This window comes from Coptis chinensis, chromosome 1, assembly GCF_015680905.1.
Source record: "Coptis chinensis isolate HL-2020 chromosome 1, ASM1568090v1, whole genome shotgun sequence".
In the NCBI taxonomy this organism is placed as follows: Eukaryota; Viridiplantae; Streptophyta; class Magnoliopsida; order Ranunculales; family Ranunculaceae; genus Coptis; species Coptis chinensis.
In genome coordinates, this window is record NC_141456.1 from 30,382,632 (window position 1) to 30,454,720 (window position 72,089).

The 72,089-nt window shown below is 36.7% G+C and overlaps 4 protein-coding genes across 4 annotated transcripts; 3 read left to right on the forward strand and 1 right to left on the reverse strand.

Annotated features, from left to right (window-relative positions):
• Positions 1–9,653: 9,653 nt before the first annotated feature.
• On the forward strand, positions 9,654–11,235 carry LOC147523403 (Pentatricopeptide repeat (PPR) superfamily protein). Its single transcript, XM_086598451.1, has 2 exons — positions 9,654–9,783; positions 9,947–11,235. The coding sequence occupies exon 2, from the start codon at positions 9,982–9,984 to the stop codon at positions 10,831–10,833; it is 852 nt and encodes a 283-aa protein (XP_086454577.1). The 5' UTR covers positions 9,654–9,783; positions 9,947–9,981; the 3' UTR covers positions 10,834–11,235.
• Positions 11,204–15,792, reverse strand: DXR (1-deoxy-D-xylulose 5-phosphate reductoisomerase). The gene is given in 13 exon segments (XM_086598457.1): positions 11,204–11,612; positions 11,941–12,087; positions 12,745–12,866; positions 13,026–13,130; positions 13,236–13,347; positions 13,515–13,582; positions 13,779–13,928; positions 14,168–14,230; positions 14,316–14,441; positions 14,571–14,657; positions 14,855–14,956; positions 14,958–15,034; positions 15,506–15,792. Coding segments are annotated over 13 exon segments (1,413 nt in total). The 5' UTR covers positions 15,591–15,792; the 3' UTR covers positions 11,204–11,443.
• Positions 15,793–35,924: 20,132 nt separating this feature from the next.
• On the forward strand, positions 35,925–37,699 carry LOC147523405 (uncharacterized). Its single transcript, XM_086570943.1, has 4 exons — positions 35,925–36,231; positions 36,338–36,540; positions 36,624–36,901; positions 37,009–37,699. The coding sequence occupies exons 1-4, from the start codon at positions 35,925–35,927 to the stop codon at positions 37,697–37,699; spliced, it is 1,479 nt and encodes a 492-aa protein (XP_086427069.1).
• A 4,762-nt stretch (positions 37,700–42,461) lies between these two features.
• LOC147523406 (phosphoglucan phosphatase LSF1, chloroplastic) lies at positions 42,462–50,302 on the forward strand. The gene is made up of 10 exons (XM_086598462.1): positions 42,462–43,113; positions 43,198–43,304; positions 44,037–44,496; positions 46,019–46,090; positions 46,343–46,464; positions 47,760–47,975; positions 48,333–48,438; positions 48,570–48,682; positions 48,785–48,929; positions 49,494–50,302. The coding sequence occupies exons 1-10, from the start codon at positions 42,805–42,807 to the stop codon at positions 49,611–49,613; spliced, it is 1,770 nt and encodes a 589-aa protein (XP_086454588.1). The 5' UTR covers positions 42,462–42,804; the 3' UTR covers positions 49,614–50,302.
• Positions 50,303–72,089: the final 21,787 nt, after the last annotated feature.

The window sequence follows — 72,089 nt, forward strand, 5'->3', positions numbered from 1 at the left end:
ATTTTAGGGACCTCGTTCCGGAGAGGTGTTTGAATGTGGCTGTCTCTTTATTGTTTTGTTTGGATTATAGCTAATTGCTACCAATACTAATAATTTAGATAATCCTTGGACTGGTTTACTAAGAAAAAGGGAAACGAAGAAGAAAGAACTGCATTGAATCCTTGACTTTCATATGGGCCTCATGGGCATTGCAATTATTTTTTTTAGGTTTATACTAGTGACAATTAGTTTCGAGGTTATAATTGTGTGTTATGATAAATTGAACTGTGCAATCTGCCCATTCTGTACTAGCTAATAATACTTAATACTTCAGCAGTGATATTTCTTACTTTGACAATTGATTAATACCAACGAGAAATACGAAAGGGATGGGGATGACCCAGTGGCGCACAAGGTGCTATCTAGGCGGTCTAGGGAGAATCAGGTTTAGGGAGTCTTAGCGGATAGGCTGTTTCGATCGGTGACCTCTAGGATTCTAGTTCTAGGTCACAGTGAAGCAACATAATAGAAATGTGTTTCCATGTATTTGTTGAAAATAATTGGCCATGGCGCTCTTTGTTTTGTTTTTTGTGTGTGTGTGTTTTTTTTTTTTTTTGCATAATAGCATTTTCCATGGCCGGAATTCCAGGCTTCCAGCACCAGTCTTATAAATTTGGTTACTTGTACTTTTTCACATTTTCGTCGTAAGTTTTAATTTTCTGTATAAAAGTTATATCAGAGGGCATGAAATATTGTAATGTAGACATAAAATATGAAAGTATAAAACATTCTTGAATGCAATTGGGGCCGCTCTAACACTGATGTTAAAGCAAGTTCTGAAAGCGCCAGTGTGGTGTTGTGGGGAACCTAATAGGGCGGGCGGCCGTTGTAGCATTCAAACCAACGCTCATTGAAGTATTGAACTATTCATCATAAATTGGAAATTGGAGGGCAACCTGGCAGTGCATAGGCAAAAAAGACCAGGATTCTCGATTTCTAGCATAGAAATTGTGGAACTTCTCTCTGTCAGTGATAAATGTCAAAATGAGTAATCAATCCCCTAATAGTGCACATAGGAGCACAGGCACAAACCACGACCACATTGATCTGGTGGAAGCGTGGTTGGCTTTCAATAAATTGGTCATGGATGAGAAAAACAACCAAATAAAATAAAAACCCAAAAAAAAAGGGAGCATAGGTTCATAATCTCATGTGTCATACTTTGGTTGTGTCACTTGTGTGATAAAAGGCTAAATCTGGCAAAGACGGAAGGATCGCTGTGGGTCTCATTATTTTCATCACATAATGGTGTCATGGTTTGTGCGTGCCCTATGACCGAGTTTACACTCGTTTTAGAGTCTGTTAATTTTTGACTTTGCAACCAATCCCCACTACAAAAGGTGATAAACACTAGGAAAGTGTGTGAAGTGAAAGCAGGATTCTATCGTCTTTTTATTCCTGTTTGGGAAATGGGACTGTGGAAGCTAGGAAAGGCCCCTGTTCTCATAGTGTGAACTGTTGAAATCCGTTCGGAAATAATTGTACCCAAAGTTCGGAAATAGAAATGCTAAATTGCTAATTATATTGGACCGCGTACACATTATTTTCACCGCGTGAAACCACTTTTAAAGAATGAGAGAGCTGTAAGATTTGGACAATTGGAACGAATATTACCTTAATGGGGAAGGTTATGGTTGAAGTTTAATGAGATCATACATTCATGCTTACCAACCGGAACTCAACCAATCTTTAACCGGAACTTTGAAATGGTCGATCTAATGCAATTAAAAAGCTCACACCCTTCCATAAGATGAATCTGATGCTATAAATCTACTCTAGGGTGACCGATAGAAGAATCCCAACTTATTGCAACTCATTAGCGTACTTAAGGTGATTTATTTTTAAGGGAGCCAATGTAGTTAATTAGCCAATGTATCTTTCTAAGATATAGAGAAAGATACATATTAACTCTGAGCCCTAGGCTGAGACATCTATAGAATGCAGCAATTGTGAGTGGCATGGGTCCTATGGAAACACAAGAATGTGGTTCACTTTGAATGCAAAAGAGTCTAATGTTGTGCCCAAAATTATGAAGCACATCAATCTAATGCAACGGAAGCGAACAACCAATATCAAATGTGAGAAGAATCCCAACTTATTGCAACTCATTAGCGTATTTAAGGTGATTTATTTTTAAGGGAGCCAATGTAGTTAATTAGCCAATGTATCTTTCTAAGATACATATTAACTCTGAGCCCTAGGCTGAGACATCTATGGAATGCTTCAATTGTGAGTGGCATGGGTCCTATGGAAACACAAAAATGTGGTTCACTTTGAATGCAAGGAGTCTAATGTTGTGCCCCAAAACCTATGAAGCACATCAATTTAATACAACGGAAGCGAACAACCAATATCAAATGTGGTAGAAGTAACAACCCACAACTACGGTGTATGAAATCAACTAAATAACTCCTAAACAAATAGTAAACAATGTAAACTATTCACCAAAATAACAAACAAATCAACTAAATAAGAGAGACGAAGATTTACGTAGTTTGGTTTGCACCTAATCTACAACCAAAGAGAAGCTTCAGTTGAAAGAGAATCAAATAGTGTTACACACTCACATTGGTTCAATAGAACCCCCAAATTCCCCTTTGTTTTGGCCCCACAAATCTTTTATTAACAAACAATCAATTGTGTAGACAACTACCAATGAGTTTGGGCATGAACAAAGCTCTCAAGAGAGGTACCAAATCTCAAACCCTAACAACCAATTTTGTCACACTTTCTTATTTATAAACCCTAACTTTGTTTATATATTGTAGCTAAAATTTCGGTGAGATACGAAATTTCGATCTATTTTGGCAAATGGATACCAAAATATCATATTTCATTCAACACTGAGATACTGAAAAATCCAACTAGTCAGGTTGTTTTTTCTCAAATTTGGTATACTGAATGAGTATCACTTGCTTGGTAACTAGATGCCATCTCGAACTTACTTTTTCGGTAACAAGATACCATCTCCAACAATTCTCTACCTCGGTGAAGAATTTCTCAAATTCAAGCCGACCAATACACTACACCCAACCAACCGACCAAAATGCTACACCCAACTAACCAACCAACACCAAAGAGAGAACCAACAAATCCAACCATCAATGTCCCTAAGGACCCAATAATGACGCACTAACGCGAAGTGGTTGTCTACGCATACCCTATTAAGGGATCAAGCCTTCGTGGAGTTCTTCCATACCCCAAAAAGAGGTCAATCAACAATCATGCCCATATCAATGCCTAAAGGGTATGAGTCCCTCAAGGGATCACCAACAAACTTCAACACAAAGGGGTCAAACGTGCCAAATATCATCTCCACTGAGTATACTGAAGATATTCTAATACCATCTCCTAGAGTAGGAGATGTTCCAACACCCTGAAACCTTATATGGCTTCCAACAACAAATGGCTTCACAACTTCACTATGCTCATGGGCTAGAGCATCTACAACTTCAACCGTGGCTTCACTTTCATTATCACTTATGTACCCATCTACATTACAAGGAGCAGCATCAATCTCCACCTTTTGAGATATCTCTCAAACATCCGAACATACATTCAAATCAAAATGCCCAAAAGAAACAAATTTTTGTTTCTTCCCAAAACCACGTTCTTCTTTCATGGTAGAGTTTCCGACAACCATACAAGTAGAATGATCTCCACCTGCACCAACCACACTTTCATTAAGAAAGTACAAATTTTTTTGCCTTGTCCCTTTCATCACCACACATGCACCTACAACAACCTTTAGAACCCCATGTTCAAACACAACTTTCATACCATCTAACTCTAAAAAACCCATATAGATGAGGTTAGATTGCAAATCCGGCACATACCGAATACCAACCAATTCTCTAACTGCTCCATCAAACATCTTCAAACGGATAGTTCCCTTTCCATGTATTCTATAGATATGGCCATTACCTAACATAACATCTTTACTATTTAGCTCCTTGAAGCTAGTAAACAAATCCCTATTGGGACACATGCTGAGAACATCCAGAATCAAGAATCCACTCCCTCGAAGAACAACCAACCATCGAAGCAGTAAAAAAAAAAATTGAACCGCCATCACTACCTCCATCTTGTGCAACATTCACACTTTTAGTATTAAATTCGAAGAATCTTGGTCCCTCAATTTCAACTTGGGACATTCAAACTTCCAAAGTTCCAATGTCCTTTCTTGTGGCAAAAGGCACATTGGTCTTTATCTAATCGATCACGTCTCACTCTTGATTTAGAGCAAGATCCACCACCTCTACCATTATTCTTTTCATAGTTTCTTTCCTTCACAACCAAAGCTTCGGGCATAGATGATTCCCTATGGATTTGTGAGATCCTTCTTCCTATACTCATGATTCACCAATGTTGTAGCCACCACTTCATAATCCAAGCTTTCCTCTCTCGTCATCAAATTAGATGTGAGATACTCGAGATCATCCGGAAGGGAATTCAAAAGGCATACCGCCTTGTAATGCTCATACACTTTTTCATCCAAATTCAATAAGTCAGCAACGAGCTTATTGAACTCATCTAAGTGCTCAGACAAGGTAACACCTGACCTCATATTCATCCGAAAAAGCTTCCTCGTCAAGAACACTTTATTATGAATGTTCTTTGTCATATACTTGTCTTCAAGCTTCTTCCAGAGTTCCTTAGCGGAGGTTTCTTTCATGACAAAATATTTTTGCTCCTTTGCCAAACAAAGTCGAATAGACCTACAAGCTTGTTTATTCAACCTTTTCCACTCTGCTTCTGACATTGCCTCAAATTTTTCTTCCAAGACTTCATCCAAATTTTCTTTTGCCAGAACATTTAAAACCTCATACTGCCACATGCCGAAATTGTTCTTATCATTGAACTTTTCGACATTAAATCTTCTTGCACTAACCGTCCTCGTTTTCGAATTAGAAGAAGTTATAACATTAGGAGTCTCATCATCACTAAGATTTGTCATCCTCACAATTTTCATATACCACAAACACCAATAACCAAAGAAACACCCTCTTGAGAATTTCTTCAAACACTACCAATGCGGAAACAACCAATGAAACTAAAAAAAATTGATTTCCCAAACTTCCACTATGGATAACCACCAACTATCCCAGGGTAGAACATTTGGCTCTAATACCAATTTGTTGTGCCCCAAAAACTATGAAACACACTAATCCAATGCAACGGAAGGGAACAACCAATATCAAATGTGATAGAAGCAACAACCTACAACTATGGTATATGAAATCAACTAAATAACTCCTAAACAAGTAGTAAATAATATAAAATACTCACCAAAATAGCAAACCAATCAACCAAATAAGAGAGACGGAGATTTACGTGGTTTCACTTGCGCCTAATCCACAACCAAAGAGAAACTCTAATTGTGTAGACAACTGCCAATGAATTTGGACATTAACAAAGCTCTCAAGAGAGACACCAAATCCCAAACCCTAGCAACCAATTTTGTCTCACTTTCTCATTTCTAAACCCTAACTTTGTTTATATATTGTAGCTGAAATTTCAGTGAGATTTGAAATTTCGATATATTTCGGTAAATGGATACCAAAATGTCATATTTCATCCAACACTGAGATACTGAAAAATCCAACTAGTCAGGTTGTTTTTCTCAAATTCCGTAACAAGATACCGAATGAGCTTCACTTGCTCGGTAACTAGATGCCATATCGAATTCACCTTTTCGGTAACAAGATGTCATCTCCAACACCTAACATTAACAAATGCAAGCAATTGGTTCATTACAACATGATCACTTCTGCTCATCTCTCGAAAGCTACAAATCACTCATCTGCAAGAGATTTCTTTGTTAACAATGCTGGGAACATTGTCAATAGACCTAGAACCATGGACCAAAATATCACCGATATATTTAATATATCGCCAATATATATCGGTATTTTAGTACACCAATATCGATATTTTCGATATATATCCACCGAATATAGAACTCTTTTTTCCCTTATATATATCGGAATTTCCAATATAAAACTTTATATCGCTGAGATAATCGATATGTCCGATATTTACGATATATATCATTTGACTTTTTGACCATTTTTTAATATAAATTCGATATTTCCAATATATTTCCGATATATTCTTGATATTTTTTATATTTTAAATAGTTTGGACTGGTTACAAAAAAAAATGAACATATCTAATATATATCGGTTTTTGGGTACACTGATATATTAACCGATATCGATATTTTGGCCCTTGCCTAGAACTGCTCGAACCACTAAATAATGCACTTGGGTCCCTCCTAAGCCTTATATCATCAAATTAAACACGGACGGTGCTGCGTTTGGAAATCCTGGCCCTACTGGCATTCGCATAACTTATAAAGATAGCTCGGGTATATTCAAATTGGTACTATGCAAAAATATTGGTAGCGGTACTAACTTTAGAGCAGAACTAGCCATGCAGCCCGACCTGTGGCCGGGCCTGTTATTCTTAAACCCATCATGTCTGAGCCTATATTTAAGGGAAGCACTTGGAAGTTTAACATATCCATATCCAATAAGTAATCCATATCCATATCTATTAACTAATACATATCTATATCTATTAACTAATACATATCCATATCCATATCCAATAACTAATACATATCAATTAACTAATCCATTGTTTTTTAGAATTTGTTTTTTTTTATCCCATGCGTACATTTGAAATAATGAAATAATGCGTAGCTTTGTTTTTTGTTTTAGCATAACACATGAAAGGACAATTTTAATTTATATTAAATTAGAGAGCATGCCAAATTCAGGGTTAGTTTGGTAAGAAGGCAAATAATTATTTTTCAAATAGGGACTATTTTAAAAACTTTGCTGATGTGGCTCACTATGAGCATCTTGGGAGAAACGGATATTAATATAGGTAGGAAATTCAGGGTTAGTTTGGTAAGAAGGCAAATAATTATTTTTCAAATAGGGACTATTTTAAAAACTTTGCTGATGTGGCTCACTATGAGCATCTTGGGAGAAACGGATATTAATATAGGTAGGATGTAAAACAATTTTAGAGAGTACCGAGCTTGCTATTCAAAGGGGATGGTTGTAGATAATATGGATCGAGGCTGACTCTACTTCCACAATCAAAGCCTTTATTGGTGATGGACAACTCCCATGGGACTTACAACCTCGATGGAGAGTTTGCCTGAGTAAGTTACAGTACGTCAGAATCACCTCCACTTGGAGGGAGAGCAATGTCGCTGTTGATTTAGTTGCTAAAGTTGGTACAACTCTCCAACTTAATGAGAGTCAAGTGTTTAAAGGGAAGCCAACCATGGCTGCTAAGATGGGAGGCTCCCTATGAGGTCTTTTTAAGATTTTCTTGATTGTAATTACGTTGGCATTAGACTATCACTTTATGTGATGTTCTTGTGTCCATTTAGTTTTGAACTGAACAAACATGCATGTATGATCTGTTCACACAACTTTTGTAACTCTTTGTGAATTTTAATATACTATTCCTCTTACCCAGCAAAATAAATAAATTAGCACAACATTTTTTTTTTGGTAAAGAGCACAACCCAGTGGTCTCTTTACACACATACATTTTAGTTGCTATTTCATTGACTAGTAAGAGCCTTCCAGGCCAGAGAAGACATACGCATGAAATGTAACACACTAGCACTAGCAAAACATGCATGTTCATTTTAATTACTGTAAATTGTGAATATGATTCAGCTTTTTTTTAGTGTATTTTATATCTTTATTTTCACGCTCTCTAGTGCTGCAAACCCCAAAGATGGCCAAATTTCTTGGGTGCACAATCAAATCTTTATATTGAAATTTAACTCTTTAATAAGGATCGTTCTTTGTTGCTTCTTGCTTATATATTGTTAATTTAGACTTTATATCATACATTCCTTAAGCCTATAATTTCCAAAGATCACAAATTTCTTGGGAATACAATCAAATCCTTACCTTTGACACAGTTATTTTTATAATGGAAGTCACAATCCACATTATTGCTTAGTACGTACTCTGTACTTGAGCTGAGCAACTTTTCTTTTTTAGTTCAGAAAAATGATACAAACAACAATCTACAAACAATTTGCTGATACTACCTTGAAATTACATACATGTAAAACAGTGTACTATATGAATAAATTGACACATTTTTTACAGTCCATTACAAATTTACAATAATGTTTAGAGTTCGTCTCCCGCTCTATTGTCATATGTCGACGAAATTTGGGTTGATATTTCATTCCTGGATAATATAGTTTTCCTCCATGGCTCCTGCGAAGATAATCTCCCCCCCCCCTTTGAGGAGCAAATACCCTACATTTGATTGCTGCAGGTGCATGTTGGAGCTTTGGTTCATAATCAATCATCGATTGGTGGCTATCTGAATTCTGAAGTCAATATTCCCCTATCTTTCCTTAACTCCTTAAAACAGCATACATGTATGTCCACGTTCATGCACGTTTTTCTTGCACTAGAAATGCCTATCTATCAAAACCACTATGAAATATATAAACATGCTAAATTGCTAATCAGCTCCTAAAAAGTTATCCAATAATAAGTGGAAAAGGGTATCGAGGTCGAGGATAAGTAATGCTGCAAGACTTGACACCCACTTATTCACGGCAGGACCCACAAGATTAACATCCTTCCAGGTGATTGATGTATCCTCACATTCCTCAGCTGGTTTCTCAAATCTCAATATTCTCCAATGACTTAAGAACAAACTTATAACTGGTTCGTCCATTACTGACCAATCATTACTTGTTCAACAATTCATGTACCTATCTATTCAATGAAATGGATTCCATTGCTTTGGTGCCAACCTTTGGGTGGCTAAATTCATACATCGATCGCTATCTTTCAGCTGAAAGCCTGAGATAAGGACATGAGGTTGGAAGTTTCGGGGTGGCGGCCGGGTTTTTAGTCCATATACCATAAACTGGTATTGTTCAACTACAGTCTACACTCTACAGCATCAAAGCTTAACACATAATCACTGGCCAGTGGCCACTAAGCTACGAGTCTACGACCGGCAGTCCATCATCAATGGGAATGTAGAGGAAGCCCGCTGAAGATATAGTTGTGATTTTTAGAGTAACCTTTTGAGAAAGGCCTCCAATATATAGGCCCACGTATTCAACAGCCATTTCATTGGGCTAGTAACCACTTCGAAAATGGCTGTAGAATTAGTCATTTTCTGTATAGTTCAATCTTTAGCAAATGTACACGGAACACCAAATTTGTGAAACAGAGGAGGTGCACCGAGACTTCAGTCGGTCAAGTTGATGGATAGATTTGAGATTTTGAGTTTATAGATCGCATAGTACATCATCACTTCTATAGTTTTATCGTATCAGAATTTAATCCAATGCGTTCTCTAGTAGTTCTAACAAGATCAAAACCAACGTACCAAAACTTGTTTTTCTCCACAAAAGCCAACCAACAAACTACCACCAACAACTCAAATATCATTTCTCACTACTTATCGCTTCTTAACTTATCACCAAACCAAACTCATCTACGTCATCTCCATGCACGTTTACTTAGAACCTCACTTTATAACAACGTTATTCTTAGTTCTAAGCTCATTATAATGTACTCCAAACACAATTCTCTATTACCTTACTCTTACTCCGTCTTCCTTCACATGCCCAAGAGAAACATTTACTCTTGGAACAATATCATTGGTGTGTTTTCGCGCTCTTGTTACCCTGAAAGATCTGTTGTTTTGTTTCTTCAAATGTGCGGCTCGGTTAGTAAACCCGATGTTTACACTCTTCCTTTAGTCTTAAGAGCTTGTGCTAGCACTGGTATGGTTTACCGAGGCATGTCAGTGCATGGGTTGTGTGTTAAATGGGGATTTGAGAAGAACTTGTTTGTTGCTTCGGCATTGATTTTTTTTTATGTTACTACAGGGAGGATTTACGAAGCGAAAAGAGTGTTTGATGGGATGGCTGAAAGAGACACGGTCCTTTGGGCGGCGATGTTTGCTGGATATGCACAACATGGGGAGCCATTGTTGAGTTTAGAAGTCTATAGGAACATGGTTTGTGAAGGGGTTGAATTAAATGGTGTTGTTATGGTGAACTTGTTGTTGGTATGTAGTCAATTGAGGTGGTTGAGGCATGGGAAGAGTGTTCATGGATGGTGTGTTAGGAGATCTTTGGTATCAGAATTGAGTTTGGGAAATGCTCTTGTCAACATGTATGTAAAATGTAGTGCAATAGTTAATGCGTATTGTATGTTTAGTGTAATGCCGGATAGGGATGTGATTTCTTGGAGCACATTGATAGCAGGCTACGCATTAATTGGGAGTGTGAATGTTGCTTTGGAGCTCTTTGACCAGATGCTTATAGATGGAATCAAGCCGAATGGCGTGACCTTCCTTGGTGTTTTATCTGCTTGTGCACAAACAGGGATGGTGGATAGAGCTCGAGAATATTTTGATATGATGAAGGATTATAGGGTGGTGGCTGGGTTGAAGAACTATGCCAGCTTGGTTGATTGTTTAGGAAAGGCAGGACTGATTGCGGAAGCAGAGAGGTTTGTCAAAGAAATGCCAATGGAGCCTGATGCTGCTGTCTTGGGGGCCTTATTGGGGGGCTGTCGGATTCATGGTAACATTGAAGTTGGGGAAAGAGTAGCAAACAAACTGCTTAAATTGGAGCCAGATGAGGGTGGATACTATATGCTCTTGGCTAACATGTATGCAGATTCGGGTAGGTATAATGATGCAGAAAAGGTGAGGGATTTCATGAAACAAAGGAGTGCTAGCAAGGTTCCAGGTTGTAGCCAGATTTAGTAAGATGGTTTGTTCGCTGTGCCAAAAAGAATGAACTCATATGAACTCATATTGAGTTTCGAGATTGAAAGAAACGATACTCTCTTCCTATTAAATGAGAATAGCTATGGGCAGCCGAAGAGATGTAACTTGCAGTGAGGGTGGTTGGCAACTTGGCATTGTGCTAAAATATTTAAGACAGGCTATTATCTTATCCAATGCAATATCTCAGGTCAAAAGCTGAAGACAATCAAGAAGATCTTTGTAGAAGAATTGGTTGTATCTAAAATTTCTTATGTAAAAGAGAAAGTTGTGGTTCGGTAGAGGCCGCGTTTACTTTTCCATAATAGGGAATAGTGATGTTTTCTCAACGTGATGTATACAATGGATCTGTGATGAAAGGGATCATTTTTCTTTTCCTCATTATTGATTACTCCGTTACAACTGAAAACATTCTTACATTTCTTACAGACAAAATAAATTACAGATAATGTGCCTCTTCTCTTAACAATGAATATCATACAGTGGCCTATTTGCCACATACCTCTACAAGCACTGCTAGGCAGGAGATCAATAGTGCTCAACTGTTTCAGATTAAAGGCATTGCCCTAGTCATCCAGATCACTGGAAATTAGGCAGGTACTGGACTCAAACTGGAAGGGAGTTTTATATTTCCAGCATACTTCCTTGCCCATAAGTCGTAATGTATGATGTCCTCAAGGCTTGGCTGGGTGACCAACTCTGCTTGATGCTTTTCACATGTAAGTTCTACAACCTTGAAGATATCCAGGTACTCGATTCTGCAAACAGAGGCGTACATTAATAAACTGAGGAACTCAAGAGGCAAGCTATCAACCATACTTAAACATGAGGAAGACTGCTAGTTTATCCAATAGCAGATGAACTTTAATTGAATTAACTTGGTTGAACCAAACAACCAAGTTAAATGACCTTCCATAAAAGACCATAATTGATCTATGATGATATGAATGTACATAAGCAACTATAAAGATTTATGATTTCACTTTGGGTTCCCAGGATCCCTAAGCAAATGACAAGCAACGCATTGCCAAGATGAAAATGAATCTCTGAGATACAACAAATTGTCAGACGAAAAGTAAAACTTACTTTTCATCGATAAACATCTCCACAGCCTTCTCATTAGCTGCACTTAGAACTCCAGTCATCGTGCCTCCAGCCCTTCCAGCAGCATAGGCAAGATCCATGGACGGGTATTTTACATTGTCTGGAGCTTTAAATGTTAAAGAACCTAACCTGCATCACCAGAAAAAATATGACTTATGGTTTTTAAGAATGAGCTTCTGATATTGAAGGCTTAATAGGATAATGTGGAAGGTAGTTTGAGGTGAAGGTTGCCAAAGTGTTCTTTAATAATCCTTATGTGATCAAGAGAGGGTTGTTTAGTTTTGATACTCATTGTCATAGGCAAGACATCATATATGATCTGCAAATTTAGCATCTCCAGTTTTCACCTTCTGTTTTGCCTTAGCTAATGAGATCTATCTCTCTTATAATTTCCCTTAGAATTACGGAATCCATTTTCTAAATTTCCTCTTTACGACTAAAAACTTATTAATCTGCAATAATTCTATATTTAAAGGTCCAAAAAGCAACAAGTGCATATAATACATAGTGAACTAAACCTCTGAAGACTCGGGTTAATGTCAATGAGTATAACTCCCGCATTGAATGGGGAATAAGAGTGACTGATTGTGTTGTAAGTTACAGAGGAGATTAGCATTGTGCAGTCTTTTCCTCACCCAAAGGTTAAACCTTTACCATCATCTAAAGAAACACAGGATATTGCGATTTTATGATTTAAGGGATTTTTTTTTTATATCTTTCTTTCAGAATCACAGATCACATGTAATGTACAAACAAATAGCAAAAAACAGAGAAAAAATGACTTACTTGCAAAGATCAAGACGAGGCCAAGTGATCTCAGAGCAATAAATTCTGTCAGGCCATGATAAAGTGTAAAGAATGGGCAAGCGCATATCAGGCCAACCCAACTGAGCGATAACTGATGAATCCTGCGATGAATTAGGGAGAGAGAAAACTAAGTTTCTGAAAGTTGCTAAAAAAACAATTAAACATATATCCTTTCCAAATTCCACAAGATACTTAAAAAAATAATAGTAATAGTAACATAAAAGTAGCCAACGGAACGAAATGAAAGAAAAGTGTCAAACCTGAGTTTCAATCATGGAATGTATGATTGATTGTGGATGAATCACAATCTCGATATCATCATATTCAGCTCCAAACAAATAGTGGGCCTCAATGACTTCTAGCCCCTGTGAAGCAAATGTGAGGACTTAGAACAGTTGATACAAATGAACAAAATCATGTGGGCACTTGAACTTGAAACTTAGAAGACAAGAATGAAAAACAGAACGCGCCTTGTTGAACAGGGTAGCAGAGTCCACTGTTATCTTTTTCCCCATATTCCAGTTAGGATGCTTCAAAGCATCAGCAACTTTCACATCTTTCAATTTTTCAACAGGCCAATCTCTGCAAGAGGCAACAAACAGAGTTCAATGTTATTAGATAGATTAAGGAAGTATGTTGGCCCTTATCTAATCTTAACAATGAATCGAGACTGTCGGTCTTTTTTGTTGAGCTTAGAGAGAACCTAAGTCACATTTTAAACAAGTGTAAGTGGGATTACGAGTTTGCACCTGAATGCCCCTCCCGATGCTGTCAAAATTACCCGACGAAGTGCACCCTCTGGCAATCCTTGAATACACTGTAAGAGATAATTCCATGAGATTCTAAATTCAACACTATTGAGCAAGAGACAGTGCTTCAACTTTCAAATGAGCATGCATTGCTCCAGAAAACAAATCGTACAAAACTTAAAGCTATCTGGATAAAATTACACATCGTTAACTTTCTGAGGTAAAATTATACATTGTCGACAATATGGTATTATGGTTATATACCTGGAAAATAGCAGAATGTTCTGAATCAGCGGGAAGTATTTTTACGTTATGCTTGCGAGCAAGAGGAAGTACGAAAGGTCCCCCAGCAATGAGAGTTTCTTTATTTGCAAGTGCTATGTCTTTTCCTGCTTCTATGGCAGCTACAGTCGGCTAAGACAAGATGGAAAAGATAATCTGGTTACAGATGATAAATATTTTGCAAAATTTTATGCATCAATGCCGTGTTACAGATTACAAATCGTACTCCATACCATTAGATATGTTAGACATGTAAGGTCAACCAGACTCCTAATGGATTAACGTTAACAGAATTTCTATTTGTTCGTCAAAGCATGCAAAATCCCATTATAAATTATTACAGTAAAGATTTTTAAAATTCTTGATCTTACCTTCAAACCAGCACACCCTACTATTCCTGTGACTACTGTAACAGCATCAGGGTGGCGAGCAACCTGATAATCATTATGAAATAACTTGTGAGACAAAGAACTCCATCATATAAAAGAAAACCAAAAGACTAAAGAAAATGAGTCTAACCTCCACAACACCTTGCTCTCCAGGGATGATCTCCGGCTTGTAATCGGCATCAGCCAAAGCTTCTTTAAGTTCATTTAGTAACGACTCATTTCTAACAGCTACCAGTTGAGGCCTAAAGGTTTTCACCTGTTCATAGATAATTACTAATAAGCATCTAAGTATTCAAAGTCAACCTAAGTGCTGCTGAGATATTAAACAGATTTCTAGCTTCACCAGCTTTGTGTATGCTTTTTGTCACATTGAACTTGAACACACCTGCTCAGCAAGAAGAGTGACATTCGAACCAGCTGCTAGTGCAACAACCCTGAACTTATCTGGATTCTCTGCAACTATGTCCAATGTCTGCAAAATACCAGATCATGGGACTCAATGAACATATGAAGAAGTAACAGATACCCAAAATTTGTTAACCAACTCAAACTTAACAGAATATATCAAAGGGAACAAAATAGGTTTATGCAAGCTCCTAAACGAACCTATTCAAGCAAGTTGGCGTTGCTTAAATCATCAATTGTTCTTCTACTTTATAGACACTGTACCTGAGTTCCAATGGAGCCAGTAGACCCAACGATAGAGATAGGTTTGGGACCATCCAAAACCTTACGCCCTTGCTCAGCAACAGCTCGTCCTGGCCAGGCAGGGAGGAGGCGATTGAACAGAACAACGAGCTCTCCTGGCAAAGGATTTTCCATTATCTCTTCGCTTCAAAACAACCCCTCCTGAAAATCCAACTTTAAAATCAATTCACAATACAAACAAGTATATATAAGACAATAAACATTTATTTCCATTGGACTAATTGACAATATCATTAGTGAAACCAAAACCAAATATCACAAGACAAAAACTACCTTAATTTACATTTAAAATCTCTCTAACTCAACTACATACTCAACCATCTGTCATTCCACATTTTACTACTAAATTAATTGAAATATCAATAGTCAACTACAGATCCATTAATTGCAAACGTTGACAATTCAAAACATACTCAAACCAGTTAACAAAAGCTATCCAAACACCCAACAAATGAAGTTGAACTGAGTTGAACCTTTTAGACTACACACCTTACAATCACCCAAGAATCAAGAAAAATAAGCTTTAAGCTAGCTTTTGACTAGTACCAATAAAAAGGAAGAACCAGAACAGAATCTACGTAGAAAAAAAAACAGAAGAAGAGGAAGCGCCACCTTTAAGCTTATAAAGGTCAGGTTTGGCTGCATCCAAGAAACCAATTTCTCCAGGCGTACTAGTACTAAATTTTAGACTAGCCATTGAGAGAAAGAAAAAAAGAGAGAGAGAGAGAGAGAAAGAAAATGAGAGGTTTTTGAGTTTTGGTGAGGCACGAAAGTGATATAAAAATATGGGAGAAAATGAGAAGAAGAGGAAGATAAGACGAGAAGGAATCAACCAAGGCAATGGACTGAGTGGTACGATTTTTATGCTCTCCCTCCAATTTATGGTAACTTGATTTGGCAAAATAATTATTTTTCTATTCGTATATGTTGAGGTGTTTTGTAATTTTTTGTTTGTTTAATTTGCAGGATTAAGATTTGGGTGGTTAGTCAATGGGACAAAAGCGCTTACACTATTTACCGCCATATTCTTGGATTTCTAGTGGTCGATATATCGATAGTGTGTTACATGTTTATATGTTGACGTGCAAAATGTGTTTAGTGCTTATTAGTTCAAGTAAATTATGATGCTGCGTAGTTTTTAGTTTTTAAACTATGGGGGCATGGGTTGACTTTATATATTGATAGTTGATCTCATAAAATTTGGTGTTGGATGCTATCTCATCTCATCTAAAGGTGTTCTAATTAAAATTGTATTTTAAGTTCTTCCACTAGATGAGCCAATTAGAATTATCCTCCAAGTAGGACTGTCAATGGGTTTTGATAACCCGATAACCAATCCAAATCAAATCGATAAAAAACGGTTTGGGTTGGGATAATTTGATTTATTTTCTACCGAACCAAATCGATAAGATATTGGTTTGGTTTCGGGTTTGCTCTCCACCGAACCGATAAGATGATATTTTAGTAATATTTATGATTAATTTTGTATATGTTTATCAATTATGTGATTGAAATTAATTGATTTAATTTAATATTTAATTGATTTTATAGTTTTTGGTTCGGGTTCGGTTTGCAATATTTCTTATCGGTTTGGTTCGGTTTTGAATTCTCAATTTTCTTATCGGTTCGATTTGGTTTCGGGTTCCTAACTTTCTTATCAGTTGGGTTCGGATTTTTCAAAACCCGACCCAAACCAATCCATTGACGGTCCTACCCAAGTCTCCCTCTTCCTAAATACACACAAAAAAATTCCGTCAACCCAATTTGACTTTTTTTTATTTTTTATTTAGAAGAAAGACCCTAATTTGGTATGTATGGAGGAAATCTTAATTGGCTCATCTAGTGGGGGTAATATGGATAATATTGGTTAACCCTTCAAGTTATCGAGAACAATAGACAAAGGAGTTCAATTTGGATGGTAATGACTAATGACCCAAATACCCAATAGTTGAAATTTTAGAAATACTCTCGATCCATGCACATTACTAAATTTTAAGTTTGTTTTTAGCTTTCACTGCTCAGATTGTCTGTATTGCATGGGATAAAAGTCAGAAGATCATCTCTGCACCTTCAACAGTTAAGATGCATAATTGGACATTGGCACCGGGGTGGGCCGTGGTTGTGTTCGTGTGAAGCTAGCGATCTTAACTTACTGTGCAGCAATAGAGATGAGGCTTAAGTATGAACAGATCAACAGAACATCTTGTTGTGCCAGTGACACGTCTGAATAGAGATCTGAAACATCATATCCAATGGTGAGTTTTGTTCACCAGCTACTATACCTTTGAATGCATGTTGTCCTTAGCGCAATAATGGAATTGTGGTAGATGGAAGAGGAAAAGAAATCATTTTTGTCAACAAGACGTGGTTAGATACAAGAGTAGGGACCCGTTGTATGAAATCACCCAAGTATGCATTGCAATGTGGGTTTGTTTAGTGACACATGCTTTTTAGAAAGAAGTTAACTAAAATTGATTGAAACAAATACCTAAAAATGTTTTTGCTGCCATTCATTGAAATCACATTGTCTTTTATCAAACCCGACACCTAAAAATTTTTGATTGAAATTTGTTTTTTTTACTTTTACAGAACTTCATTTATCCTTCCCCCTTTTTTTCGTTCTTATTTGATTTTTGTGAGAACTGAGAAGCCAAAGGGCGCAGTTACACACTTACACCTGGTAATTTTTTTAAATCTTTTATCTTTTCTTACATTTTTTTTTCCGATAATACTTATCTTTTCTTACATGATAATGAAAGAAAACTCATAGACTAATTCAATTCGCAGAAGACTCACATTCGTGTGATTAGATAATTAAAAGAAAGATGCCACGAGGTTTGATCTTTGTGCGTGTTCATGGCACCTTCAAACACGCCATTAATTAGCTAAGTAGTGGAGTCCATTTTTTTTTAACTTTCGAAGTGCCGATTCCATACTTAAAATATTGTGGTCGTGGCGCGATAATTTGCCAACCCCATACTCATAGGCTAATTGACTCTAATAAAAAAAACAAAAAACAAATGATACACGATTTTCATCCATCAAGATGTTTATCTGATTTTGCGCTTCAAAATAGATTATATTGTACTGACATTCCCAGTCTCTACACAACTAATTATCATACGTGATTTTGTGGAAGCGATAGGATTATTTGAAGGACGCGCCAGGTTAAAATTAAAATATGCAAGTGAATCCATTTGCCTCGTAATTTATTTTATTTTTTTTGCTTTTCTTCTTCTGATTAATTTTGAGAACAGAAATTCTTTTAGTGTTCGGCCATTAAACAGACCAAACAACAAATCAAATGGAGAAAGTTACGTGAAATTACAAAAGGAAAAATAAAATAAGAAATGGAAAGCTACTTGCTGTCCCACTTTCCCTCATGTATACGAGTATATCCCACCTCTAATATATTTTCAGAACGTAGTTTGCCGAAACGATCTGTCCATTTTTTATGCCAACACGAAAAAGGGCCAAGCACTATCTCCGAAATAAAAATTAAACTCAGGGAAGTAGAGATTTTGTTTCATTTAATTTTTTTTTTTATTTTTTTTTTCTGATAAAATTGGGTGAATTTGTTTATTCTAGCTAGCAGAGGGTGTCTGTTCAAGCGACCTCTTCCATCATAGACTATTGACCAGTCAATTACTGAGATCTGAAAGCCAGTAAAGATTCTGCAAACGTAATCTATGGTTAGTCAATGGGTGGGGTCAAAGACATATTTGGCTGTTGGATGTTCTTGAGATTAGTGGCTATTAAAATAAAAAAATACTTTGACTCGCGCTAACTTGATGAAATTTATATTGAATCTTGAATACACTTATTAAGTCAAATCATGCAACTCTCATTTGGTTTATTGCAGGAATTTGACAATTTCTTAGTGTGACCAGGTAATTTGTTCATGGGACAAGAATTCTTTCTGTAATGGTTCACAATTTCAAATCAAATTAAAATCACATTATTCAAACCACACGAAACTGGCCAAAGACTTATTCTTAGGACTGGTTATGCGAATGGGATCATAAGTGCTTATTTCAAGCAGTCAAATTCAATTGAATGCAAGCTAGCTAGCGAGAAGTATAGCAGAGCCTCACTTATACTTCCACAAGCGTCCACTTTGCCTGGCCTGGTCATGCATATAATGGACCAAAATATCGCCGATATATCCGATATATCGCCAATATATATCAGTATTTTGGTACACCGATATCGATATTTTCGATATATATCTACCGAATATAGAATCTTTTTTTTCCGATATATATCGGAATTTCCGATATAAAACTTTATATCGCCGATATCATCGATATATCCGATATTTACGATATATATCGGTTGACTTTTTGACCATTTTTTAATATAAATCCGATATTTTCAATATATTTCCGATATTTCCGATATTATATTTCCGATATTTTAAATAATTTGGACTGGTCACCAAAAAAATAAATATATCCGATATATATCGGTTTTTGGGTACACCAATATATTCATCGATATCGATATTTTGGGCCTTGATGCATATGACTCATGAGTCATGACAGAATATTTAATTTGGGTGTGGAAATAAAGCTTTCGTGCGAATGTCATCTTATTTGGTGCCTTAGAACATCTTTAGAAGTGATATCAACCTAGCACCAAACACCAAATTTTCAACTCAGGAGAGTTACATGTTGGTGAAAACACAAAAAAAACACCAAACCAAACACCAAATCTGCCAATATTTGGTTCCAGATTTGGTGCTATATCAAATCATCTACGCGGTTTTGCCAACACCGCATGGGCTTAGGCTGCTAAATGGGTTTCTATGGCACGGTTTTGGCAAAACCGCGTGCTCTCAATGACAACAACGGGCAAAAAATGGCTATATCTTTCTACCCTATAAATTGAAACACTCACACCATAGTTTTACACTCACTTCTTTTCTCTACTATCTACTCTATACTTTTTACTCTTTACTCTTTACTCTCTACTCTCTACTCTCTACTCTTAAAACAACAATGACTAGTCAAGAACCAAAATCAAAATCTAGAGGGGCTTCATGGATACAAGAAGAAGATGTTGTTCTCACCAATAGTTGGCTACAAGTTAGTCAAGATGGTGTAGTAGGAAATGAGCAAAAGTCGAACGATTTTTGGGCTAGGATTCTAAATGCATTTCATGCAAATCTAGGAAGAATGACCGAACGCAACTTGACGGGCATGAAACACCGTTGGACTCTCATTCAAGCTAATATCAACAAGTTTCATGCTATTCTTTATAAGATTCAAGCATCTCCTTCAAGTGGCTATAATGGCAATATGATGGTAAATATTTATTTTTTATTTTTTATTTTGATTCACAAATACATCTTTCAATTCTAATTTAGTTTTTGCTTAATTGGTAGGTTGAGAAAGCAATAAGTGCATATGTGATGCATAATGGGGTTTGGAAGTAGATGCAATGCTATAATATGGTGAAAGACTCACCCAAATGGAAGAGGCTACAGTTGAGAAATAATTTGCATCTCACCAAAAAGTCGAAGCCAAACAGTGGGGAAGGAGGTTCATTAGTTCCAATATCAACTGCGACAACTCAACCAATGGATTATGATCCACACCAAGTTCATGGGCTTGAGGATAGGCCTCTTCGAAAGAAAGAAGACAAGGAAAGAAGGCAAAAAGAGACAGAAGAAGGTGATTCTAAATTGGAGGAATTCGCTAAGAAACTTGATGATTTTCTGGTGGAACTTTCTAAAACCATCAAAGAAAGCTATGAATTGGAAGCTCAAAGACAATTGAAGAAAGATGAGATGGAATTCGAAAAACTTCAATTAAAGAAAAATTTGGATTGGAAGCTCCAAATCCAAAAATAAAAACATCAATTGAAGAAAGATGCGCTCCGAGTTCGAGAAAATGAAAATGATGCTAAAATACTAGGAATGAAATTAGAAGGATTATCCGAAGACGAGCGCGAAATTTGGCAACTCAAAAGGGCAGAAATTTTACAAAAAAAAGAATCGACTTGGCAATATCACTGGTAGTAGTCAAAGTAGTCCATAGTTTAAATTTGAGTTTGTATGTCTTTTAATTTGAGTATTTTAATTTGTCTTTTAATTAATGACGTACTTTAATTTGAGTTTGTATTTTGATTTTAATTAGAATGTACTTTAATTGAATATTTTCTTTTAATTTGAGTTAAGTTACCTTAATTTAAAGTTGATACTTTTTATCATTCTAAAAAAAATTCGGCAGAGTCTACTTTGTATTTTCAAAATTCTCATATACACAAATCCTTTCATAAAACCACAAATACATAGAAATAAACTTGGAACACAAATACATAGAAATTGAAACGATAAATAAACACAAAGTCCAAATGAAGTGCAAATAGAAATAGAAATCAAGTCTGACCATGAAGCCCACACCTACTCTACAAATGCTCGACCAAGTCATTCTTCAATCTATCATGAACAATTTTTGAACGAACCCTCTCGACGCCAGATGCCCAACGAGATAGAACAAATTGGCGTTAATCTTCAGATGCACCTTCTCTACTTGGTATTTCAAAATCAGGAATATACTGCGGGATATTCGTTTCACGTTCATCTTCCACAATCATATTGTGTAAAATGATGCAAGCCCTCATAACAGTAGCCATGTTCTCCAAATACCATAACCTGCACGGATTCGCTAAAATAGTCCAACGCGACTGTAATATACCAAACGCCCGCTCTATGTCTTTTATAGCAGCTTCTTGCTTCTTTGCAAAATGTTTGTATTGTGCAATAGTTGGTTTAATAATCGTTTGAATCAAGGTGACATAATTAGGATAAATACCGTCAGCCAAGTAATAGCCCATATCATAATGATGGCCATTCACAATGTAGTTATAAGGAATAGCTTCATCATTGACTATATCATCAAATATTGGTGAGCGGTCAAGCACATTAAGATCATTGTGAGAACCCGCAATTCCAAAAAAAGCATGCCAAATCCATGCGTCACGATCGGCAACTGCCTCCAAAATCACTATTGGTTTATGCTTATGGCCAGTGTGAGACCCTTGCTACGCGGATTGACAATTCTTCCATTGCCAGTGCATGCAATCAATGCTTCCTAGCATTCCAGGCCATCCACGTTCCTCAGACTCTTTAAGCAAACGTTGAATATCTGCAGCATTTGGCTTGCGCAAGTATTCACCTCCAAAAATTTTAATAATTCATCACAGAAATAGCGCATGCATTCATGAACAGTTGGCTCAGCAACATGTAACATATCATCTACTAGATCATTGCAAATCCCATAAGCAAGCATTCGTATAGCAGCAATTACTTTTATTTTTGGGTTAATCCCAAACTTACCCGCACTATTAACTTTTTGTTGAAAATATGGTACATTATGATTAAGATGATTGAAAATACAAGTAAATAATGACTGACCCATACAAAAACGGAAGTCGGGTAGTCCTAAATATAGGATTTGCGCCGAAGTAGTTAGCATTTACACGAGCCAGTGTTGTCTCGTACTGATGATTCTTACATTTTCTTCCTTTCTTCAAACCACCATGTGGTCTATAAGAAGACTCTGCTTCTTATTGACGCAATAAACTCAGACGATGTCGAACCAAAGGTAGAGCAATAGCCACTAATTTACGAGTTTTAACTGCAGTGTTATCATTTGAAGAGCTCGAGCTCGAGCTCGATGAAAAATCAAAAGAAGATGAATCAGAAGAAGATGAATGATCTATTGAAAAATAGTCAAGAGTTTTGGTAGTGTTTTTTTTTTTTTGCTCAAGGAGATGAGTTTAGATGAGAGGGAACATGAAAAATGAAGAGAAACCTCGCATGACCAAGAGGGTTAAATGGTTATAGCACACGATTTCTGGAAAACTGCGCGGTTTTGGCAAAACCGCGTGGGCTTGGGCATGTCAGATGGGCTCCTATGGCGCGGTTTTGGGAAAACCGTGTGGGCTATATGGCGCTGTTTATCCAAAACCGCATAGTTTGATGTCAAAAATTTGATGTTGCTCCTAAAGTTGCTTGGTGTTTTTTTGGTTCAAAATTTTGGTGTTTTTTTGGTAGCTCTCCTAAAGATGCTCTTACACAGCTACAAAGCCACAATGGGTGACTAATTGTCCTAACCTAATAACCTTGAAGGCCAATGACTCCTAAATTATCTCCTAGTCTCATATTCGGTCTATAGTATACTCATCTATGGTTAAGCTGGAACAACGCCGGGCTTTTGTGAGCTAATACTTTGAAAATGAAGGGTAATTTCTCAATTAGACCATGATAATGTCAATTCCTTCTCAATTAGACCACGTCCACACATTTTGACTTTTCAAAGGTTTTTTTGACTGTTTTGCCCTTGGTTGTATTTTGGGACATAACCGACGTGGAACTGTAATACTCTCTGGCCTACCTGGTACACGCAATCTCTGGTTGTACTTGGTGATTGTGACTGACCACAACGAATTAGCCGTTCGATTACCTTAGTGATACGTGTCGCCGACATTATTTAGATAAAAATATAAATGAAATAGTCGAAGCTAAGTTGGATATATTATGTAGCAATTGTTATAACTAATATCAGCAACATTATTTATACCCATTACTTATTTTCGTTTAACAAAAATGGGAATAGTACCCTAACATGAACCTCGATATTTGGTCCAACCTTCAAAAGTTTAGACAAGTATCCACTTTTGTTTAAGGTTTTCTCGGTTTTTTCTTCCTCCCTCCTATTTGAAATGGAGGAGAACATCACACATTCACATAAAAAAGGTAGGTTTTGTTTTAACTTACCCTTTAAAAACTTATCTATCTCGTCTTGGATGTTGGGTTGTAGAGTTTGGTTTGTTGTGTTTTGTTTCAATGTAGTGTTGAGGTTCTATCATTATTTTCAAGTAAATATTATAGCTTTCAATGCTCGGGTTTCCCTGTTGATTCTTTCGTTGTTGTTAAAGTTTTTATAGAATATTATTGTCATAAAAGTGTAACAGTATTAAATGCGATAACTTTTATATTTTATTCAATGTGAGAACTCTTACAGGTGCTTCTTTCGATGTTCTTATTCATTATGATGGTGAGATAAAAATAGACAAACATGGGGTGATGAAGTATGTCAGAGGTGAGGTGAAATTGAGAGTGTGTGATATCGACATTTTTTATGAAAGATTCATTAGTCTTATGGAAGCTGTAAGTTCGAGTAGGTGGCCGAGTTTCTCTTTGCGGTACCTGATGAACAAGTGCCCTTGTCGAATCGACGAACAAACTGACTATGGCAACATGATTACGAGACAGAAGAAGAACCTGACCAAAGTTATGCTAGTTTGGGTTATCAAGGAAGCGTGTGTTGTAACACCACCTTCTCAAGGACCACGAAGAGCTACAACATCTACTCCTGGTGCACCGAGTATGAAAAAGAAAAAAGTAGCTATTCAGTTGTTTAAAGAACAGATCCCTACAAGTGTTTCCCAAAGAGAAGCCATGAATGAAAATATTTCATATGAATAGAAAGAGATTCCTACAGGCCATTCTCCACGAAAACAAACTTTTTTGAAAGAAAATATGTTAGCTCGTACGAAAACCTGTGCCAAACCATTACAGCTTGTGGACGAAGCAATAGGTTCGTAATTCTATTTGTTTATATTGTATTTAGTGATAATAAATGACATGCTTGCTGATAGTTATGAACTGAATATTCTTTTGACCATGTTATGCTTACCAGATAATCCCCTTGAGCAACAGACAAGTGGTGTTCATCAAGTGGAACATGATGAGATTCATGAAGTTGCTGAACCTCATAGCTTGTCGACATTCAAAAAGATCATGGCAGGTGAGAGTTAGACCACATGTGCTTAAGGAACTTAACATATTGCTGATAATGGTATGTGTACTTACTGAGTATTGGTTGAAACTTGAAACATAGATTTTTGGCCTGAGGAAGTGTTAACTGAAGTGGGAAGTTCACCAGAAACCTTTTCAGATAGAATAGAAGTAACTATACTTCCTGATTTGTTTGAAGGTACATGGTTTCTATGTTTCAAGTATCATATAGTCTTGTTGTTGATATATTCTTCACTAATATATTGCAGCAAAATCCAATGCGGACTTTGGTGAAATTGGTGTTGGAGATCTTGATCAACCTGATTATGATGACTTTGATAGCCAAAATCCGTATGGAGATGCAATTGGGTCGTTCCTTACGAATATAGATGTTAAAATACTACATGATGTTGAAATAGAAGAAGAAGATGTTCAAATAGAAGAAGAAGATGTGGTAGTATTGGATGGACTTGTTGATGACACTCACTCCTTTTGTGTGTGTAGACGGTATATGGATGATGTAGATAAATGATGGTCGTTGAACAAAAAGAAGCGTATCAAAACCTAATTATCCCTCAATAAGTAAAGGATGAGTAGGGTATCGTTCCACTTTTAAGTGTATGTTTATATGAAGGACAAGACTGGAAATGGGGTTTGAGGGATTAAAAACTATGATTATAGATATAGTAGATTCTAATGCTAAACTAAACTAAACTAACTAAACTTATACTAAAGCTAAGAATTGGAAATATGGAGAGAATATGAGAGAGATAGATTCAAGAGATTCAAATCCACCAATGCTTTTGATTCAATGACTTTTTGCTTCATGTTGTTCTCCAAGTAGACTACTGATCGGGCAATCGAAATGAAAGTGTCGATGCCTTTTTGGGTGAAACATCGTTAAACAATTAACTCTACTTAAAGTTGTTCCTATGTTCATATTACTAGTATCTTCTTTCCTTTTATGTGAGCTTGGACAGCTATTCAATGAATCACCATCTAAGGCAAACACAAGGAATACTTCTCTTACTCTAAAACACTACACAATTAGAAGAAAAGTAGAGAATAATAGTATAATATTCAATTACAATAAATAAAACTCTATTCTAACATTATATTCAATTGCAATAAATAAAAGCATGTTACTAGCAAATATTCAATTGCAATAAATAAAACCCTAAACTAGCATGATATTCAATTGTAATAAATAAAAACCTTAATCTATACTTTCCATCCCCCTGTGTGGCAATGGAACTAATAACTAAAAACATAAAGAACTAACCCGATTGAAGAACATCATGAACCAGAAGAATCATTAAACCTTAAGCACCGGCTTCATCTCCTCCCTTGAAGGAGAAGATTAGCCTTCCATATAGAAGGAAGAACACGAAGAACGAGAAGAAGAAGAGTTGAAGAACATAATATTAGAAAGATTAATTTATTAAGACTCAGTTAGTTAAAACCGATCTTTTATTATTAATCTCTCTCTGCCTCAAGTTCTGGAGACAAGAATATAAGTGAATTGGCAAATTACATGAGGCACTTAGGTCCTCTATTTATAGGGGTTACAATGAACTCTAAAAGCATTCCAAACCGTCATTTGTTTCCTAATACAAATAGACTTCTTTTAGAGTCCAACTTCGTCTTCAAAACTGAGAAGGAATTGGCTACAGTGTTGATTCATGCGTCTGGACGCCCTATTCATGCGTCCCAGACTTAATCAATGCATCTGGACGCTCGATCCATGCGTCCCAGACTTGATCAATGCGTCTGGACGTTCGATCCATGTGTCCCAGACGCGTAATCCTATTTTGTCTATTCTGCTCTATCCTTTTATCCTCTTTTGCGGGCTTTGGTCCAAGCAACGAATCCTTTGGCCTTGGGCTTCCAAATAGGCTTTAAAATAGGTCCAAGTCGCATCTTTAATAGCTTCAATTCCTTGGCCTTCTCCATGATTGTCCACGGGCTTCCCATGTGAACCTTAATGCTCCAAATTGCTCTATTTTATCCATTTTTCTCTAATATTCTACAAAACTCTCTTTCTCACCTGTAGAATCTTAAAATATAACTTACAAACACTATTAATCCACTAAGATGACTAAACAAGAGGCATAATCGAGGGTTAAATTGCACTTTTTGAGCACATATCACAACTCCCAACTAGCCTTTTGCTAGTCTCTTAGCAAATAAGATAAAAATAGATAAGTGATCAAAATCACATCCTAATAACAAAAATAAAATCCTAACTCACTTTCGCAGGCATCGCGATTGTATTTACCATATGCAACAAGGCTTTAAACCTTTAAGTTCCCCAAAAAGGACGAAGTTATAGTCTCGTGAGGGGTTTTCAAAGTGATATACCCACAAAATCAATCAATAGCATGTTCAAGAATAATAGTATTTTTCAGAGAGAGAAATTCCTTACCCACTTAGTGCTTACTCCAATAGGCGGTCTCCATTGCTAACTACATTCTTTGCAAAACTCATAGATTATGATGGGAGATAGTAAAAATTGATAAAATTCTCAATCAAGGCTTATGTGTGTACTTAGTCAATCTCCTATACTCTCCTATCCAAGAAATGGAATCCCTAGTTTACCATAGGTAGATAATCTCGACTTTCAATCCTCACCGGTCATACTCTCAACAAAGAATCTCTCAGAAGATGGTCTACTATTTTACCTCATGTATGTGGGGAAAAGAATAATGCATACGAACATCCCACATACTACCTTGTAAAACAGACTTCTGAATGAAAGTAGTCTCATGGAAAGAATGTCAATCACATATGAAGTGTCGGGTCCTTCACTTTAGCATCCTCTCACCTATTCTAGACTTTGTACCATACTGTAGTGATAAGTCATGGGTTGTAACTTGGCTTGGGTATTGGTTTATGAAGGAAAGGTAAAAAGGATTCTAAGGTTGTTTCTGAAAAATACTAAGGGTTTTGCTTTCATTCTTTGGAAGATTTCTTTAAATTTTGTATTGCAGAGAAAATTCGTCATTTGTCTTAGCTTTTCCATCCATTCTGTTCAATTTTTTTTTTTTTTTTTTTTTTTTTTTTTTTTTTTTTTAGCTCAGTGGTATATCCTTGATTAATACTGGATATACTTGTTTTCCACTAGCTTCTTTCACTTAGAACAGAATGATGGTCTTTATTGTATCTCTCTGGTATTTCCTTGTAATCTTCTTTTTGTGCTCTTTCTTCCTCTTTGTGTCCCTCGTATTCTCAGAAATATATGGGTATGGCTGATAAAGATTTTGGCTATACTCCTTGTCTGGAGTTGGGTAAAGGGTAGAGGGTTTTATGAAAGAAAATGGCTTATTGTAAGGCGCAAAAAGGTTTAACATGATGGTCCTACTAGGTGGGATAAAAATTTGAATGGGTTATTTACTTGGCTTATCAGTATGATACTCTGTTTCGAATAGACTACAAGACCTAATGGCTATCTCCCCAGTTGATGTGACTTCTTGATTAACCAAATCAACAAATAATGAGACTATATTACAACGACATAAAGAACTGACGGATTTTTCGTAAGAACTCTCCAAAGAATGGGTATAAAGCTCAAGTCTCACGGGCTAAGTCTAAAAATTCTACTTCTAGTTTACTAGGGGTTTAAATCTCTCTTCTAGCAAAAGTACACAAACCCGACCAAAGTCTTATGGTGGTGCCTTGATAAAGAATTATATCAATAAGAACTATGTCTGAGCATAATAAATAGTCTAAGCGGTAATGAAATCAATAATATCAACTATCTATCAAACTCAACACTAAGCAGTATAGAATATATATCCCAGACTCATCATTAAAATTCATGCTACTGATATAGAAACAAAAATATTTTTGTTTTTGAAAACTAATTTTCGAAATTCATTTCTCAAGTACTTCTTAAGTACACCCTCCCCCTACTTATGCATGCATTGACCTCAATGTATAAAGAAGTAAATGAAATGGATGAGAAAAATGTAGGATATTACCATTGATGCCGAATATCAGAATTAGTTCAAGAAACAAATTTTTAGGTCTTTTTACGTCAGATCCCCAAGACGTAATGTGAGTCTTTTAAAGTCAGATTCTCAAGACTAGTATATCATGCATTATCAATTTGGAGTGAGGAGGTCAGATTTTCTTACCCAAATCTGACGAATGTTTGGAGGACAAGGAGGTCTCACCTTGTGGGTTGTCAAAAATACTCCTTGATATGCTAGAAAGATTGCGTTGGTGAAGTTGCTTCTTTACCTTGAACTATTTCAGGTATGATGATTGTGTGATAGGCCTTGTGGTTCCTCTGTGTAGAAGATTGACGAAAATCTTTCTTTCTAACAGGACAATAATATCTAATGTGCCCTTTACCACTACAATACTGATAGTGGATGTCTTGCTGACTGTGCTCAAGGTGGGCGGTAGACTGGTTCACATACTTCTCTCTTTCAGACAATGATGGTGTAGAAGAGACTTCAATAGTGCAATGCTTCTTATCAATATGGTCCACTTTCTGCTTTAGAAGACTCATTTCAGTTTCTAGATTCTGTTGTTTTTCCAAAACTTCTTTAAGCTGATTCTCTAGTAACTGATTTTTCTGGGCAGAAGTATGTTGTTCATCCTGAAATGTAGAGTTCATCTTCTCAAGGTATGATACTCTCTCTGTCAATTTTCCATTATGCTCACTTAAATCCTTAATTTTATGCAGAGATTCTAAGAACATGGCTAGCAACGCCTCTGTGGTGGGGTTCTCAGGTTCATCACAGTTTTCTGTAGATTGAGCACTTTCAATTGTATCTTCGAATGGGACGAATTCTTGTATCATACTATCAAGAAAGTACACCTCTTCACCTTCGGTGTCATCACAATCCTTATGCAACAGGTGAAAGATATTTATGTCCATGGACATCTTACCAAAGTTGATCTTCATTTCACCGTTGTAACAATTTATCAAAGCTTTTGCGGTAGCGAGGAAAGGTCGGCCTAGAATAATTGGAATTTTATCAAAGGCTTCTTGGGTGTCTACCACAATGAAATCCACTGGATAGTAGAAATCGGCTACTTGAACAAGAACATCCTCAACTATGCCTCTGGGAATCTTGGTAGAACGGTCAACTAACTTCAATTTGACTTTTGTAGGCTTTAGGTTCTCCAGGCCCAACGCTTGGTACACATGATATGACAAGAGATTAACACTAGCACCAAGGTCTAAGAGAGCATTACCCATGAATTTTTCTCATATCTTGCATGATATTGTAGGACTTCCTGGATCTTTGAGCTTGACTGGAGCTTGCTGATGGATAATAGATGTTGTTTGTCCAGCTAGAAACGCTCGCTTTAGAACATGAGTACTTCTCTTTATGTTGCATGCATCCTTCAAGAATTTGGCATATGATGGCAACTGCTTGATCGCTTTGAGAAAGGGGATATTGATGTTATCTTTCTCAAATGCCTCCTTCATCTCTAAAAGTTGCTTGTCCTTTTTGCTTTGAGCAAAAAATATAGGAAAAGGTGCCTTTGGTACAAACACATCGCGACGTGTTAATGCGCTCTTCTTTCTCTTTGGCATTCTTGCATATCTTGTCTTGGTTGTCTTGACAAATGGGAGTTGAAAGGATTTCTCCCACTTCCTTTCGAACTTCATTTGAAATCTTGATCGATTGCTCTGTAGCAATGTCATCATGAAAAGGTACGTCAACCTTGTTGTCAATCTTCAATCCTGATCTGAGAATAGTAACTGAGCTGACATGATCATGGAGGTGATCAGTACTAGAAGTTGTCCCAATGTGGCATACATCTTCACTCTTCAATATTGGTTCCAATAAGCTAGGTTGAATGACTTGTGTCTTTACAGACAAAGCAGTGGTGAGTTGGTCGACCTTAGCCTCTAGAGACTCCATTCTAGAACATTGACTTGCCTGAGATTCTTTGGAGATCGAGCCGTGACTGCAAGAAGCTCTAGAACACTTTCAAACTTCTGATTTTTTTGTGATAGCAAAGTAATTGCATTTTCCAGGTTAGCAGGTGCGGCATAATTTTTCCTAGGATCAGGCACTAACTCTCCACTTGTATTGGAATTTTGTTGAGAGTATAATTGTTGTTGAGGGACCAACTGTGAAACTTGACTTGTCTGTGGAATATAACTTTGATCTTGAGAACACGGGGGTCCAAAGATTCATCTCTCCAATAATTACCTTGAAAGTTATTACCACCTTGGTTGGGCCTCTGAAATGAGTTTATATTGTACTCTCCAACTGATGCATGTTGATAGTAACTAGGACATTCTAGAGTTGCATGAGAAGTGTCCGAACAGATTTTGTAGTATTGGCTAGCTTGCATGACTGGGAGAGATTTAGCTTGAGACTTGTTGAACTTGGAGGGATTCATAGAGAACTGATTAAATTTCTTACTCAGAGTTTCAATGTTGGTGGCCAGGCTGGCCAATGTAGACTTCAGTTCTTGATCTGATTGTTCATGTGCTTGGTAACCAAATTGCTTTGGCTCCCCCTCCATGCTAGCGACATCCTCATTGCTAGTAGTCCATTGTTATGTTTCTTCAGCTAAATTCTCGAGAAAGTTGTAAGCTTCCTCTCCATCCATTGATGTAAATTTGCCTTTGTGCATTGACTGTATCATCTGCTTGTTCATCATCGAGAGTCCTCGATAGAAAAAATGAGCCAGTGTGCTCTTGTCATATCCATGATGTGGACATGAGACTAGCATATTATTGAATTTCTCCCAGCTTTGATGATATTCTTCAGTCACTTTTCCTTTGAAATTGCTAATGGCTTGCTGCATGGCATCTGTCTTATGGGGTGGGTAGAACTTGTTCATAAATGATAAGCACCCAAAACTGTATTATAAAAACCTGTAAAGACATAACATTTCGGTCAATTTTGTGCTTAATAATCATGAAATAATCGCGATCTTCGCTTTTGCGAGGTTGGAGCAACTAATGTAAAATGATGATAAAGCCGGCATTTAAGCACGGAATAGGAGTATACACATGTCTTCCGATCAAGCCCATGTGAAGCCCAACAAATTCGGACTAAAGCCCAAAGACTCAAATAGTACATAATCCAAATAAAGCGGGATTATGCGAAGCATCAAACTTCGAAGCTCATATCTCTTGAACCGGGACTCGAATCGCGACGAGTGAGTCAGCTCCGACAATCGGTCGCGATGAACTCTACAAATAGGCGGGAAGTTGTAAAAATGCCAAAAGACCGGTCGCCATGGATCTTTGACGTGGACCCACTAGGGCGGGCCCATAAGATTTGATGAGTCATCATGCAAGTAAAGACAAAGATGCAAATAATTGGTGCAAATTTGACACCTTGCATGAAGTTAATGAGTTAGTTGGATTTAGGTGATGATTATCTAAAAATGAAAGGTGTCAAATGGGGGTTAGTTGTGGATAAGTGAAAAATAAATGAGAGGAGAGTGTTTGGCGTGGGAGAAGAGAAAAGGCTCTCTTATGTAAAGTGGGGGCTGATTTTGGGAGTTGGAAGCTTTTACTTCCTTGACTTTTTACTTTTCATTTACATCCATGTCTTTAATTTTGTTTTTTAGTTCTTAGTTTTTAGAGAAAATCTTGTAACTTGTTAATGGGGAACTCTCTCTAGTTTTTAAAAACTCTTTTCATTTAGGTAAACAGTGGTAGTTTTCTTGTTTCATTCTCTTTCTTTTCATTTCACATATCTTCTTGTAGTTTAATTCAATCCTAGGATCATGAGCTAAAACTCTCCCGAGGGGAGGGTTAATGATGCTCATGTGAGGATCATGCTACAAATTTAGGATTCCAAAATCACTACTTAAAAGACTTAGGTTCTATTTTTCATCCCGTCCCCAAAATGACGAGATTGACAATTATCCGATCAATTGTTGTAAAGTAGAACTAGGAGTTGGAATGATATTTCGAGAGATGAAATATCATTTCAATTCTACATGCTAGCATGATATGTTTAGAGATAGGTATATTATGTTAGGGATTTGAGATGGTAGTGACTGTTTCTAAAAGACTTGTAGCTAGGCCTTGCATGAGTAGGATTAATCCTTCCCTATCTATCTCTCTCTTTCATTTAACTATAAACAAACTTACAAATTTTAGATAACTTCAAAAAAAAAAAAAAATCTATCTATAAAATCCTTCTCACTTAGTTCTCCAAAGTGTAGATTCCAGTTGTGATCATTTAAATTCTTGTCTTAGAAGTTGGAACGAAATCCCTACTCGAACTAGATTGACATTCTCAAAGAAAAAAAACAGTAAGAAATTATTGAGTTTTAGCACGTAGTAAGTCAACTTCTAAAAACACTGAAAAGTGCTAAGATCAATAAACTTTGTTCTCAACTTCTCCCAGTTGTCTATTGAATTGATCGGCTGTGCAGTTAACCATTCAAATGCTTTACCTTCAAGTGAGAGTGGGAACAGAATGATTTTGATACTCTCATCCCTAATATTCTGGTTCTTGAAAGTTCTGAGGACTGATAGAAATTTCTTCATGTGAACATAAGGCTGAACATTGTCTGAACCGTTGAACTTTGGAAGCATAGAGATTACTAATGCTCTAAGCTCAAACTGGTTAGCTTCTGTTTCTGAAAAAACAATACTGCTGGGTGGGTCTCCAATGATTGGCGAATAGAAATTGCTTAACTTCTTCCTCTGTTGTGCTTGCATATATGGGTGGGATAGTTTCAGAATTATTTGGATTCATAACACCTCCATCATTGCTTGCGGCCATTGTTTCAATCTTGTCTAGTATTCTTGTGAGTCGGTTGTTAAACCTTGTCCACTATTGTGTTCTTACTGGACAATGATATGGACGACAGGGCATACACTAGAAAATGCTATGCGAAAATGACGAAAAACTATCCTACTATGCTTGAATGCAATTAAACTAATATGCAACTATTCTAAATTATACTAACATGCAAAACTACTTTCCTTCAACTGGGTTGGGCTTTGCAGCTAATATCTCGCCCGTTGTCTAAAGCTGTCTCTTCTAGGGTTATGGTGAATCACTTGGATTGCTTAAGTACCATGGCCCACAGACGATAGTCCGATTCACAAGATTGGACAAGAAACAGTAGAGTTTGATGTTTCGCTGTGTTGGCTTACAACTTCAATTGTTGAAAATGTCCTAAATGCAATTATACTATAAAGCAATAAAACTAAACTATGATGCAACTGTACTAAGAATGAAATAAAAAGAATGAAGATTCAACTATCCTGAATGGTAGATCTTGTCTTCGAGATGTCCTTCAAGCTTCTCTCTTTCTCAAAAGGATGGATGATGCGGCTAATTATACCTCAATATCCAAAGTTCTAATCTTGAAAGAAAATGTTAAACATAAACAACTTAAAACGGCAGCGGCACCATTTGACACTCACTCCTTTTGTGTGTGTAGATGGTAAATGGATGATGTAGATAGATGATGGTCGTTGAACAAAAAGAAACGTATCAAAACCTAATTATCCCTCAATAAGTAAAGGATGAGTAGGGTATCGTTCCACTTTTAAGTGTATGTTTATATGAAGGACAGGACTGGAAAGGGGGTTTGAGGGATTAAAAACTATGATTATAGATATAGTAGATTCTAATGCTAAACTAAACTAAACTAAACTAACTAAACTAACTAAACTTATACTAAAGCTAAGAATTGGAAATATGGAGAGAATATGAGAGAGATAGATTCAAGAGATTCAAATCCACCAATGCTTTTGATTCAATGACTTTTTGCTTCATGTTGTTCTCCAAGTAGACTACAATCGGGCAATCGAGCGAGTGCCGATGCCTTTTTGGGTGAAACATCGTTAAACAATTAACTCTACTTAAGGTTGTTCCTATGTTCATGTTACTAGTATCTTCTTTCCTTTTATGTGAGCTTGGGCAACTATTCAATGAATCACCATCTAAGGCAAACACAAGGAATACTTCTCTTACTCTAAAACACTACACAATTAGAAGAAAAGTAGAGAATAATAGTATAATATTCAATTACAATAAATAAAACTCTATTCTAGCATTATATTCAATTGCAATAAATAAAAGCATGTTACTAGCAAATATTCAATTGCAATAAATAAAACCCTAAACTAGCATGATATTCAATTGTAATAAATAAAAACCTTAATCTATACTTCCATCCCCTGGTGTGGGCAATGGAACTAATAACTAAAAACATAAAGAACTAACCTGATTGAAGAACATCATGAACCGGAAGAATCATTAAACCTTTAGCACCGGGCTTCATCTCCTCCCTGAAGGAGAAGATTAGCCTTCCATATAGAAGGAAGAACACGAAGAACGAGAAGAAGAAGAGTCGAAGAACATAATACTAGAAAGATTAATTTATTAAGACTCGCCTAGTTAAAACCGATCTTTTTATTATTATCTCTCTCGCCTCAAGTTCTGGAGACAAGAATATAAGTGAATTGGCAAATTACATGAGGCACTTAGGTCCTCTATTTTTAGGGGTTACATTGAGCTCTAGAAGCATTCCAAACAGTCATTTGTTTCCTAATACAAATAGACTTCTTTCAGAGTCCAACTTCGTCTTCAAAACTGAGAAGGAATTGGCTACAGTGTCGATTCATGCGTCTGGACGCACTATTCATGCGTCCCAGACTTAATCAATGCGTCTAGACGCTCGATCCATGCGTCTCTGACTTGATCAATGCGTCTGGACGCTCGATCTATGCGTCCCAAATGCGTAAGCCTATTTTGTCTCTTCTGCTCTATCATTTTATCCTCTTTTGCGGGCTTTGGTCCAAGCAACGAATCCTTTGGCCTTGGGCTTCCAAATAGGCTTTAAAATAGGTCCAATTTGCATCTTTAATAGCTTCAATTCCTTGGCCTTCTCCATGATTGTCTACGGGCTTCCCATGTGATCCTTAATGCTCCGAATTGCTCCATTTTATCCCTTTTTCTCTAATAATCTACAAAACTCTCTTTCTCACCTGTAGAATCTTAAAACATAACTTACAAACACTATTAGTCCACTAAGATGGCTAAACAAGAGACATAATCGAGGGTTAAATTGCACTTTTTGAGCACTTATCAGTTGATGATGAAGGTGTCGTAGGGCAAAAGGAGTCATGGATGATGATGATGATAGTGAAGTCCAGGTATTGGATGGAGATGATGATAGTGAAGTCCAAGTATTGGATGGAGATGATGGTGATCGATGGTCTACTCCGAACCGTGGTGAATAATTTTTTGGGGGTGGGGCATGCCTATGACAATTACTAAGAATGGCGAAGGACGACAAAGTCAATTTGATTTTGATTTGGAGGGATTGGTTGATGTTGTGGTAGTTTCACCTATTGACCTGAAATCCAAAGACTTACATCAAGGATGTCAGAATCTCGACTCTTCCCATAGTCCGAAGACCCCTGAAGGTACTGGTTTGGATGTTACTCCTGGTTATTTGCAAGTGAAGTTTATCCCTCCTAAAGTTGGACAACACTACCTTACTCAAGATGATCTCATCAAAGACATGAAGTCGTATGCAATAGCAAACATGTTTGATTTGCATCGTGCAAGTATTACTCCTAAAAGGGTGGTGATGAAGTGTAGTTGGATGTACATTTCATATGTATGCAAAACCGGCCATTGGTTTTGATATATGGGTTATTATAACCTTGACAGAGGCACACACTTGTCCACAAGATGAAGCTGTTGCAACTAATCGACACGCAAATGCTAAGTGGGTCTCAGAAGTTATTAAGTCGGAACTGAAGGACAACGTGGAATTGTGTCCAAGACAGTTGCAGTTGGAGGTGAAGAACTCACACTATACCGGAGTATTTTATAAAGTTGCATGGAAAGCCAAAGAAATTGCAATGCAGAATGTATCAGACTTCAAACAATCAACAAGTACTGAGTGGATATGTAGCAACATATAACTTACATTGGTTTGCCTTGTTTTGTGTAGATAAGGGGAAACTTCTCTCAGTCGTACCAAATGTTGCTAAATTACTGCAAAGAACTTAAAAGGGTTGATCCAGATTGTTACATCGAGCTATTGACGTCGTCATCTCCTGAGCACAGGTTTGAACGCATTTTCTTGTGTTATGGGGTAATTGTCCGTGTTTACAAAAAATGTCTTCGTAAGTTGATTATGATTGATGGGACATTCATGAAAGGTATATACAAGTCAGTTATCTTCACCACTCTAGCTACTGATGGTGACAGCCACGTTTTCCAATTGCAGTTGTCATAGTCCCGAAATAAAATAATGAACACTAGGATTGGTTTCGTGATAAGTTGAGAGACCATGTCATTGGGACTAAGGAGAAGCTTGTGCTTATGTCTGACAGGCATCAAAACATTCTTCAAGCTGTGCCTAAAATCCTTCCTAATGCTACACATTGCTTTTGTGCACAACATATCTCAAACAATGTCAGTAAGGAATACTCAAAAGGGACGGTGAAGAGGGCGGCTGAAACTTATGAGAAAGTTGATTTTGTTAGAATCCTGAGTCACATATCCTGTAGCGATCCAAAGGGGTATGCAAAACTTGTTAAGATTCCGAAAGAGTCATGGTCCTGTGCATTTGCTCCAATGAGAAGGTATGATATTTGCTATACAAATCACATTGATAGCTGGAACAAGATGATACTGCCAAAGCAAGCAATGCCTGTTACATCTCTTCTGAACGGAATTTGGTTGAACATAATCAAACATTTGTATGACTATAGGCTGATGGCTTCAAAGCTTAAGAGCAAACTGACCAAATATGTGGAGGATGTGATTGTCAGTTCAAGATATGTTAGTCGTCCGTTCACAGCTTCGAGGGCAACTGAGTATGTTTACTTTATTGCAAGTATAGATCATACTGACACTATAGACTTATTCAACAAGACATGTACTTGTGATTTCTTCCAACAAGTTGGTCTTCCTTGTAGCCATGCTATGAAGGCAATCGATGATGGTAAATTCTCTGTATATGACTATTGCTTGCATTGGTACACAAAAGAAACTATGATGGACACTTATCGAGAAGAGTGAAAACCAATAAGAGGTAAAGAACAATGGGTTTGGGTTTTTGCTGGAATCATGGTCAAACCACCCGTAGATGAGGTCATGCCTGGTAGGCCAACGAAGAAAAGAAAGCGATCTAAAGGAGAGGGGGTTCCAGTGCAAAAAAAGAAGGTGTTCTCGTTGTGGTGGTTATGGACACAACACGGCAACATGCACAAGGGCCACTGATGATGCATAATGGATTGATTTTTCAGCTGGAGTTCCACTAGATTTTGAATATGAAGAGTTTATATGATTATGGGTTGCAATAGGTAGGTAGAATGCAAGACAATGTTAGCTATTTTGGTTACTTGAAAATTACCAGGTCCAGTTACATACATCTTTTTGTAGGTTCATACTGTTTTATGTACTGACATGTTATTGTAATATTAATATCAGGAACAAGTATATATATATATATATATATATATTAATCTCTAATATATAACTTCTTAACAACTTCGCTCACATTTTGAACATTACCTTCGATATTCATTTTAACTGGACCATCAATGGTGACCGTCAAGTGGTCGTCCTCAACAGGTCCTTTTCCAAGTGCACTTCCAATTGGTTGTTTATCCTTGGTCTCTCTACCTGCTAGATCAATCCATCTAAAACCGTTGCACCATTCACCATTCACCATTTGCCTGCATGAGAGATACCATCTCCCCAGACTGCATTCCTTTTTACTGACTGCATACCGCATATTTGTGGCGAAGCATCTTGGACACTTATTAATATTTTCCCATGGACAATTGATTTTCCAATGGCCAATTGATCTGCACCCAAAACAATTGTCTGTTGATCTTGTTGAATCCACAGTTGCCTTATTACTGCTAGAACCTTCACCTTCTCCTTCTCCCCCACCCATTTTGTTGGACACAGAAAATAGAAATAAAAATGAAATACAAGTTTGAGTGACTATTAATATAGCAACATTTTTCCGCCCAAAAGGTTTCCCGCCAATATGGCCATATTGTGCATTAAATATTTGTTGCAACGGTCATACTACATTGAAGTTACCATCAACAATTACCTACCAAGCTAGACAAAACAAAATAATATAATTGGTGACATAAGATTCCACACAAAACATAGCCAAATATGAAGAAAGATCAATATAGCAAAGTAAGATCCTACATAAATGTTAAATTTATCCTCATAGCTAAACACATATAATGTCAAACCATGTGACACATGAATAGTCAAACTCCCATGAAGATACTATCAGCAACTTACGGGAGTTACAAAATTGAAGCAGAATAACAAACTTTAACTGTAGGAGTTTAACAAAATTTCATTATGTTCATAATTTATGGCCTGTGTCACTTGTTTCCATGCGTCTCAATTGCCTCTATGGCATGGTGGGTAGCTACCTCTCTAGCATCCAACAAACGCTTCTCCAATTCCTGTTGTCGGCTTTTACAAACACTGTTTGGATTCAATCCACAGTTAATGATATCCATTCCAATCCTCTTTCGCATTCGATAGGTTTGCATATCAAACTTGGTCGGGCACTCCCCTAAGAAGGCAATCTAGAAAAGCTAGGCAAAATAGCCCACAACTGTTCCCATCAGGTTGTTTGGTCACAGGCACAAACTCACGAGTCCAAGAGGTGTTCATATCATGATCTGAAGATGGATCAGCACACTTGATCACATAAGCAAGACATGACTCCAATGCTAGTTGCTCATTACTAACACTCTTACCACCAAGAGAATCATATGTGTAGATTTTTCCCTAAGAATAATTGTATACCTCAAGAATCCAGTGACTATGTTGCACTTGAAGTGGAATGATAATACCTTTGCCCTTGGTTGTCTTTGCTTGATTTCTAATTCTTCCTTCAAAAGTGTCTAGGTGCTCTATAACGACTTCAGAAGGATGATAAGATAAACTTTCTAGTCTCTTATCAGGTGATGCTGCTCTAAAACTTGGCTCTTTAAGCTTTTTCTAGAAGGTTTCATATTTTCTCTCATCATGAATTTCTACATCAACAAAGTTATCATTCATGAATTAATGAATGAACATTGTCTAGAAATTGTTCAACGAAACATCAACAAATGAGAGATAACTTGCAGCAAAGTAGACATCCTGAACGACAGTATATGAGTTTTTTTTTTTTCTAGAAAGTCATTATCCTTACAATGTTGGGTATACCACCTGGACAACAACTGCACATATATGCTCATAACCTACAAATTACATAAACCAATTAATTAGGGAATCTAATGTACATGTGACTTGCGTACTTATCTCATAGTTAGTGTATGAAGCCATGGTGATTGTGTACTTACCTCACCATCTACCCATTGTCTTCCATGCAGTTGAATGAAAACTATGTACTGAGATGGACTGGTTATTTCCAAACACTCTCACATCCGGAGAGCTATGTGCATCTTGTTTCCTTTTATACAACTGCCAATAATACTAGAGTATGTTCAACTCACCTTATGTTGTGGTTTTCATGATAAAGGTTGAAGACAAAGCCTCCTTGATCAACTTATCACATTCCTTTCCAATTGTTTCTTGCCATGACCAACCCTTCTTCCCTTCTCTTTGTTTCTTAGTTCTTTTGCTTGTCTCTTCAGTTTTTTTTCCATGTGAGCCTCCATTTGAGTCTCAATCTTGACCACATCAGGAACCACCATATCATCCTCCACAACATCATCATCATCATCCACATCATTCTCATGTTTAGACTGCTCAACAACATTTTCATCATCATCCACATCATTCTCATGTTTGGACTGCTCAACAATAGTTTCATATTGATAGTCCACAATATCTTCATCAGTTGTTCCTCTGGTAGGTGAAAAAGTTGGCAACACGGTTATGTCACCAGTGGCAGAAAGCAAAGTAGATAAATGGACCTTATCCATTTCATTGTTAAGGAGTGCCTCAACATTATCTTCATGAAAATCTATGGCTGTAGCCTCAGGAGTAACAACATCTGAGATAACATTGGGCATTGTTTGTTGCAAATGAGTAACAAATATGACCAACTATCCAGAAGGCAATGGTGTAACATCCTCTGCAGCAGTTAGTTGATCCTCTACAACAGTCAGTTGATAATTTTCCTTGGAAGGCAATGGTGTAAAATCATAATCATCTTGATCATCTTGATCATCATTGAAAGGCTCATTGGAAGGCTCCTGAACCATGTCCTCATGTAGATCTTGCTGACTATCAACTTCAAAATCCCCTCCAGTCTTGGGCATCTCTTCACTAATCTCTCTCAAAACATTAGTTGTAAATCTCTCACCTGCAGTTTCTTTTGCATCATTTTCATCTTCTGACTCATGTGCACAGATAAGATTTCTTCTTCTTTTTGGTTTCTTTGCTTCCTTCTTAATCTCTGATCCTTTTGTTTTCTCAGTTATTTCACATATATATGTTGCGAATTTTTCGGGTTTTGGTAGCCTGTACCACTATTTGTTTACTTGATCTTGATGGCTGGACTCTTACTTGCTCCCTGGTAACTGATTTCCCACTCTTCTTTACCATTCTAAACTCTGAACGGATTTTGCCATCTTGGACGATTTCAATGTGAGTTCCATCTTCCAATGGTCTTTTTCTTTTCCCCGTAGTCTAAGTAGAAAGATCAAATGAAACTTTCTTAGAAAAAGATGACTTCTTCAGAGCTGTTGAATCCATAACTTCTTTCTCAACTAATTTAACCTTCTTCTAAGCAGACTTTGTACTAGGTTCTTGGACAACAACATCAACAATGGGAGACCTTGAATTCGTTTCCCTTGTTCTCTTTGATCTTGAATCCATAACTTCTTTCTCAACTTAGTACTAGGTTCTTGGACAACAGCATCAGCAATGGGAGACCTTGAATTCGTTCCCCTCCTACAACCGACTATTTCGACGAAGAGAACTCGGACAAGTGGGATACCTACTCTACTGACGATTACACAGATGAAGAAGAAGAATAAGAAGACCACTGGCTTTAGGATCCCTACTATGCTGGAGATATTCCTATGAAGAAGAAGAAGGAGTACGATGACGAGGAGGACGACGATGATGGGGGTGCTGATGACGAGCAAGACGAGGACGATGATGATGAAGAAGACTGATTTTGTCTGGTCTTATTTTGTTGTTTAGGTTTTATTTTCGTTAGTTCTGTTCTCTGTTTATGTTGTTTTGTTTTACCCTTGTTTTCTTCTACACTTGTTGATACATTTTGCACTATAATATGTCTATTATCTTTCTCATCATTTGAACCATCAAACTTCACTTTCTAATCTCAACAATCAAACTTCACTTTCAACAATATAGCAAAAAATGGCGAAAACGATTTTGCCCTTTGTTGTATCTGGATGAAACTGTATGATTTGATCCAAATTGGCGAAATCGATCTTTGCCCTTCATTTTCAAGTTTTCATCTCAACATAATCGTGTGGTTGCTAATTAACACAAATCACATCACATTGGGAGCCGATGGAACTGACAAAACCAAATTTGCTGATCTACGTGGTTCTTGTCTAGAAATATGCGCAAGGGCAAAACAGTAAAAAAAAACCTTTGAAAAGTCAAAATGAGAAGAAACTAACATTATCATGGTCTAATCGGGAAATTACCCGGAAATGAAAGCAAAAATCTTACTAGTCCTCAATTATACTAAGTTGTCGTTAGCAACTAGGAGCTGACACAATTTTGGATAATTGGATGACGCTAGAAATGGCATCCGAAATATGTGGGGCAACTGAATGGCTAAACAGCTTTCAGTCTAGGGTCAGTTTTTAAGTTTTGAAAATGCATGAAGCGAATTGAACCATGGAGGATCGGAGGACCAAAAGGTGTAGAAAAAACATCGACTGCAGCCTACCCTCGTGTTCTGCATGTTTTACAACCAAAACCAAACCCATCGTAACTTGCCACGTGGAAAATAACAGAAACACACACTTTGCCGACAGCTGAATCTTGAAACTACCACCACCGTTGCTCACACTCCACTGTCCAGTTGTCCACTCGAATCACGTACTCCTCACTCTCGCGCAAATCCCAAACAAAAAAACACACACCACCTCATAACATAAAATCCCAAAACTTGATCACAAAAAAACCTCATCTCATTCTACTTCACAATGACACTTCTCCATAACCCAACTTTATTTCTCAGTGACATTTCTTCAAACACTAACAAGCTTATATTACCTACTCATTTCTCTTCTTCATTTTGGGGAAGAGAATTGTTTTTAAGTAATGGAACTAGTATTTCTAAAACTTGTATATGTGTTAATAAGAAAGCTAGCAGTAATACTAAGGTTTTCGCAATGTCGGATTCATTGAAAATGAATCTTAATGAGTATATGGTTACACTTGATAAACCACTTGGTATTCGATTCGCTGTTTCTGTTGATGGGAGTATACTTGTTCATGCCCTTAAGAAAGGGGTAATAAACTTTTGAAGCGTTTACAGTTAGGGTAAGGTTAATTATTATGTGATTGTTTTGTTAATTGTGGAAGTGGGGTTGCAGGGTAATGCGGAGAAGTCGAGAATAATAATGGTTGGTGATACTTTGAAGAAGACAAGTAATGGGTCTGATGATGGATTTATTGATACCAACGACTTAAGGAGTACAGAGTATGTTATATTTTTTTAATTATTACTAGTTGCTAATGACACTTCAGCTATTTTTTTTTATATTTGTAGGCCTTTTATATACCTATAGTTCTGTGTATTTTGCTTACCATAAAAGAAATAAAAAGTAATAGGTTTTGGCATGGGTGCATTACCGCCACCCAGGCCGTTAGACTAAAAGACTGGCAGAAAAAGTGATATTGAATTTGAAAATTGTGTGGGAAGGGACTTGCTTACAAGGTCTTTTGATTGGTTTATTTCACACCATGTTTGTAGACGTGTCTGATATTTACAAAACATTTCATTTTTCTCCTTCCATAACGATCGAGCTTATAAGGCACTACCAGTGTAGTGGAGTGATTATGAGTTGTGCCACTAAAGGGGTGGAAAATTCATACTTTTAATGAATAGGTGTAGTTAAGGATACTCAATAGTGCCAACGTTATTACTTTAGCTAAAAGATTGTGAAATTGTGTAGTTTCTTATATTATTTCGAAGATTCAGTTTTTCTTGTTTTATGTGTTTAACAACTTAACTTATAATTCAAGAAATACAGACTGTTTAAAATAAAGATTCTATTTTGCTGCGATATCATTCTTTTCTGTTTGTTTTTATATTTATTCCTTGCTTTTACTATCCTCAAGCCTTTAGGATAACATGCTTTCTGTTTCAATTAGGTTTGAGTATATCTTGTATGAATAGTCAATATACAATTATTCTTAAATGTTTCTTCAGGAAAAAGCTCAAGGGAACAGAAGGATCTTTAAGTTTGGTCTTTGAAAGACCTTATTCTCCTTTTCCAATTCAACAGTTCAATGCTATGAGTGATCTAGATAGTTTCTTCAATAGAGGCCGGGTTCCAATAGCCACTTGGAACAGAAGTACAGTGGCATCACATTTGCAGACGTCCAACAAGAGCAGCGGAAATTCTGGGTTTGCCATATTTTCACCGAAATCCTTGTCATCACAAGGGTGGAAGTATCTAAATGATCAAAATGGATCAACTCACTCTCAAAGGGAGATTAAAAAATCTACTCCATTTATGAGCCAGCTTGTTTCTATTTTCTCCCATGAAGGATCTGGAGATGTTGAATGGGCTCATGGGAGTTTCCCTTTGGATGAATATATTAAAGCGCTTGATCGTACCAAAGGCGAGCTGATCTATAATCACTCTCTTGGTATGCAGTATAGCAAGGTGAAATTCTGTTCTTCTTGTACACTATACATGCACTAGTATTATTGGTTTTAGTTTTTGACATGATAAAGAGACTTTTCTTGTCAGACACTTCTTATTTTTCTTGTCGTTTCATTGTTCATAATTGTTCACATGGATTCGATGGATGTACAAGGAATCACTTGAATAGAATACATTTCTGGTAGATCCTATCAGCTGTTGCTAGTGCTCCTATCTCTTAAACCTCTGTTTTGAAACTAACTGGTAATTATCGAGGATTCTATGATAAATCAGTTTGGATTTTCAAGTGTGATGAAATATGAATTCAACTTGGATATATACACAACCAGAATTTCTGGGGTACGAATGACTTGATTTATTTCATCTCAGATTATCGGAAGAGGTTTTGGTGGACCAACTCTCTGTAGGAAAGATTGTGTATGCTGTGCAATGATTTTTTTTTTTCTTTTCTAAAGTCATTATAAAAGACTATAATTTCTATTCCATCCTAAGCTGAGATGATAAATATTTGGATATTCCTCACTTTCTATACATTAATTTAAGTGGGAAGAAATCTCCAGGCATGCGTTGGTTTCAATCTTTAGTTGGGCAATCTGGTGGGATAATATTCTGACAAATTAGCACATAAGATGCCCAGTGGTTGATATCCCAGTTAATTTCTATTACAGCTGGTATTAATTATTTGAGTATCTATATCGTGTATATATATGCAGGTGCCGATTAGCAAAGTCGGTCAAACCTTTGGGTGATGATACCATAGGTCTGGGGATCGAACCCTGCCAGCATCAAGGAGTTACTGATCTCATTTAAAACAGGCTTGCCAATAAAAAAAAAAAAATTATCGTGTATATATAATGCACATTTTCATGAAATGTATGCTTTAGTAATATGATCATTGTTTAAACTTACAACATTTAACCTATCAAAAATCCGTATTCTTATTTTATTTCTTGCTTGCTAAACCTGGGCAGTTGAGACTTGTTTATGAAGTCAGATTGCTTCTTTTGAGAGCTTTCCATAATCGGTGTCATATATTCTGACAAGCTAGGAGTAACTATTTCTTGAGAGTTTGATTCTTTAACTTAGAACTTGAAAGTTTTCGGCAATTTCCCTCCTCTTGATAAGACTTGGCCACAACAATCTGCCAGAATCTTACTTTGAGGTTTTTTCTTCAATAACCAACTACCATTCAATATATCAAAGTGCAAAAGGCGAACCAACAGAGTCTAAAATACACCTAGGTTAAGGCCGAAGAGCATTCTGTTTTATGACCCGTTACGCTCTGTCATGGTATCCGCATTACATTCCTTCCAATTCAACAAAACGTAACTGATGACAGAAAGCAATAGTGTTTAAAATTAAGAAGCAAAACCTAGAGAAGTTCCAATCTGCATCTCAAGGAGATTTGTGATGGCTCCAACGATCCTGTTATTATCTCCTTTGAACATTGGTCCACTTATGTCCTGGTCTATAACGGTTTTGTTTTGGTACTTATGTACTTTGACTGTTGATTTTGTCACAGATTACTGAACAGATATATGTAGGATCATGTATACAGACAGTAGCTGATGTGGAAACTTTGGCTAACGTTCTGGTAATTACTGCTGTTCTTTTTTGTACTACTTGTATTCTTTATTACTTTCCATTCAGTCGAAGAAATTGTAGTCTTTCGATAGTATGTTTTTGTATATGCATTCATATGCTTAACGCTCCAATTATTATGTTTTAAAACGTCATCATTACTTTCAAATTTGTCTTGGTGCATTTCAAACCTTCATGAATGTTTTAATGTTTTGGTGTTTTTCATGACTTTTTTTGGATACCCGTTTGGAAATCTGTGCATCAGGGAATCACAGCTATACTGAACTTTCAGAGTGCAAGTGAGTGCTCAAATTGGGGAATTGACTGGCAATCTATCAATGATTCTTGTCAACGTTCAAATATCCTTATGATTAACTATCCGATAAGGTATTTATAATTTCTATGCCACATTCTATGTCATCATTGCATTACAGTATAATTAAAAGGATCATATCTCCACCTACTTAATAATAGGAGTTTCCGTTTTGTCTTTCTTCCGTGGAGATTGGAACCATCTGTAACTCTGACATAACTTAAACTTACAGTTGGGTTGGGTTGGGTTGTCGATTGTGCTGATTTTTATATATTTTTCTTGGATGACCCTAAGTGTGCCTTTTAGTTTCTGCATTTCTGCCTTCTCCCACTTGACTGATGTGATTAATTGTGGTTATTGCTCATTGCATGTTAACTGATAAATTCAACGCATCTTATTTGTTCCCCTTCTTCAAACCCCACATCACTGATAGAAGCCATAAGACCCCCCGAACAAAATGGTTTTGCCAATCATCAAGTCACTTTGATTGGAGCGAAATTGTCTGCACTTTGAGGGCACACATGAGGAGGTTCTTCTATCTAGAAAGTCTTTTTTTGTGAAGATGGTCTAAAGCATGTAATAAGGAGTTCAGATTTTTATTTATTTATTTATTTTTCAATTTTAAATTCTTATGTAGCTAGTGGGACTGTCTTATGTTCTTAATTGTGAGGTGATTGGTTGTATAACTTGCAAGGTTTAAGAAAAAAACATCTTAGACTCAAGGCAATCTGTCCTTGTGAGGCTTGAGGAAATAGTTTTTTTTTGTTTTGTTTTTGAAATTCACAAATTTCTCATATGAATGAGATTGTTTGGTCCATTGAACAAAGATTGAGGGTGGTTGTAAGGAGAAAAGTTAAAAACAATAGGAAAAAAAAAAGTTCTTAGGATCTTGGATTACTCTGCCATTAAGGCTTAAGCCTCAGTGTGCTATTATCTTAAAAGGCTTAAGGCGAGCCTCATGGGGTAAGCCTCAATGCGTTTCTTTGAACATTGATAACTTGCATTGTTTGGTTTTATTTTTTGGGTTATTTTATTTTCTCTTGTAATGACTACTGTTGCCATTCTCAGCCTGCATTTCTTCTTTTAATGATAATTCATGTTACTGACGAAAAAAAGGAAAAAAAAATGCAATACGTGAGAGTTTGGTGACCTTGTAATTACCCATATGCTTTTACTTTATGTTGGTAACGGGCTTTGCAATATTTTGACCTTCACACCAGTGTAATCTATCTTAGTTAATAACACTGAAACTTACTGCAATATCGTAATTGAAAGACTGGAATCGCCATGATGTTCAGAAAATTACGTTAGTTCTATGTTGCATAAAATTGGAAAGTTCACTGATTTTTTCACTTGCTATATTTTTCAGGGAAGTGGATTCATATGATTTGCGGAAGAAACTTCCCTTTTGTGCAGGGCTCCTGCTGCGCTTGTTGAGAAAGAACCTTCGAGTTTTTGTGACTTGTACTACTGGCTTTGATAGAGCCCCAGCTTGTGTTATTTCGTACTTGCACTGGATGCAAGACACATCCCTTTATGACGCTACCAATTTTGTAACTTCATTGCACCCATGCAAGCCTAACAGGTTCCACTAACGAACCATTTCATAATTCACCTTGTATTGTAGATTAGTCTTTGTTGTAGATTAGTCTTTGCTGTTCGATTTTAAATTGATCTAGATTTCTCTTATTGAATGTCGTGCTTAGTGAAATCTGGTTTATTGGTCTTGTTTGGTTTCCTTAGCTCTATTTTATTACCATTCATTTCATTGCTCATCTACTTAAATTTGGGAAGGATAGGGAACTCAGAAAAGGTATAAAATATTCTAGCCACGCAACTAATGACATATCTGTTAATCAATACATGTGCAATTGGAAACTGTGTATTGGTACTTGTTGACTTTATAGGTTAGGAAACCCTTATGAAAGAAATCTGAATGCAGACCAGCAATTGTTTGGGCAACATGGGATCTTATTGCCTTGATGGAAAAGGGTAGACATGATGGGCCTCCAACACATGCCGTGACTTTTGTGTGGAATGGAAAAGAGGTAACTCCTTTATTTCTTTCTTATCTTCATTAGCATATTTGAACTAAATGGGGATAAAAGTATATGACAGAATCATAGCTAATCAATGCTGTCCTCCTAACCGCACTTCATTTCCTAATTTTGTATTACAGGGGGAGGATGTTTACTTGGTTGGAGATTTCACTGGGAACTGGAAAGAACCCATTAGGTCAGTTTACAAAGGTGGATCCAAACATGAAGTTGAAGTCAAACTTTCACATGGGAGGTAAGCCTGTTTGATGTTTCATAGTGTTTTGTGCGGCAAAGGTTTTGTGGAATTAATGTTTTTTAATGCATTTCTAGGACATGACCATTTTATTGTTCTCAGATATTGCTACAAGTTCATTACCAGTGGGCAATGGAGGCACTCAACATCTTCACCAACGGTAACTGACGAACACGGAAATGTCAACAATGTTATTGTAGTAGGAGATGTTGCCAGTGTAAGGCCTTCTTTCCAGCAGCAAGCAAAGGTAGGGTCCCTCTTTAGTTTTCTTTACATTCCCTTAAGATGAGATATACTGTTATTGTTATCAACGTTTTCGTTAACAGAAGTAGGTTTCTTTTCAATTTTTTTTAATTTATCTTAGCAACTACAATTCATGTGCTCAAAACCTTCTGCGGTTGCCCTATCCATGATATCAATTGATCAACTGAATATAGAAGCTAGCTGATGCTATGGGTAAACAAGCAGTCCAGCATATCTGGTAGTTTAACAGAAGCTATTTTACCCAGTGGCTGTATCTTGTGATGCAGGGTCCCAGTTCAAGATAAACAAAGTACTGATTTCTAGCTTTAGAATATCCTTTAAAACCTTTCAAGTGTTATTATATAATAGAATTGTTACTATTTTTCTATCTGAAAGGTTCAGTTCCATATGGTAGGTTCTGCAGGAAACTACATCATAAATTAGGAAAAAATGTTTAGGGGATTTTTTTTTTTTTTTTTTTTTTTTAATTAGCAAACAGTCACTAGGCTGCCTAAATAATTTTTATTCGTATTTACATAATTTAATTACATGTATTTGGCTGTTGTAGGACTCTGCAGTTGCTAAGGTGATTGAGAGAAAGTTGACAGAAGTCGAACGAGTCATGTTGGCAAAAGCGGCTCGATGTATTACATTCTCTATATGTCCAATCCGCCTAGCTCCCAAGTAGATGCCGTTCCACAATACAGTTATGAGGTGGGAACTGGGTACTTGGTGTAGTCCTCCACAATACTACAATCTTAAGTTTCTCGCCGATGAGGTAGATTTAAGCAAGCTCAACCATCTGGCCGTACAAAGAAAGATCAGTTTTTTTTTAAGATGTCACATGCTCTGGGGAAGCGCCATCGTATGCCTTGATAACATCATAATATATAATCTGCTACATCTGGTGATCTGTGCTTGGTTATCATTGAAATCCATTGGTGTCCTAAATACTTCTGTGGGTTTAAGGTTAACCTGAATGATGGTTACCGTTTCAAATATTTGTCAAAGATATATCCTGCCTGGAATTCGGAATGTGGTTGTAAGGGAACTCGAATAAAGAGAACAAACTGAAGAGGAGAAAGCAGAGGATATTATTGCGTTAATAACAAAACAGTGAGTCAAGTAAGGAGGGATGAAGGTCAGAAGAGTGAATAAACGAGGTTGTTCTGGAGAAACCCTGCAGAGCACTGAATGGAACAACTAGTGCGTGAGAAGATTGGAGTGGCAGTGAGAAACCACTCATTAGTATAGCTGTATCGATCGACTTGAAGTTACTTTCTCATGGCTGTTGAGTATTATAGTGTACTAGAATTTATGTTCTTGATGTTTTTCCCTGTTTTTGAAAAGATTACCATAAAGGGTGTTATTCGGTAAGGCTTGACTGATTCAAGACCTACTCTGAATTAATGACCATGAAAATACTGTGACTGCTGCAGTAGACAGGGATATCAATGAATTGGATTGGGATTGGGATTGGGATTGGGGTCGGGACTGGAGGTCAGTTCAGTTCACAGTCTGATAAGCGGCTTTTCATTCGATCAAACTAATTCATTTCTGATCTTTAAATGCACGAAATTGGGCTCAAAGCCTTTGTTTCATTTAGTCGTAACGAAAATACAAGAAATGGGCCTCATCCCCCTCAATCCAATCTGGTTATGGGTAAACTCCGCAATCACGAACGTTATTATTTAGGCCTTTCCAAATAAACTCCTCCCTTTCGAAATTGTAAGTAATTTGCAGTCTAATTTTTATCTCCTGAAATTTTTGGTTTCCTATTCTATCTTTTTTATTAAATCAAGATCCTTCGAAGAAGAACTACCTTTTTCCAATAAAGCAGCGAAGATTCTTCGTTACACTAAAAAAAGAACACCGATTTCTTCTGATAGAAAATGGGTTCATGGATAACCATATTTTATAGGTACAAATTTGAGTGGTATATATTCAAGGTGGGGGAGAAGTTGAATATGCTCATTGTGTATTTGTGGAAATGCCCAAGAGGAAAATAATTGCATGAACCACAATCAAGAAGCCAATAAAAATATGAAACAAGAAAATGAAAGAAAACAGTGGTGTTGCACGAGGAAAATAAAAAGCGCAAGCCGTAATTGAACTAGCAATTGGCACTGTACCAAAATTTTAAATCTGAACAAACATGACTTCTGATTTTTCCTGTGAAAATTTATATTTACATAGTTGGCTAACATGAATTTTTTTTTACATATGAAAACTGTCATTTGCATAGTAGTTTTTGAAATTGAACATATCTGTAAATTTGAGATAACGTATGGAAGTTTATATTTTCATAGTAGTTAACCTATGCAATTTTATATTTATATATGGAAACATATATTTTCATACTAGTTAAACTATGTAAAGTTATATTTATATATGAAAATTTATATTTTCATACTAGTTTAAACTATGCAATTTTGTATGTACATGTGAATATTTTGTTTTAGAAAATGGCTACTGAAAAGATGAGAAGATTAACAATAACACTTTCTTCCTTTAATCTTTCTACAAAGGTCGCCGGGATTTGATTCATTAAATGCGTCAGCTATGTCGAGCTCCAATTTTAAAGTACGTACTCATTGCAAAAAAACACATTCAAGGAAACTAGAATTTCATATTAACCACTTGTATAGATACAACTTGGTTCTACTTGTAGATCAATAATAAACAGTCAAATGTACCATCATACATGTCTACGCAAACAAAGTTCCTAATCTAATCAAAACTAAACCAAGCTCAAAGACGACGATTGTTTCCCAAGGCATGCAAACTATATTTACAGTCAATGAATTTTCATAGACGTTTTTTTGACATTTGAGTTCTGACCAGGTGACGCGGGTTATGGAAATATGAATTTACATATGAAAATATGAATTGACATATGCAAATATGAATTTACATATGTGAATACAAATTTACATATGCAAATATGAAATTTCATACACGTTTTTTCTGACATCTGACAGGTGACACAGGTTATGTAAATAAACATGAATATAGATATGAAAATTCATATGTAAACATGCATTTTCATATGTAAATATGAATTTACATGTACACATTGATTTTCACATACGTTTTTTTCCTATCATCTGACTTACACAGGCTATGAAATGTAAATTTACATATGTAAATTTACAAACTAATCAGGCTCATTTCTTGTATTACATCCAGAATTCAATGATAGTATCCAAAAGTTTAATCCAGAATTCAAAGACAAACTGACATTACATGAAAGATCAAAGATTTACGTCCATAATTCAAACAAAATCAGTATCCCAAAGTGATCCACCAATAAAACACAACACATTATTTCATGATCTTCTTTCTTTGGTATGTTACAACTATGTCAGATGAAGCTAAGGGCACCAACTTATTTCCAATCTTGAACTTATGCTTATCCTTGCACCAACTTTATTATGGCGTGGCTTGCTTTTCTAACTTTTTTTTTATTCACTTTTCCTTCAACAAAAACCATAAAAAAAAGGTTTTCCCAAAAGGAGTTTCTTTCATCTTGGCAATATGAACATCTCTAATTCTTCCTTTGAACTCTTAGAAAAGTACTAGCATAGGCAAAGCAGAAGAACGGAACACCTTGGTAGAGCTAGTAGGTTTTACCTCCTGTTGCAATAAGTGGTTGTAATAAATAACTCGATCTGTTAAACTGACATTTTAAAATTTACTTTTTCATATATGAAAATACAAATTTACACAGCAAATAAAGCTATGCAAGTAAACTTTTACATATGAAAATAGAAACCAAAACAGTACTGATGAATGCATACATATGCAAATATGAATTTTTATAGCATTCTTGTTTTGACTTGTTACATCTACTAGGCTATGTTAATACCAATTTACATATGCGGATAATAATTATTACCAGATTTGTGACTTCCAGTGACTTTACTCCTGATGCCTCAATACCAACCTTCTTCTTTCTTTCTTTCTTAGAATTCGAACAGTACTTCCTTTTAGCTTGTTTCTCTCCTTAGACCATTTCATCAACGTTGTCAAGTGAAGTTTGAAGAATAGTTTTAGATTTTTTCTTCATTTTTTTGGGGTTTTGTTAATTTCAAGTTTTAGATCTAAAAACTTGGGTTGGAATGGTTGTTAATTTTGAGTTTCAGGTTTGCAAGAAGAGAGGATGCGGCGAGAAGAAAGAGAGAAGAGAAATTTGAGATCTAGGTTTTTATGTGTGGGGGTATTTTAGTCAGTTCGGGTGTTTTAGAAAAAGAGGGGATTTTTATGGGTTAGTACGTAGTGAGGGGTTTTTTATGCAGGATGTGTATGAACCAGGGAGATTAAACCCAAAATCTGACGAAAATGTGGAAGTCTTTATTTAAAAAAATTCAATAATTTCGGATCAAGATGAGAACACTTGAGCATTCCCTCTAGATTCATCATTGACAATTTCCATGGTCTAACTTCTTGAAAGTTAATAGATACATGTAGACATTCCATACATGGATAAAATCACGATAAAATATGGCAAGCTTGGTCTAAATTCTTACAAGGTGTAGTATGGCAAGCAAGAAATGAACTAGTAGTGAAAATATCATATTGAAAATATAAATCCCATCACCAAAAAGGGAAGATATTTTACCAGAATAGTCGCAAATTTGCAATGGAGAAACAAAAAGAGCAACGGAGATTTGAGAACAACAAACTAAAAAGTGCAGTTTCGGACATGGGCCCAAATGCCCAATATTTCGAGCAATGTGCATGGCATCTCATACGATAGCATGAAAATGATTTAGTTATCCAAGTAGGACAAGAACAATGTAATCACGTTAGAAATAAAAAAAAAAACTAGTAAGTCCACTTTGTTCCTAAACATTGCTAATTCTCATAACTGTTGGGGAAAATGATACCAATCGATCCCCTAAGATAGTTTGTATATGGCCACTCTAAACTCCAATCAAAATCTAAACTTTTACTACAACCAATAACCACAAACCTAAGTTATGAAATTAAACAACAATAATAATGTAAAGTAAAAACATAATAGACACAAGATATACTGTGGTTCGGCTAATGATGCATACTTCCACAAGAGCCAATCATTTTATAAGAGTGGGAAGGAATATTACAATCACTCCTCTCAAGTATCTCCACACTTACTATATCTCTCTTCACTAATCTCTCTCCCTACAAGCTTTATCTCTTTGCAAGAGTTTTATCTCAATTTTGGTCTCTCTCTCTCTCAAAATTGGTTTCTCTCTCTCTCTCTCTCTCTCTCTCTCTCTCTCTCTCTCTCTCTCTCTCTCTCTCTCTCTCTCTCTCTCTCTCTCTCTCTCTCTCTCTCTCTCTCTCTCTCTTGTTATGAGCAAGAAACCTTAACTTATTTTATATAGTGTGTTGAAATTTTAGTGAGCCATGAAATTTCGGTTCATCTAGGTTTATCTACAAAAAATTGGAACTCTATTTTTTTTCACATGGTGAGGGATTATCCAACAATCTCTCTCCCGAGCCATGATGGGGGCTGGATACTTCCACGCATTCCCAAATCAATAGGAGGAATGTGCTACCAATCTGGCGGTAGCACAACAAATATCAAACTTGCCTTTCGGCAAAACTTTGGTCATCATATTCGACCCATTCTTGTCCGGTATGGATCTTCTCAATGCAAAATTGCTTCTTGATCTTCACACTTTGCGGGTCTTAGAGATTTGATTTCTCTACTCCGTTTGGTGTAAACTCAAGTCTTTACTCACGGTTCTTCGTGCGTTTAGTCAAAGTAGGAATTCGAACCAACCTAAAGTCTAGGACAGTTTACAACTTTATTATGCTCCTTAGGAAACTAGTGAATAAGTTTTTATTGTTGATTTGCTAGCTAAGGTTTGCTTTGTTTAATTCCTAACGGATGATTAAAATGCAAAATACAAAAATGGAAAAACTAAGATTTTTCACAAGATATTCAAAGAGAAAGAAGGGGTAGAGGATTATGCTACTCATGCAAAGTCTCATTATCTTCTCTTAGAATTGGATTACTACCATTTCTAAGCCATTTTGGGTTCATTATCAAACCCGAAATGGATTGAGTGTCGATCCCGTAGCGAGATGAACTCATCTCTAAGTCCATTTCCCTTGCATAATAAGTTAAACTGGGATTTCATCTTTGAAATACCATCTCAACTCCTAGACTCATACAAGATATTCCTGTCAAATATGAAAATAAGAGGTTAAATAAGACCCGCGCGCGCGGCTAGCCTATGCATGAAAAGGGAGGCGCATGCGAGTTCTTCTTAACTTCCAGGCCTCAAGTTTGGCCGGACACTACCATTTTGGGGTAGTATGCTACATGTTTCCTTAAGTCTAAGCAGTGAATCCTACTTCTAAGAAATTTATATGAATCCTCACAGGAGCATCATTAACCCTCCACCTTGGACGGTTTTTAGCTCATGATCTTTGGATTGTTTGAAAGCTACAAGAAATATATGTTAAAGAGAGAAAAAAAGAAGAAAGGAATGCAAACAAATTGATTACCTACAGAAATGATGAACTTTTATTCATGAACTAATAATGTTCTCCATTAACACTATTACAAGTTTTTTTCATAAAACTAAAAACTAAAAACTAAAACAAGACAAGGAAATGGAAAAAGCAATCTCAAAAGAGAGAAATTAATGCTCCAAAATCAGCCCCCCTTATACATAAGAGAGTTTTCTCTCTTCTCCCATGTGAAACACCCCCCTCATTTGTAGAACCAGAGGATTCAATTCAATTAAGTGTATATTAACTTGATTGAATTCTAAAGAGATTACAATTGTTTATATAGAGTTTATAAAATAGGAAACAAAACAATTCGGTGGCTTGAGAAACACGGGGCGCGGGTCGCGCTCTAGCTACTAGACATCTCGAAAGCCTGAGGCGCAGGTCTCGCCCTATACACACTATATCTGAGCGCAGGTCGCGCCCTATACACAGAAAGCAGAATACAACTTTATACACTCCCCCTCAAGTTGGTGCATAGATGTCAATCATGCCCAACTTGTTAACTGAGCTGTCAAACACCTTGTGGGATACACCTTTGGTAAGAACATCAGCTAATTGCTCCTCAGAGGTTACAAACGGAAAACGAATAACCTTCCTGTCAAGATTTTCTTTAATAAAATGACGATCAACCTCCACATGCTTTGTCCTATCATGCTGAACTAGATTATGTGAAATTTGAATGGCGGCTTTATTATCACAATGTAAATCCATAGGCTTTTGAAGTTCGAAGCCCAATTCCATCAAGACAGTGCGAATCCACAACAATTCACATACTCCCTGTGCCATACCTCGAAATTCAGCTTCTGCACTCGATCTGGCAACAACTTTGTGCTTCTTACTACGCCAAGTGACAAGATTTCCACCGACAAAAGTGAAATATCTTGATGTAGATCGTCTATTAGTTTTATCACTAGCCCAATTTGCATCTGTGTATCCAACAATATCCAATGCATCATACTTTCCAAATAGTAAACCTTTGCCAGGTGCTTTTTTCAAATACTTCAGGATACGAAAGACTGCATCCATATGTTCTTCACTAGGACAATGCATACATTGACTAACCACACTCACATCATAAGCAATATCAGGTCTAGTATGAGATAGATAGATTAACCTTCCTACAAGACGCTGATACCTGCTTTTATCAGTAGGAACTTGGTTAGAATGAATGGCGAGTTCGTGATTCATCTCAATGGGTGTCTCCATCGGTTTGCAATCTAACATTCCGGTTTCAGCAAGCAAATCAAGGACATACTTCCTCTATGAGAGTGAAATCCCTTTTTTAGACCTTGCAACTTCAATACCCAGAAAATACTTCAGTTGTCATAGATCCTTCATTTCAAATTCCTTCGACAAATACTTTTGTAATTCATTTATTTCCTTCGGATCATCTCTTGTAACAATCATATCATCAACATACACAATTAGAGCTGTAATCTTACCATCATTGTGTTTGATAAACAAGGTATGGTCAGAATTGCTCTGTTTGTACCCAAAAACTTTCATTGACTGTGTAAGTCTTCCAAACCAAGCTCTTGGAGACTCTTTCAGGCCATACAAAGCCTTCTTCAGTTTACACACCTTCCCAACATCTTTGGGATGGTTCTTCACACCTGGAGGTATATCCATGTATACTTCCTCCTCCAAGTTCCTATTCAGGAATGCATTTTTAACATCAAGCTGGTGCAAGGGCCAATCTCTATTTGCTGCAAGTGAAATTAAAATCCGGACTGTATTGATTTTCGCTATAGGTGCGAAAGTCTCCTCGTAATCAATTCCATAACGCTGTGTGTATCCCTTAGCAACCAATCTCGCCTTATATCTATCAACAGTTCCATCTGCATTAAGCTTCACGGTAAACACCCAACGACATCCAACAGTCTTCATTCCAACAGGCATATAAACTACCTCCCATGTTACATTCTTTTGAAGGGTTTCCAATTCTTCATTCATTATTTTTTTCCATTTTGAATCTTTCAAAGCATCCTGCACGTTACTAGGAATAGAGATAGTAGACAATTGATTTATGACAAGTGCATGGAAAGGCTATGGTTAGACATAGAGTTAGCTATAGGGTATTTAGCATTGGCTTTGATGTCTGGTTCATATTGTTTCTTAGGAGCTCCCTTACTAGCTCTTTGTGATTGTCTAGGTTCAAGACTTTCTACCCCAACAGACTCATTAAAGGTTATAGGAGGTACCTGAGGCGGAGCATTCTGATCGAGATATTCAGTTATTGATGTAGAAGGGGAAATGTCGTGTACTATAGTTTTAGATACATCCGGATCATGTGCTTCTGTCTTTACTATTACAATATCAATTTCTGCTTCAGGAACTTCAAATCGTTCCTCCAAGTGTTCTAATTCTCCAAAGACATCAGGATTCCCTTCACTGCCACTCTCCCCCTGAAAAGAAGACTGGGAAACTCCTCCTGAGTAATACTGGTTTGATTCATGGAATGAGACATCAAGAGATATATACATCTTGACATTAATCGGATCATAACACCTATACCCCTTCTGAAACTCAGTATAACCCACAAAAATACACTTTTTCGCACGAGGATCAAGTTTACTTCGTTCTGGTTGTGGGATATGAACATAAGTTGTACATCCAAACACCCGAGGCTCTAAGTTAGGCATAGATGGGATGGACAAAAGTGTATGGAGTTTCTGATAAGGATTATGGAACTTAATTACCTGTGAGGGAGTACGGTTGATAACATAGGCTGCTGATTTCATTGCTTCACCCCAATAGGATTGAGGTATATTCATGCCAAACAAGGAAGCACGAACAACCTCCAACAACTGCCTGCTCTTCCGTTCGGCTAAACCATTTTGTTGGGGGGTACCAGAATTGGAGGTTTGATGACGAATTCCAATTCTTTTGTAAAATTCAGACATGAGGCCATTCACAAATTCTCCACCATTATCAGACTGAAAGACCCTGATAGATTGTTGATACTGCGTCGCCACCATTTTGTAAAAATTAGTAAACATCCCATATACATCACTTTTGTTTTTCAGTAACGACACCCACGTCATGCGAGTGCAATCATCAATAAAAGTCACATAATATCTAGCTCCAGAAAATAAAGAAACTTTGGCAGGACCCCAAACATCAGAATGAATTTTCATAAAAGGAACAGGACATCTATTAATACTTGATGAATATGAAATACGGTGGCTCTTGGCTAGTTCACAAATATCACAATGAAACTTAGATTCACTAACAACTGAAAATAACTGAGGTTGCAACCTCTTCAAATAACTAAAAGATAGATGACCTAACCTACGATGCCATAACCACACAACTTCTTTTGCATTCTAGACCCTATTAACCTGATTAGCTTTCCCTAGAAAATTCTTTTGTTTCTCGCCAATTTTTGTCAAGTCCAGGTAGTACAATTTCCCCTTTCTAACACCATAACCAAGAATCTGTTGAGTCAGAATGTCCTGAAAAACACAGAAAGATGGATAGAATGTCACAGTACATGCAAGTGCGAGGATAATTTGACAAACAGACAATAGGTTATAAGCAAGGGATGGAACAACTAAGACAGATTCAAGAGTGAGGGTTTTAGATAACTCAATAGACCCTTCTCCGCTAACCGGAGTTGGAGTACCATCAACAGTAGAAACAACGGTCTGAGGTGAAAGTCTAAGACTTTTCACAAGGTTAGGGTCATTTGTCATATGGTCAGATGCATCTGAATCAATTATCCATGTATTATTCGAAATAACCTTACCATTCATACCTGATTGCGTGACACTAGCCGAAGCATTGTCTCCATTCACAACATTAGCAATGGCGGCCTTGCTTAAATTCTTTCGTGGCCTCTTCGAGAAGTCCCACCAATCAGGATAACCAATCACTTCATAACATCTCTCCTTGCTATGACCCAAATCTTCACAAACACCGCACCTTTTATCTGCCCAAGGATTTGATTTACCTTTAGGATAGCGTGGAGGACTAGAAAAAACTGGAGGAGTTGTCTTGCTATGAACAGCCAAGACAGAGGATTCAGTTGATACAAAGTGCCCCATAGCCTGTTTCTCAGATTGTACCTTACGAATGTAAGTATAGCTTTGTTCCAAGGAAAATTTAGGTTCTTTCCGAAGGATCTCTCCACGCACCTGATCATACTCCTGATCTAGGCCACGTAAAAACATATGAACACACATTCTGGACATCGTGGACGTTTCATGGACTACAGCTTCAACACTGTTATTCTAGGAGGTCACCCTCTGATCAATCTCCTGGAACATAGCCACCAATTCGTTGTAATAGGAAGGAATAAGTCTCCCATTCTACTTCGCTTCAAAACACTTCATATTTAATTCAAAAATTTGAGTTTCATCAGAGTTATCATAGAAGGTCTTCTCCACAGCCTCCCAAATATCTTTTGCAGTAGGAAGATGAATATAACGGTTCATAAGAGAAATCTCCATAGAATCAATAAGCCAGCTTTTTACCTTTTCATTATCTGTTGCCCAAACTTCATATTCGGACGAATTCATAAGCGGTTCAACCTTTGCGCCAGTCAAATAACCAAGCTTTCCCCTTGTTCCAATCCGCATCCACATGAGAGGAGCCCAGATGGTATAGTCGGACTCATCTAATGGAACATTATTTGGGAACGCTGAGTTGTCTTGTGGGGTGTAGTGGTGATGAATGATGCTTGAAGAATTGTTGTCAGATTAAGCCATTGCAAAAAAAAAAATGATTTAGGTTTTTGAAGAAAATAAAAAAATAAAACTTTGTGAGAGGGGTTTAAGATTCAAGGATTCAATGCAGCGGATTTCAATGGTTTGGCTTTGATACCATGTAGAACCAGAGAATTCAATTCAATTCAGTGTATATTTACTTGATTGAATTCTAAAGAGATTACAATTGTTTATATAGAGTTTACAAATTAGGAAACAAAACAATTTGGTGGCTTGAGAAACACGGGTGCTGGTCGTTCTAGCTATCTTGGACATCTCGAAGCTTCGAAGCAGTCACTCTATATACACACTATATCTGAGAGCAGGTCGCGCCCTATACACAGAAAGCAGAATACAACTTTCTACATCATTTACTTTTTTCTTATCCAAACACTAAACCCCCTTTTGACACCTTGTATTTTTTATATAATTATCACCTAAAGCCAACTAACTTCATTAATTGCATGCAAGGTGTCAACTTTGTGCCAATTATTTGCACCTTTGTCTTCACTTGCATGATGACTCATCAAATCTTGCGGGCCTGCATAGTGGGTCCATGTGCATTGTCCAGTGGCGGTTCGATCTTTTAGCATTTTTACAACTTCCTGCCTATGCGTAGAGTTCGTCGCACTGATCGTTTGAGCAGCTCACTTGTCGCATTCGGAGCCCTAGTTCAAGAGATATGAGCTTCGGAAGTTTGATGCTTGTGTGCACGTAATCATGTGTCTGACTTGATTCTGTACTATTTGAGTTTTTGGGCTTTAGTCTGGATTTGTTGGGCTTCAAATGGGATTAATAAAAAAGCTTATGTATACTCCCTATTCTGTGCTTAAATGCTGGCTTTATCATCATTTTAATGTTGGTTGCTCCAACCTGCAAACACACGAGAATACGATTATTTCATGATTATTAAGCACAAAATTAACCTAAATGTTACGTCTCTATAGGGTTTTATAATACAGTTTTGGCTGCTTATCACACCACCCCCAAATAGCACTTTGCTTGTCCTCAAGTAAAGAAGAGACATTAAAACAGATAAGTGGCAAAACTGTGCAGTCCTACACTAATTATCGTTCGCAGAGTGCGGTTGCATTAAGCATATGCAACAAGGCCTTAAACCACTAGGAATTCCCTAGTGGACGAGTTATATCCTCGTGAGAGTTTTCCAGAGTAGATACTCACAAACTTCATCTATACTACAGTGACTCAGTAACAAAAGCTTGTTTCCTAAATTACTCTCAGATATCAATACATCTCCTTAGCGGGGAACGAGGATTCATTCCTTTGAAACTCAAGTTAATATGCATACAATAATTAGAACATCTATATATGAACATGCATATAGTGAACTTTTCATTGAAATGTACAAGCAGGGCCGTTTATGGATCCTTTGGAGAGTGTCCCTAAATGGGTTCTCACAGGTATGTGTCGAAACACAAATTCGCTCATAATTTTTCCACTCAGGTTTTGCTAACTCCAGTGTGCAGTGGGCACACGTTTTCTCACATACTCGATGATAGTCTGAGGAGCCGAGGTCGATCAATCACATCTACTACTTATGATCACACTAACTTACTCCTAATTGAGCTAGAGGTCTTTAGTAGGTATTATGGGGCATATGTGATAGTGTAGAAGAAAATGGAAGTGGAATATAAAAAATGACCAGTATGAGAGAATAAGGTCTTCAAGATATTTACACTAGAGAAATCATTGTTTTATTTTTCTGTTTCTACATGAGTTTTCCTATTTTGCTCTTAAGCCTTATTTCATTTTTTTTTAAAGGCTTAAGAAACATGATTATATTTTTCTTTCCTGAAGCAAGTAACTAACTTTTATTTAGGATAAGTCTTTCTTTTTATTTTTCTACATTTTATCCTATTTCTCATACTCATTATTTAGGCAGGTTTTTTTTATTTTGGGTTAATAGATGGGTAAGGAATTTTTGGTGAAAGTGAAAGGTTTGATGAAAGGTTTGATGAAAGGTTCAGTGGAGTGACTAATGATAGAATTTGTAATAGTTTAGAATTTTTAGCTATGTCGATCCAAAGAAGGCCTAAGTTCTCGCCTAGGGTTCAGATGGTGATCAAGTAAGTAGACGTGTGGTTTTCTCTATTAGGAAAAACTACTCCTCTGTGTCATTACTCTCAAATCACTCATATTGAGGCTTTTTGGTTAGATTCTCACAGGATTGATAGTTTAATAAGTAGACTAACCGTTGGTTTCAGAAATTTACTGCTATGTACAATCGATGATACTTAGTGCATGAATACTCATGAAACGATGTAAAAACTACTGCATATGTATTATCTTAAGTTTCTTAAAAACAAATCCTAATTCGAATGCTAATGTGAGACTTATAGACAATTTTTCATCATTGAAAAGGAAACAAGACTTTGTCACTAAGTACATTTACTAACAAGAAAATAGAAACTATATACAGCCTACAAGTTGCTTAATTTTTGCTACAGGTTAAAAGCACCCCTAAACTGAATGATGCTTAGTCCTCAAAGTATCAATATATAAAAAAAGAAATTACCTGAGAACCGTGAGCAAAATTAGGGTTGGATTGCTGGAACAGAAAGTTGTTATAACATAATATATTATACTGAATAAACAAAGAAAAACAATAGCACACGAAACACAACTATTTACAGTTAGATATATGTACACTACTCAAATTTACCATCCAGGATGTGGTGATGGTCTGGCATCTTCTTGAGTGAAATACATTTCCTTAGCATCGCGCTAAAAGATAATGGTTTGCCAAATGGTGGCCCATTCTTGTTCATCGGATTCGTTCAAATGTTCCAAAATTTTTTCATCGTTCGGATAACAACGAACATAGCTCAAGTACTGTGCAGGATGTCTCCATTGCCTAAATCTTAATGAACGAATGATTTTGTTTGCTGGGCACATAGAATCTACCTTGACCCAGTCATGAAAAGTAGTTAAAAACTGTGGGAAATGTGTCTTCATAATTCGGCAAGCGGTTATAGGTAAAAGTATATACTGATGCCGAACAGTGCAAGCTTTTTTCAGATTGGTGATAACACAGTTTAATATATAAAAAAATGTATGACCTTGAGCAAGTGCATTGAATACTACACAGGCAACATCATTGGCAGTCGAAAAATGCCAATCTCCCATGATGTTCAGAAGGACAAACAACATCGCATTCCCCACGTTCATTGTCATGATGGCTAAGGGAATGGTGATGTTTGGCCATCTGTCAAGTTCAACTCCTTCTTCTTTAATTTCAAGACTTTCACCGTATGCTACGCGAAAAGCGGACCATGAAAAGGAACGAGTAGAGTTGTGAAAGATGTATGGCCATGTTGCTGTTGGTTCGTGATATGGAAGATCCAAAGTTAGGGCAAGCGTTGGCTAAAAAAAGATATGGTGTGTGCCACCAACTTGGATTGTGAACCCGTCTAAGAAGAAGCCGTGAGTAGCGTTGAATGCTGGTGTTTCTCCCATATTGGCATAAAAGTAGGTAGCCAAACTTGGAGAATAAGTTTGGTCAGGGCAAAGAACAAGTGAAGACCACCCGATGTTAGTGATGTAATCACGTAAATGAAGGCCATAAGCATTGTAATCTATCATAGCCTGGAATGATTGCTCAGGAATGATTTTCGGAGATGCCATGCTTGATGAAGATGCTACGTGTGATGAAGAAGCCATGTGTGATGGAGTAGAGCGATGGGTAATGCAAAGATTCCTGACAGACTATCAATGAAGTAGCCACGTTGCGTATTGCAACGTGAGAGCCCTATCGAAAGGAAATCAAGTATGTCGCCTACGCTTAATGGATAAGGATATGTATGAAGAAAAGTATCCAATAAAGTTTGACTGGATGGATGACAGAGTATGGAAGAAGATAGACCTCTCCTGTAATCAAATTTAAAATAACATGTTAAAATTTGATTATTGGATATAACAACGTGAATTATGACAATCCTAGTAGGTCTAGCTTACAAAAGAAGACACAAAGATAACAACAATATTAATTAAAGGAGCACACGATGAAAAACTTAATTAATAATAATAATTTTAACTTATTTTATTTTGGGGAAGTTGAGTTTTGTAAAAACTGAACGCAACTCCCACCCCCATTTTGTTTTGTTTTGTTTTGTTTTTTTTTTTTTTTGTTTTTTTGTTTTTTTTTTTTTTTAAAGTTAGGAAGAAAATGATGGATTACGATGATGATGAGGATGGTGATAGGAATGCAAATCGTGGACAACACCGTTTAGTTCATCAATTTGTTGGCTGAGCTGAAGTTGAAGGGCCCCCTGGTTGGCAGAGAGCGTAGTTTGATTCTCTATTAGGAGAGTTTGATTTTCCAAGGACTGAGAGTGAGTTTCCAAGATTGCCTCCTGTTCAAGATCGTGCATTGCTTAACGTTCTTGGGAATCCATAAGACTTTTGATCATGATTTCCTGAAGTGCGTGTAGTTCCCGCATGCCTTGATGAAGAAAATGAATGCCTTCCATGGGATTAAAAATGTTATGTATGGCATTTTCATTAAAGAAATGTTTAGAGTTTGAGCTTTGGCTGTCCATTTCATCTGTCAAAGTATCTCGAGTCCAAAAACCAGGGGCGCAGTCTATGTGAAGGACAGTAATGGCTGCTCTATGAAGTGGTATTTCTGGAGAAATTGCTGGATAACCCCAACGCATCATAATTTTCGTGACTAAAGTAGACAGAGGTGCTAACCTTTTTTTAGATCTAGTGATCGCGTTCCAGAGGTGTTGGATTATGCAAAAATCATCCCTTTGATTCTGCATAATCCAGAGTAGGTGGAGTTGAGGTTTTGTCACTTCAGATTGTTGTGATGTACCTACTACATTGTTTTCCAACCAGTGGAGCACAGCTCGTTGATTATGTTTCAAAGAGCGTTGAAGAACAACGTGATGTCTATTTCCGACTTCGCCACGAGATACGGTGACCCGTAGTAAATTTTTGACGGAATCAAATGTTGACTCTGGTAGATGGAACTCCCGGTTAATCATTGGAATTTGAAGTATGTCGGAGATAATTTTCTTAGTCAATTCAAATCTTTGTCCATAGGCATGTAAATATAATTTTCCATTTTCAGGTCCTCTAAATTGGTAGAACATCAAAACCAATTCTCTGGAATAAGCAGCTTCTGAATGATATAGAAGAGGTATCCATCATCGATGTACAATTTCTAGGTCAAAATAAGGAGAAAACCGGCCATCATCAAAAAATTTCAGGTAGTTTTTCTCGGGCACTATCTTTCTTGATTGATCCATTTGAAAGTGTAAATGAGCGAAGGATAGTGAAGAATCCGTGCAATGAAAATGGCTGAAAAGAAGAGATTTATAGCCAATATATGAGTTTGTACAAATCAGGATGCCAAGTGTAGTTAGATTTAGAATTAATATGTGAAAATACAAGTGAACCATGCAGTGCTGGTACACATAATTATGTAACAGCAACTATGGGTACCCATAGTATGTCTTTTCATGTTAGATTTCCAAAAACAATTAATGACGTATTAAAATGATTGAAAATATAGAGGAAGGTTTCACAGGACAGTTAGACCTACACATAATTTCTGAATTGATTATCATAACCTCAATAATGGAAGATGGATAGAATAATCGAGCTGCGTGCGCGACAATTGTTTAGGTGTACCGTATAGCGTGCACGATCTTTTATGATCACAATGAGTTGAGATTGAATTATTTTCGTGAGTTATTGATTCTGCTTTTTTTTGTTATGGATTTGATAATTTTTTTATGTTTATGATAAAGTAAAAATACAATTAATACACACAAATATTAAATAGGGGACTTCTCCATTTAATACGTAACCCGTACAAATGTTTTGAGAATTATTTAACATACCATAGTAATATACAAAGCGACAAAGGGAAAGAGAGATGTAGGTTACATAGATCTAGATATTCTGGTGGATGTTATGCATGATTAACAATATCACCACGATAAATACTGTTATGAAGACCACTGTGAATGCCCCATCACGTTACTCCTTGTTGAATTTCTTGATTGGATCCATTACGTTGAAGAAGATGAAAATATATGAAGATTAAGTTGTGGAGAGTGAGAGAATGGAATGAGTGAAGTTGGATGAGAAGTGTCGGATTTTATAGGCGAAAATCTGACCGTTTGTGGATATCTGATCGTTGTGATTTCTGACCGTTTGGATTTCTGACCGTTGTGATTTCTAACCGTTGTGCCTAGTGAATCAATGTGATGGAGTTACTATTTGAATCAGTCCATTGGGCCTAAAGAGTAGGCCCAATGCATAAATGAACAAACTAATATATTAAGAAGATAATATCATAACATAAATAATTTCTCATTTAATCCATCTGGAGATACAAAATTATGAGAAATTAATTGATAAACCGTTTTACATTACTTAGAAAAATAAAATGCAATACATAAGGGAAAGAAATGACATAGTCATTTTCAAACTTAAATAAAGAAGCTGCTACTGTGAATCTTCAGGGTTAGCTAAAGATGAACCAGGGTTCCGACGACGACGGGTACTGTGAACTCCTGAGTGAGATAACTTGTCCTATATGTTGCCTAAGGATTGAATCATTTGGTCCTGGAATTGCTGCTGATTAGCCAACATCATGCGCTGGAAATGTCCCTGACGATTACGCACCTCTTGCTGAAATTCACCCATGGAAGTACGCATCTCTTCCTGAAATTCACCCATGGAATTGAAGTACGCATCTCTTCCTGCGCATGCCAGTGTTCATTTGTCTCAAAGCTTCCATGGGAGTGCTAATTCGACGCATGGTATCCTCATTAAAACAATTGGGAGGTGAAGGAGGAGGAGGAGGCACATTATCATGCCCAACATTATCTCTTGCTATGGGTTCCTAGTGATCCATGACACAAGTCTTGAAAATTCCAAAATTTTCGAAGGACGTTGCTGGAATTAATGGAGTGGCAGACTGGAACCCTAAATTAATCATAATTTGTGTAACAAGTACAAAAAGAGGGGATGACCTGTCGGAAGCAGTTGTAAGGACATGACCAAGGAAATGGTTCATACAGAATGTATCCTTCTTTTCCTGGAGGATCCACAGCAAATGCAAGAACGTCTTGTTGATGTCGGATGTCTTCGATGTACCAATCACATTGTAGGCCAGCCATTGAGTGACCGCCAGTTGGTTCCGTCTGAGGGAGTGTTGGTACACGTATCTCGAGCCATCGTTGTATTCTCCCTCGAGTATCGTGTCGAACATCAATTCCATAGTGTTCGGATACTCGGACATCAGCAGGGTTGCACTATTGGAGTTGATCGGAATATTCGTGATAATGGACAACAACTCCAACGTGAATTCACGTTCCATCCCATCCACCGTAATCCAAAACTCATTTCCCCGGAAACCACCATTGTTATAGAACTTCAACACTAAATCTTCGGAGTAATGAGTTGGAACTTGGTGCAAAAGATACTCCCATTCCTTACTTGCAATTTCCTTATCAAAAAATGGATGAAACATGCAGGAATCATAGAAATTTTTGAAATTTCTCTCAACTGTGATTCGTCGATTTCCGGCCATCGAGAGATTGAATTGGTTTTCTGAGGGTGTATAAGGGGTGAACGAAGGGAGTAGATAGTGCTGTATGAACAGATTTGGAATTGGTGAAGTTTATACCACGTGCGCGGGTTGAAATTAGTTTATGGGTGCCGTGGTCATGAGGGTTTGTGAAGTGGACAAGATCCGGATTTCGCTTGGCGCCCGAATAACCAACAGATGGCTCCTCCAAGTTTCACTAATCCACCTGGTCGGGTTTGTCATTTCATTCGCATTTCAATAAAATTGCAAAATGTTATTTATAAACAAAACTAATCTGATCACATGATGTTTGTGAAAATGGATTTAGGTGAGAAAATGATGGAAATAAAATAAAATAGACTGTGATTTTGAAGATAGAAAAATCCGTTTGAGCGAATCATATCTCCGCTAAAAGAGTTAGTCTTGATTTTTGATCCATAATAACGACTCTTAATCTCTGAACGAGCATTATTAGCGCGTGGAATTGATTTAGAACCCCATCTCTCGGTGAACTTACTCGGTTCCTAATTGTTATAATTATCGAAACACTCTCTCTAACGGATATAATCCTCACTCGGGCAGAGTTTCTGCTATGAGATCACAGAACTAAAGTGTTATTCTAATTAACAGAAAATAAAACTGAATTAAAAACATTTTGATTAAAAACTAAAAATTAAATTCTTCATTACACTAGAAAAACAGTAAACTACTCTACTCCTACTGATGGAATGCTAACCATTCCATCAGAAAAACTAAAACTAGACCCTTCTATTTATAGTTTTTTAGACGGTCTAGATTCAATCAATCTAATCTAAATGTAACAGTTACAAATAAAATATAATATCCTAGAGAATATTCTAGAAATATTCTCTGGAATAGTAATGGGCTTGGACTAAATAGTAACAGGCTTTGGCTTTATCTTCATATTCTAAACTGTACGACCATTTTTTGGAAGCTAGATACCGTTACGTTGAGTTTTCTATGCTGATCATTTTAGCTGGTCAAATGCTTGAATTAGAGTTAAGAGACGGAAGATATTGACGTTTGAAGTTTTCTCCTGACTTTCGGGCTGATTTAGGTTAGTTTGACCAAGTTTTTTTTATCCGAAAATCTCTTCTTTAGCTGGCTTAGGGACTCAAGTTTGGATTCTTCAACTTGTTTTATGATTCTCTGAGTCCATGAGCTTTGCTGGCAGTTTGGAGCTTTAAATGAGCTGATACTGAAGATTTCAAGTCCAAGCTTTATTCGGCTGTATTTCTTGCTAAAATGCAAGTTTTGTGTGTATTTTATCGTTGTCTGTTGAAACCTGTGAAAACATGAAAATACAATTAATTTACATTTATTAAACACATAATTGACCCAAATATAATGTCTCTACGGGGTTTAAAACATAGTTTTTGGTACTTATCAACCACCCCTAAACAATACTTCGAAAAACCCGATCGCTGTTTTACAGACAGATCAATGGCGTCGCTGTATTTCAGTAAAATTAGCAAACTTAATTAATTTGGTCACATACATCAATTAAATTCATTTCTTCTCCCTCCACATATTTTTTATATCTTAAAAAAAAATAAAAATAAAATAAAATAAGGCTTAAGAGCAAATTAGGAAAACTCATGTAGAAACAAGAAAAGAAAACAAGGATTTCTCTAGTATAAATATCTTGAAGACCTTATTCTCTCATACTGGTCATTTTTGATATTCCACTCCCATTTTCTTCTACACCATCACCTAATCTCCATAATACCTAATAAAGACCTCTAGCTCAATTAGGAGTAGGATGGTGCGATAATAAATAGTAGATGTGATTGATCGACCTCGGCTCCTCTGACTGTCATCAAGTATGTGAGGAAACGTGTGCCCACTGCACACTGGAGTTAGCAAAACCTGAGTGGAAAAATTATGAGCGAATTTGTGTTTCGACACATACCTGTGAGAACCCATTTAGGGACACTCTCCAAATGATCCAAAAACGGCCCTGCTTGTACATTTCAATGAAAAGTTCATTGTATGCATGCTCATATGTAGATGTTCTAATTATTGTATGCATATTAACTTGAGTTTCAAAGGAATGAATCCTCGTTCCCTGCTAAGGAGATGTATAGATATTTAAGAGTAATTTAGGAAACAAGTTTTTGTTACTGAGTCGTTGTAGTATAGATGAAGTTTGTGAGTATCTTCTCTGAAAAACTTTCACGAGGCTATAACTCGTCCACTAGGTAATTCCTAGTGGTTTAAGGCCTTGTTACAGACGGTCAATGCAACCGCACTCTTCGAAACGAGAATTAGTTTAGGACTACATAGTTTTGGCCACTTATCTGTTTTAATGTCTCTTCTTTGCTTGAGGACAAGCAAAGTGTTGTTTGGGGGTGGTGTGGTAAGCACCCAAAATTGTATTATAAAACTCGGTAAAGACGTAACATTTCGGTTAATTTTATACTTAATAATCATGAAATAATCGTATTCTCGTGTTTTTGTAGGTTGGAGCAACCAACGTAAATATGATGATAAAGCCAACATTTAAGCACGGAATATGGAGTATACATAAGCTTTCCGATTAAGCCTATGTGAAGCCCAACAAATCCGGACTAAAGCCCAAAGACTCAAACAGTGCAGAATCAAGTCAGAAATAGGATTATGTCCACACAAGCAATTAATTTTTTTGATTAAGTCAGAAATAGGATTACGTCCACATAAGCTTTCTGATTAATTTTTTATTGTTGATTTGCTAGCTAAGGTTTGCTTTGTTTAATTCCTAACGGATGCTTAAAATGCGAAATACAAAAATGGAAAAACTAAGATTTTTCACAAGATATTCAAAGAGAAAGAAGGGGTAGAGGATTATGCTACTCATGCAAAGTCTCATTATCTTCTCTTAGAATCGGATTACTACCATCTCTAAGCTGTTTTGAGTTCATTATCAAACCCAAAACGGATTGAGCATCGATCCCTAGCGAGATTAACTCATCTCAAAGTCCATTTCCCTAGCATAAGGAGTTGAACTGGGGTTTCATCTCTGAAATACCTTCTCAACTCCTGAACTCATACAACATATTTCTGTCAAATATGAACATAAGAGGTTAAATAAGACCCGCGCGCGTGGCTAGCCAAGGCATAAAAAGGGAGGTGCACACGAGTCATTTTTAACTTCCAAGCCTCAAGTTTGGCCGAACACTACCATTTTAGGGTAGTGTGCTACATGTGTCCTTAAGTCTAGGTAGTGAATCCTACTTCTAAGAAATTTATAAGAATCTTTATGAGCATCATTAACCATCTACCTTGGAGGGTTTTAGCTCATGATCCTTAGATTATTTGAAAGCTACAAGATATATATGTTAAAGAGAGAAAGAAAGAAGAAAGGAATGCAAACAAATTGATTACCTACAGAAATGATGAACTTTTATTTATGAACTAATAATGTTCTCCATTAACACTATTACAAGCTTTTTCATAAAACTAAAAACTAAAAACTAAAACAAGACAAGGAAATGGAAAAAACAATCTCAAAAGAGAGAAGTTAATGATCCAAAATCAGCCCCCTCATACATAAGAGAGCTTTCTCTCTTCTCCCATGTGAAATACCCCCCTCATTAACTTTCTTCTTATCCAAACACTAAACCCCCTTTTGACACCTTGCATTTTTTACATAATTATCACCTAAATCCGACTAACTTCATTAATGGCATGCAAGGTGTCAATTTTGTGCCAATTATTTGCACCTTTGTCTTGACTTGCATGATGACTCATCAAATCTTACGGGCCCGTATAGCGGGGTCCATGTGTAATGTCTAGTGGCGGTCCGATCTTTTGGCATTTTTATAATTTCCCACCTATGCATAGAGTTCGTCGCACTGATCGTCTGAGCATGCAACTCACTTGTTGCATTCGAAGCACTAGTTCAAGAGATATGAGCTTCGGAAGTTTGATGCTTCTGTGCACGTAATCCTGTTTCTGACTTGATTATGTACTATTTGAGTCTTTGGGCTTTTGTTCGGATTTGTTGGGCTTCAAATGGGCTTAATCGGAAAGCTTATGTATTCCATGCTTAAATGCTGGCTTTATCATCATTTTTACGTTGGTTGCTCCAACCTGCAAAAACAAGAGAATACGATTATTTCATGATTATTAAGCACAAAATTAACCGAAATGTTACGTCTCTTTGGGGTTTTATAATATAGTTTTGGGTGCTTATCACACCACCCCCAAACAGCACTTTGCTTGTCCTCAAGCAAAGAAGAGATATTAAAACAGATAAGTGGCCAAAACTGTGCAGTCCTAAGCTAATTCTCGTTTCACAGAGTGCGGTTGCATTGACCGTATGCAACAAGGCCTTAAACTACTAGGAATTCCCTAATGGACGAGTTATAAACTCGTG

Excerpts from the sequence above, each read along its gene's own strand:
- LOC147523405 (XM_086570943.1), top strand. The coding sequence starts at position 35,925 with ATGACAATTACTAAGAATGGCGAAGGACGACAAAGTCAATTTGATTTT. Across the intron at positions 36,541-36,623 it reads AAGAAATTGCAATGCAGAAT|ATAAGGGGAAACTTCTCTCA; the intron begins GTATCAGACTTC and ends TGTTTTGTGTAG. Across the intron at positions 36,902-37,008 it reads AGCCACGTTTTCCAATTGCA|GCATCAAAACATTCTTCAAG; the intron begins GTTGTCATAGTC and ends TATGTCTGACAG.
- LOC147523406 (XM_086598462.1), top strand. The coding sequence starts at position 42,805 with ATGACACTTCTCCATAACCCAACTTTATTTCTCAGTGACATTTCTTCA. Across the intron at positions 44,497-46,018 it reads TTGGTATGCAGTATAGCAAG|ATTACTGAACAGATATATGT; the intron begins GTGAAATTCTGT and ends ATTTTGTCACAG. Across the intron at positions 48,683-48,784 it reads GTCAAACTTTCACATGGGAG|ATATTGCTACAAGTTCATTA; the intron begins GTAAGCCTGTTT and ends TATTGTTCTCAG.
- LOC147523403 (XM_086598451.1), top strand. The coding sequence starts at position 9,982 with ATGGCTGAAAGAGACACGGTCCTTTGGGCGGCGATGTTTGCTGGATAT.